Genomic DNA, 70,534 nt, shown 5'->3' with positions numbered 1-70,534 from the left:
TTGATAAGTGGTTCTCACTTTAATTTGTTTTCCAACATTTTACAGTAAAAGTATTTACGTACCAAACCTCAAATTAATTACTTCATGAGAATATAAATTCAATTTGCTACAACATATTTGTATTTCTGTTTTTATAGTTTTCTTTTGGTGAATATATAATTCCTTTTATAGTTAATTTTTTTTTTCTCTTTTGAAGCTGTTGTCATATAAGTCTATAGGATTTAACATTAGCACCAATCGATGGCAATATTTTTAATTATCATTTTCTCCAAGTACTTTTAGAATTTTTTAAATTTCAATGATGTTTTATTGTGGGTCCTATACAGGAATTGTAATTATCAATGATGTTATTTTGCACAAATTAAAGGACTTTTTTTTAAAGTACTCCACGGAAGAGAGAAAAAAGTTATTTTGTGGCGGAGAAAAAATAATTTTTAACTTATATGTTTCAGTTACACACTTTTTATATCACTGATGAAGCTTTGAGAAATTTATTTATATATACAATAAATTTTGTAAACCAATAAAATATATATATATATATATATATATATATATATATATATATATATATATATATATATATATATATATATATATATATATATATATATATATATATATATATATATATCAAATTAAGTTGTGCGAGATGGAATAAGTTGAATCAAAGACTTTTAATTACACGTACATTTTGGTGCCATTTTACAACAAATAATTATTTTTTTGTACAAACAAACAATTATTTAAAGCTATACAGGATATTCTTCGCGTCCTAAAAAAAGAAAGAAAGTAGAGGATATCCAATCAATATTCCTTCGATCCTATCTACCATCTATCATCGAATCATCGATCGGATCCAGCTCCTTCGAAGTTGGATCCCTGGACAAAAGGAATGCAGACAGTGGACAAAGGAAGAGGAAAGTACAGCAACTTGTGTACCCTCTGTTCAAGGAAACACCCAACATGACAATTTAATTTCGCTATCTTTTATCAACAACCTGTTATCCCGTTTTGGAAACAACCAAGAAACCACAATTCCTCCCCACACATCCGTTTCAGACACCTTCTTTCTTTAGAGTATTCATAAACCTTCATCAAAGGGCACGCCACTCCCCGGAATCCACGATCCCCCAGCCAAGAAATTTCCAACGGTGAATTTCACAGCCTCAGTACTGGAGATCACTCGAAACCCTGCCCAATCAACCCTCCCTCCTGTGCTAGCACCTGCTCCTGTATTCGCATGTTCTGCGTAATAGAGGGTGCTTAGAGCAAAGTTTCCACTCCACGGAAACCAACCTGCAGTTCAAACAAACAAACACTTTTACTCCTTCAACCATACGTAAGTAGTAACAATTCCTAACACTATATTATATTCTCTCTTAATATTATTTCTTTTTTGCTCATAAAAAATTATATTAAATCTGTACCGACTTCTTCCATTCAAGTTATGATATAGTACTACTAAGGTTTTTTTTTTCTCTATTTTAATTTTGAAAATTTGGGATAAAAGTAAGAGAAAACTGTTAAATCGATCAAATGCCTGTTTAGTTTGACAAATCTATTTTTTTTATTACAAAATTATCATATTATTTCTCTATTTATTATTATCAATTTAAAATAATAATAATAATAATAATTGTTGTCTTATTTTTTATTGAAATCATTTAACATTATTTCCTAACACAATACAGTGGCCGAAAAGGATTAAGTCCTTAACCTTACCATATAAGACATTGTTGGGTGTGTGGCTGTGGACCATATCTAATAAGTAGGCCATTATCTCATGTCTCTTTCTTTTTTGAAAATATCAAACTCACCCGAATTTTGAAAAGATAAGAAGTATAGTAACAAGTGATTAAGTGAAAATTAAAATAAGATAGTGCAGCTTATTAAAGAATAATAGATAGAATATGAAAGAATTTGGTGGACCTGCGGGGCTAATCAAGCCATCAAGGGCACTCTTCATGACGACAGTCCGTGAGTATTTTTGCCATGGGCGACCTAGAAAGGTTCTGAAAGAGCCCTGCACTGCTTTCAAGTCCCCAGCTGCAGTTATACGACAGTTATGGATGATGATCCCTGTGTTCTCATTAGGATCGGTTCTTCCTTGTGCCGTTACCGTGTTCTGCTGGTTGCTCATCGGTTTCCTCACATAGATGTTGCAGTTTTGAAGCACCGCCACGGCGTCACCGAATATGAAGTCTACTGTTCCGTATATGTCACAGTCACGGTAGAATTGACGGTTGGCGTAGACGTATAAGGTGTCTTGGTACCCCCTAAAGCTGCACCGGTAGAACACCGAGTGGTCCGCGCCGGAACGGAGAGCCACCGCTTGGTGCTTTTGAGGTCCCGCGGTGTTCTCGAATGTTATGTCCCGAGCTATGAAGCCGTCACCATCAACCGCTACAACAATAATCAACGGTTTTAACTTTTAATACAATTCTTGAGTTGCTAGAAAAATATTATATATAGATGCAAAAGTAAAACTCTTTTATTTGTCTTTATCTATCACTTGGTGAGATATTTTCACCAAGTGTGTCAAGTGAAAAGTGAAAATATCTCGACCACCACTTTCGTGTAATATATCACGTACTTTTGAAATAAAGAAATTATATATATGCTTTCGGTTTATTATTGTTGATTCCAGCGTGTTAGTTACTTTTTACTGTTTGAAAATATGAAAAGTATAGATTATTCTGTTCATATCATAGGAAAATGACAAGAAGTTTTGATTATGATCGTCCGTAACACTAACTTGTACAGAAATAAGTACTAGTGCATGTCCCTGTCTCAATGGGACCAAGTGATATATTAAAGAATTTAAAGAAGAGTGAAAAGAATTTTTTTTATATCTTCTGATCAAAATAGAAAAAACTAAAGAATGATGAGTAGATAATTTTTTAATATTAAAAATCATTCACATGCCATCGTTTAATTTTAGAAGTTGATTGATAATTAATAAGCAAGTATAGAACAATTTGATTAGGGTTTTGTTTATATATATGTAGATTTTAGCTAGGTAGACATGCATGATGTGAATACACTAGTTAGTTAACGATGAACTTACCAAAAGTAGCAGAACGAAAAGTAGTGGAACCATCTATTGCGTTGTGGTTACCAGTAACAATAGTAGCACCCATCCCATCTCCGACGATCATTAAGTTTTTCACTGTCCTCTTGATATCAATATTCTCTTTGTATACGCCAGCTTTGACATGCACAACAACACGCCCTTTCCCGCTGAGTCTAGAAGCTGCAGCCACACCTTCTGAGATAGTCTTATAGTTCCCACTCCCATCCTGTGCCACCACAACATCAGCTTTTGATGCTGTTTCCTGAAGAAGCTTTCTATCTGAACGTGACAGCCAATAGGGGAAGCCATCTGAAAGCAACTTTCGCCCACCACTTTGTTTGGTCGTTGGTGATGATGACAATGATCTCAATGTCATAGCCTTGCTAATGGACAAGGAATTGCTAAGCAATCCAGACAAGTTGCTTAACATGGAAGGGAAGTAGTTTAGGTGAGAGGGAAGGTTGAAATCAGTGAAACCATTTTGGCATGTTTGATGGTTGGCAATGGATGCACTTTGCCAAGTCATCCTATCATTTAGATTGTTCGAGTTCATTGAGCGTTTGAGCTGATAAAGTGTGTTTTCATAGAGCTCCAAACAATCTTCCCATGCAGACTTGGCTCGCTTGTCCTTGAAATTATTCAAGTCCATGTTTGAGACAAGTTTATAAGCCTCCATGGCTTGCACCATGGTGACCTTAAGGGCCATATCATGGAATGAAGAAGGTGAAGCATCTAGGGCTGATAATGTTTTGGTAGTTTCAATGTAATGCTTGCACACAGAGGGGTAAGGGGTTTCATTGCATGACAATTGTTTGCCATGCACAAGCAAGAGAGAATAAAGAAGGCAGTATCCAATGAAACAGTGGTTGAAAAAGAGCTTGTCCATATGGAAATGGAATGATCGAAATAATGTTTTTCTATTGTATTGGTAAGCTTGCTAGGAAAGCAAGGATTTTCTTAGAAATGCTTATGAATGAAAAGTGCAAAGGCAAAAGTGCTATATATAGCCTCGAACTTGGCATTGGTAGGCCATGCATTTAAACATATATGTGGGTACTAAAGCGCAAGAGGAACCCACATGCATTAGGGTTTTACATTTCCAAATAAGTGAGTGCGTGGACATGTTATATATTTGAGAGGGCATGCATGACGTTTAGGTGATAATACATTGTTAGCATTACTGCGTTACAAATTTGTCAAATTAAATTAGGGGAATGAATCTTCAGGAATTTATTCGTTTTGAAATAAAAACTCCGTGGCTTTCTAGATTAATTTGATTTAGTTGATGGGGCCAAGCTATGAAGCTAGCTAATAAGCCACTAGATTATTCAACTAATTAGCGTGTGTTCTCTTTTTCTTTTGAAAATTTCTGCCACGTAAATTCTCTTTTTCTTTTGAAAATTTCTGCCACGTAAATTCTCTTTTTCTTTTGAAAATTTCTGCCACGTATGATTTCATAAAGTGGAAGTGACAGACGCAATATAACAATTAAATAGTGGTCCATGCATTATGTTGCTCTTTCTATTTCAAAATATCACTTTTAAAGACATTAGTAACCTAACTACAATAGAAAGCGTCACTAATTAAGCTTTCACTGACCTATTGACTCCCACTCGTTTGATTGTATAATCTCATCCACGTATTCTCTCTTGCAAATTGTTGAAACTTCTTTCAAAATTAAGTTATGAGAATCTCGCTATTATGACTTTTTGAATCAAGCTTAATTACCCAATACCCGGGTATTACTATTTCCACTGAATTTGATATAGTTCTTTAAAGTTAATCTTGAGTCACGTTTCTTTGAAATGTAGGCACACGTTAACATGAAATATATAATTTATTCGTACATCTTTACTAAAAAAATTAAGTTTTTTAAATAGATTATTCATATAATATGATATCAGAGTCTCTATAATCAATTAGTTTAAAACAATTCAATCCTTGCCGGTCTTATTTTTCTGATTCAAGTTACAGTAAGCACAAAGTAAACGTGTGAATTACACACAATACAAACCCAAAGACTTTTACATTAGATAACAGCATGTTATGTGTAATAAGTATTATTTGAAAGAATATCCATAAAGCTTATAATTTAAAGCGCTTGAGGTGAAAATTAAAGTTATTCGGTTAAATTTAAAACTTAGTTTATCACTCTTCTTTACATTATTTTCAATTTAATTATTTTAATAAAATTTACAGTAAAACTTATTCAAATAAGTTTGTTTCAATATCTCTTAATTAATCACAACAATTCCTATCAATGTTTTAGCAACTATTTGTTTTGGGGTTATTATTATCATACATATACTTTATCTTCCATCTAACTTTAACTTTATTTTATTTTTATTTTTATTTTTCCTTACATCAATTATTATATTTATCACTTTTTTCTCTTCTTTTATTTTAATATTTCTTTTTCTTTCCATTTTTGGAGGTGTCTAGTGTTTTCCTTTGTTTTTACTCGATCATATTATTGTTTTGTACAATTTATCGTGCAAATTTTGTGAAAGGAGAACATTTTTTTTTAACCAATGAATGTTAGCATTTGTCAACCAATTAGACTTTGAAATGAAATCTTAATTTATTCTGACGTGCTTTAAATCAGTTATGTGTCTTCAGACTTTGCACAAAGTAGAAGGGGGCCAGGGCATGATGGAATACGCTTTACTATTCATGTTTCTTCGCCTTCGATAGTTTAATAACTTGAGCTTTTGTCACATCATCAGTGTTGTTTTCAATAATATTAAGTGACTTATTATCAGTATTAATATTATTATATATTATAATTAGTAAATAAAATAAAGGGAAAAGACGCTTGAAGTCTTGGACAAAGTTTTACACTCCTAATTAATGGATTTACATACCGAAGGAGAAAAGGGAAAAATAATTTAAGAATAAAAATAATAATACATAATATGATAAAAAAAGAAGAAATTATTAATAAATGTATAGAATTTTTGAACAGTAAAGAGAAATAAAAAATGAAAAATAAAATGATTTATGTGAGATAGAAAAATAAATAAATGACATTATTTTAGTACATATCATAAAAAAAATATTATATGAATAATATAACTCAATATAAATAAAAAATATAAAGTGATCCTAAAAAGTAAAACACGAAAATAATTATTAAAATCTGTTTTAGAAAAGATTTTCTCATAAGGCGGTCTAATTTAGAACAACTATGTGAAGTATCTTGCTTAACCTTTTTCTTAAGTCAAGGTGAGAATCCTTTTATCTTTAGCATGTTTCCCTAAATTAAGGTTAGAATCCTTTTATCTTAGTTTAGTGCCTACATCTTCTCTGATATTCATAAATTGAAGTATCATGACGTATCAAAATATTATCATATCTCAAGAATCACGGTACGTGATTATATTCATATCCGTCTATGGCACACTTAGTACTTTGAGGATGACTGGAATGAATATAGATATGCTAAAACAAGTGGATTGAATTAAGATCAGATCGAAGGATGTGTAGTAATGGGAATGGGATAATGATGGAATCTAAAAAATACATATTCCTCGAGCTTCAAATACAAACCACGTAAAAATTAAGTTGTAAGAATCAAAGTACGATCACACCCCAAAAGGTACAAGATTAAGTGTTAAAAATTAGATAATTACCCTATCCATAGATCTAGAAAGCTAGGGTGATGGCGAGATCGTGCAGTCATTAATTATCTGCAGAAGATGTAGCATCCTTTGGTAACACACGAAATTACTCGTGAAGCTTTGGGGTTTGATTGTGATTGCGATAGTGTATTAATCTAAACCAGAACTAGTAATTAATTAGGTGACCGTCACACAGTGCTCTCTCTCCCCCTTACCCCAACAGGCAAATGTTACAAGAGATATGGTTGTTGGTGAGTCGTCTACATTTTTATGTACACTTCTGTGACACCACGTGGACCCCCAAGTGCTCCTTCTTATCTACCTTTTGTTCAAAAAAAGTATATATATATCAAATATGCGTTGCACACGTGTCAAGCCACTTGCCTCAATTTCTTTATATTCATACTTTCTTATCCTTATATATGGATAGTTTCTGTTTTGCGTCGTTCATTAATTGATCATTAGTTCATAAATCATAATAATAAAAATGATAATATAGTCCTTGTCATAATCTCTTTCATTAGGACAAAGACTACTCCAACCACCAAGGCATGCAAAGGCATAATGAAAAGTTGTGAACCATCATTGTAGCAGACTTGCCCGTCAACGAATTTAGGAGTAACCTTGGCCACAAGCTTTATTTGTACAATTTCTTTAAATCGTTTTTCATAAACAATTTTTAGAATTGGGTAAAATCTTTTTCCGTCAACGAATTTAGGAGTAACCTTGGCCACAAGCTTTATTTGTACAATTTCTTTAAATCGTTTTTCATAAACAATTTTTAGAATTGGGTAAAATCTTTTTTTCAATTCCAAATATTTGATTTTATACTCTTATTTTTATTCCATAGCTTTTTTGTCACTATAATTCTGAAATATGTTATTTTTTATCATTAAATATGTTATATTTAATCTAATTAAGTTTCTAACTCTGGTTTTAGTATTTAACCAGCAAAATTGCATGTTAATACTATACCGTAAATATTTTAGATAATTTGACATTCACATATCAATCAACATGATATCTATGCAAGTATGTAACTGGTCACACGTGACAAGTGTTGCATGCATTATTTAAAAAATATTTTTTATCCCTGAAATTTTTTTAAAGTTTGATTTTATTTCTCATAGAATTGAAAGTTTGATTGTAGTCCTCACAAAATTTTAATTTTAATTTTAGTCTTTAATTAATTTTATCTCAATTATAGTATTGTTTAAACTCTAATTGTCAAACCATGGTTGCAACCATAGTTAAATAATTAAATGTTGAATCATTGCTTCAATAATCAATTTAATTTTAGAAATCTCATCTCGAATTATTATTAGAGATTAATTATAGGAAAAGGTGAAAGTAAAATAACGTAGACTCCTCTAAACACAAAACAAATTACTCAAATCCAAATCGAGTATTAAAACCTCTAATACATATTCCCTATCTTACACCCTTCGGTAACTAACGAACTTGCAACACTTGATTTTAAATTTGTTTGGTGGTAGAGTCATGTAGAAGTTGTTGAATTAAAGTGTTTAAACTTTGTAGAAGTTGTTGGATTTTATGTGGACTAAAAGCAAATTTCAATTTTATAAAGACTAAAATCACTTTGAATTTTATCTGTTTGATGACCTTTTGTGATATTTCAAAAAAGGAGTGCTTGATTAGTAATTTAGCATGACTACTTAATCAACATATGAAATACATTTTATTATTTTGACTACAATAACCATTTAAGACAATCTATGCGAAGTTACCTTTTATCTTCTATTTAGGATTCTTAAGCCGTGTTATTGAATGGATTCTACTCTGATGTAATGGGGCATCTAATTAAAAAATTCTGGTACCTATCAGATTTCATACCATATGGGTATAACAATTTCCAGACAATTGCAAGGAATATTGAAAACTTTACATTTAATCTATTTATTAGGATTTATGCTGATGTTCTTCTGCATCGCGTAAGGTTTCAATTTATCTTTCTATACATTGCTGTGCTTGAGATAGTTTAGGAATAATTAACCTCATCTCAACTAAAATTCATAAGGAACATCAGAGCAAACCTTCTACGTACATGAACAGTTCTTGCACTAGCCGACACGGTATGTACTTTTATAAAGCGGAAAAAAGAATTTCTTAATAATATATATATATATCAACCATTCAATTTTATATGTCACATTATTACGAGTTTATTTATAATATGAAACCCATCAAATCAAATAATTGCCGTTATCCTGAAGTAAGCAAAGTTTACACTAAACAACAATCTTTTTAATTATTTATCAAGAAAAGTAGCAACACAAGGTTCAAATGAATTGAAGAAAGAAAGCGCGATTATGACTTGCTAACAAAACCTCTGCATTTGACTTTTATTTTCTAGGTTATCGTATTGTTATAATGCGTTATGCATAGCCCTTCATTTGTTGATGTCTGCCCTCTCTGTTTCTATAATTTTGGCATAGCTCCTGTAGTCTTTTATGAACCTAATGATTCAATCTCTACTTTACGAGGGAATAGGGAACTTTATAGGCCGAACAGATCGAGGCTTCAATATTCCTAAAGCAGACTACATTGCATAGCAGTTTTATCATTTATGGTGTGCATGTATTAATTTGCTGGACTTCATCAAATTATGATCCAAAAAGAAAAACCATCATGCTGGTGGCGCAACAAAGTTCCAAATTCTTTAGAGCTTAATAATTACTTCTATGTGGAGAGGAGGGACACATTGAAAATTGTGGCCTTTCCATCTAGACCTAATTTATATATGTTGACATAAAAGTTTCATACTTGTTTTGGTGTCTACCTCTAATTATAAGGATTAAAGTTATTCACTCTTCCTTCGTATTTGAAGGAGCTTTAGACTTTTTTACCCTTTATTTGTTTGAGGGTAAATAAAGAAGAGATAAGAAACAACTATTTGAGATAAGAGTAAGAAGGAATGAAGTTTTATAATAGGTCTAATTTAAGAAGAAAAAAAAAAAGAAATCCTATTTGAGATAAGAGTAAGAAGGAATGAAGTTTTATAATAGGTCTAATTTAAGAAGAAAAAAAAAAAGAAATCACCCCCCACAAGTTTCATGAAATTTGAGGGGAAATGTGTTGTATCGCATGTTTTTATTTTACTTCTTAAAAAATAAAATAAAATTTTATAATATAAAAAAATTATATTAAGAAAAAATAATTTAATAAAAAATTATTATTTTTTAGTTAAATTTATTTTTCTAGTTAGTATAAAAAAGTTTTTTATACAATTTATTTATTTTATTTCATCTACTTTTCCATTCATCTAAATAAATGAAGAATTTTTTTGTTTGGTTTTTACTTCTATTTATTCAAACAATATATTTTTTATTTTATTTCTTTCCTTTTTATTTTTTTTAGAGACTGACAGACATAATCCATGACAATCCTCTCACCAATACAATCCAATGACTATTTAAATAAGCAAATAGTACATATTATAAGCAATGCTACATTTCTTGGGCTCCAAAGCCCGGGCATTGACAAAATGGCAGAGCTAGACAAAATGCTCAAGAAGAAAATTACTACTAATGTATATATGTAAGAAGGCATGGAAATCAGTTTGTGTCTTTGTGAGGGGCCATGAAGCGCCCTCTTTGACCCAACAGATTTGAATAGAATTATAATATATATTAATATATCAAAATTAAATTATTGGTCTATTTATGATTTATTAAATATATGTATATATATATATATATATTAAAAATCCAATCAAACCATGACTTTTCATGAAAGATCGTCTAACTCATTCATTAATTAACCTCTCTTTATAGATAGATATCCAACTCATTAATTTAAAATATAGTATATTTTATTAAAAAAAACATTTTTAAAAAATAAAATTTAATATTTATGTATATTGTTGCAAGTTGCATCCAAATACAATTGACTTCGAGGGTCATTCCTTAAAGACCAATGTTAAATTATAATTAAATCTAACTAATTCATTAAATATTATTATTATTGGATAAGTTAGTTAAATTTATATGTAAATAAATAGATTAGATAATGAGTAAATAAACAGATTGAATGACCACCCTACCCAAGAATGAAAATCGTGTTACAAATAAATAAATAAAATGCTGCAACTGATAAAATGAAAAATCGAGCCCAGCAAATAACAAAATGTGGGCCGGGCGGGGTCTAGCATGCATTTGGTCCCCCATCGATTACCAACATTTATACTATTAAATTTCTACTTTAAAAAATAGTATTAAATTTCACGTAAAAAATGCGTAAGCCTCTCTCTATTGTTTCAAAGGATGTGCGTCATATTTGTTTGTTTTTATTATTTAAAAAAAATAGCATTTTAAAAAATGTTATAAAATATATTTTTATACGGAAGAATTATGAAAAGTAGTCTCTACATGAAAAAAAATTATATATTTGGTCCTTACATGAAAACTTGTTTACAAATTAGTCCTGATCATTTATTAAAGGTTTTTTTTTCAAGCAGGGACCAAAACGAAATTCAATGTGTAAGTACAAAGACTAGAATATAAACAATTTTTTTTAAAAAATGTAGAAATAAAAATATGAAGTGTAAATTGTTTACACGTAGTTACTGAAATTAAAAACGATGTCAAGTATAGAAAGTTAGAAACCAAATGCCAAGGATCAATTTGTAAATGTTTTTTTCGTGTAGAAACTGCCAAAAAAATATAGAATCAAAATTTCAATTTAACCTTAACAGTATGTCCATCTATTATTAATATAGAAGAGAAATAATAAGACTTGGCGCACATAACCATCTATTAATGAGATCCCAATTTAACTTGAGTTTGAATTTAGTTCATAGGACATAATATTAAATAAATGAATTTAATTTTAATATACTGTGTCTGTCATTATAAAATCTGCACATAATAAACGAACTAAAATTATTTTAAATATAAATTTGAAAATAGTATTACAAAGATGAAAAATAATCAATTATATAACAATCTATGATCAAATAACAGTATAAAAACCTTATATGCAATCAATGTATTCCAAAAAATTTTAAAAATAAAATAGAATGCCTATATTTTACGTTAAATTTAGACAAATACTGAGAAAAATATGGTAAATATTTTTTTGCCAATATATTACTGCCAATCTTGACAAATATCATACAGATTATGATAAATAATTCTGACTGTAACATTGCTCATTAAATTTTTTTGCAAAATTAGCCCTGTGCATACGAGGTTTGCTGGGAGTTTGGCGTTCAAGTCTGTTAGTCACTCGAAAACTACTTTATAGGTGTAGCTCATTTGTATAGTGACATTGTAATGAGCTTAATTCAAGCTATTATATGCAGCAACACAATCCTCTGTTCACTACTTCGGAAAAACAATAGCAGTAGAAAATTGTAACTACATCCAATTGTAATTAAGATATTTCTATAAATTTGTTTGGCTCAAAAATGTGATTAGCATATGTATGTTTACCTCCTGTTACAATCATAACCAGCGTCCCTCCTTAAAAAATATACATTGAATTAATTAAAACTCCTCTTCCTTGATATACATAAATTATTCCTTTGAGCAATACAAAAATGGGTGTGGAGTGTTGAATATGTATCTAAGTTGTAATTGACAGATCTTTCAGCTGCTGAGGATCCACCTCAGATGGTGATCTCGTGAGGGCACAATGTGCAGTCGTTGTTTTTGGAAAAGCAATGGCATCTCTTATGGAATTAGCCCCCGCCAACAGCATAACCAATCTGTCCAACCCATAAGCTATGCCTCCTACATTTCATATACAAGAATTTTCAGTAAAATCTACAATTATTGATTTCATTGAGAAGCAATAGGTGCCCCTGGAACAATGATTCGAATAGTGCGTTTAAAAAATCATACTGATCAATTTTTAACCACATAACCCTCTAATATGTAAAACTGTAATCATGCAAGTGGAACATATAAACATTCTTGACACACTCCTTACAACTTTCTCTATTAGCCAACAACTGAACCCCCTTTTTGTCCAAATCCTTCCCAGTTTCTTAAGATTGTTCAACCATCATTTTCCCAACATAATTTGTAATCTTAAGGCACACCTAAACCAAGACAACAGAAGTAAAGCTGAAGACACTGTTTCTAAAATTGCTAGCAACTCTGTCCATCCTTTACTGAAAATCAACACCTAGCATGTTTGCTATACCCTGGAAATCATTTTTTGGGCCATGAAAATGGTAAGTGTATTAACATGGCTAATTGGTTAAAATTTTGGGTTTACAAAATAAATTGTGGCCAGAGAAGTGAAAAATTGATTTTTGTTGAGAATAATTTATTCTACATGAGAGATGTATGGTATTTTTTTTTATAAAAAAATCTATATTTATATTTCAAAAGCGAATAAGTGATTCTATTTTGCCATCCTAACAAGTGATTCTTCTAAACTCGCTTTTAAAATCATTCCCAAACAAGAACCAATTTTTTTATAAAAAAATTCTTTTAAGATCAACTCTACCAAATTTAAACCAGGCCCTGGCACAGTTGCATTTCATGAACCACCCATGCATATTGTTAATCATTACTAAAATTGCCTTTTCATAGATGGATAGTTGGACAATGGACACAGTCACAGACCAATGATACTACTCTAGCCAGATAGTTCAGTTTCTCAAAGGAAAAGAGAGGACTTGAGCTATAAACTAGTCAGATCTCAGTTAAGAATCCAGAAAAAAGTAATGGGACACAGGAAAACAATAACCATACATAATTCTAGTTTAAATTTGTCTGGCAACATTGAAGCATTTTATAAATATAGAAAGATGCAAAATAAGTGAAAAGACAAATAAGCACAGGAATGGTGACGTAGTCATTATTTCCGATTAATGGTCCACTAACCTGCTCCATTGAGATGCCAACGACCTCCAAAACCTTTTGTTGTATATCACGTTTATAAATTCTTAGACTTCCCCCACCAATCTGACAAAAAACAGGGACAAATTAATACTGTTATTGATACAGATATCAGTGATCAAATCACCAGCCTCACAGCTTACAAAGGGAAAGTAATCAGAAATGGTTCTTACCTCCACTCCATTGTAAACCATGTCATAAGCCAACGCACGAGCAGATGCAAGGTCATTCATGTCTTTAGGATTTGGTGCAGTGAAAGGATGATGAAGAGCCTGAATTAGACCATAATTCAGAATAATGGCAAGAATAGTAACAGAGATAACCAGGAAATGATTTATTATGCCCAACCACATTACTAGGACATCTTTTTCCTTCAAGATCAAAAAATCAAGCCCTAAGCACAGGCCATGAGTACAACTTCCTAAACACTAATACCCATGAGTACAACTTTTGTCTGGAGATTATTTCCTAATTCCTAAGCTAATATTAATTTAGTACAACTTCCTAAACACTAATACCCATGAGTACTAATTGAATTTTGTCATGTGATACATGAACGTACTATTTCCTAAGTGCATTAACTAATGTTTCAAAACCTCCCAAACAAAGGAACTGAGTAAAATTCAGGGCTTGATGAAAGGAAAATTGCCAATTCACACAATGACAAAAGTTTAAAGAAAAAAGAGAAAAAACAGCAAAAACTGTAACGACAAAGAACAGTCATACAATTTCAAAACAAAGCATTTATTATATTGAGAAATACACTGTTGGGTTTAAAAGCAGAACAGACCTCTAGCCTTTGCTCTGGATCATTCCACTCAAACATCGGAAAATCAGTGATCCACAAAACTGAATGCCTGCCCTAAAACTCGAACAAAATAACCAAATAATATTAGAAAAAGAAATAGTTGAGAAAGAGAGCATGGTGATCCACTGCATAAAACCAATCACTAACTTACATGGTCAACCAAACCTAGGTCATGGGCTACATAAACTCTAAGACGGTCTAAAGTTTTATTTACAGACGCGTGATGACCCACTGCAAATAAAATCAGATCGCTTGGTCCTGCAGAGCATCGCCTTAACAAATTCCCTCTAGTTGTAGGATCCATACTTGATACTAAAACAGAGATTCCTTCAATATTCCCTAAAATCAAAGGTTTGCACAATAGAAAATGGAATATAATAAATATCTCCCAATATTAAAAAATACATATTATTAATAGCAAATTCATCCTTTACCATCATCCAAGACCTTGAGAAAAGGCAAACCCTTTGCACCAGATTTGAGTGCTTCATTGTAAATATCACCTTTCTTAAGGGCTGAATTTGAGTATTTTTTTGTACCAGAAGGTACACATAACACTTTGATAACTCCCCCATTCTCCAAGGAATCAGAGAATACCTTGAAGGAAGACCCTGAGAAAATATCAGATACCTGCAGCAGCAGAAAAGTTATACTACAGCAAGATTCCTTAAGAAGCAAATATAAGTAGCTACTGCAATACAAGACAGCAGCAAGGTATATCAGTTATCAAATTAAAGAGAATACAAACACAAAAGACAGGATCATAAAAAACAACTACCATACACAAGAAACTACAAAAGTGCTATGGAGGAGGAGAAAGAAAGATTATTACATCTTTTAAATCAAGATCAAATCTGGTATCTGGCCGGTCTGAACCATATCTACTCATTGCTTCAGCATATGTAAGCCTGGGAAAAGGGTTTGGTAACTCCACACCTTTAATTTCAAGGAAAACCTGCAACAAAATGCTCCTTACTTACACTAACACATTAATTGGCAAATGAAAGAAAATTAAGAGAAGCGAAAGTAAAGAGAAAATAATGAAATTTGTGATGTTGTTTGGTTTGGAAGAAAAAGTGGAGAAAGAAAATGGTAATTTCTTTATTCTTGTTTCTTTGAAGAGAGAAATAAGAGAAGAAAACCATAATTTGGCAAATGACATCAGTGCCATTTTTCCTGCAACTTTACTACTTCTGGTAAAAAAAATTCAGAAAAACAGTTATACAATTTAAAAATCGATCATCATATACTGACCATAATTACCAAAAAAAACTCAGAAAAAAACGATAAACTGTTAATGTAATCAAATTTTGAATGTAAAGGACTTCCAATTGCATTGGGTACACCAAGAAAAAAGGCTATTATGATGAAGTCATCCTCAATCACTCACCAATTGCATTGGGTACATAAAAGATCTATATCAAAAAAGTTTTTGGCTTACTATCACAGAATTTAACTTGGAGAAATAAAAAAAGTTCTTCCTAAGAGGATGTATAATGATAAAGTAGTTGGTTTTGATAATATTCCAGTTGAAATTTGGAAATATATAGAAGAAAAAGGTACCATTTGGCTCATAAAGCTATTTAATGAGATTTTAAGATCTAAGAACAAGGTGTTTGCCTCTAAATTTTGTCTTTAGTTGTCCTGCATTCTCAGTTGATATTTATACATGCTTCTAAATTTGCAATGATGACATTTGACAATTAAAATCATTAAAGGAAATTCCCTTCTATTTATACCTTATTCCTTTGTTCCGAATTTCCACCTCAAGTCATGATATGCTTTTATTACTTCCAAGTTTCAAAATAATGAATAATATGCATTTTATAAGCTGTTAGAGAGGTCTGATTACAGATAGTATAGACTAACCTTTCTAATCAATTCTTCATTAAGCGTTAACATATCCTCGTAAGGAGTAAAGGCCATTTCCATATCTAGTTGGGTGAACTCAGGTTGTCTATCAGCTCTTAAATCTTCATCACGGAAACATCTGGCAAAAAGTAAATTGCATTTTATCCAAAAAGAAAAGTCACTTGCATCATAATTGTTTCAATTTTAAGTTTAGTATAGCTTACAAAAACAAGCATTCTATATTCTTAGTTTATGAAAGTCACTTAAACAAAATGCATATTAATATAGGGAAAAAACTTAAAAGAGAAAAAGGAAAAAGCACTACATAGGGGACAATAACATATTCTCGTAAAAGAAGCCAAGCTACAAATAAAGACTCAAACATAAGACGAAAATATTACCTTGCAATCTGATAATATTTGTCAAAACCAGCTACCATTAGCATTTGCTTAAATAGCTGAGGACTTTGTGGCAAGGCATAGAATGTTCCTGGCTTCATAATTCATGTGATAGTGAATCAACAAAACAATATCAACTAAGTAGCTCACAAAAAATAGAGAAAAAAAAGCTTCCATTGATTCTCAGCTTACTCTTAGCAATGCTCTGCTCATAAAAAATGTTACTCCAATAAAATAAAAATCTTTCAGTGGCATAACACAGACAAATAGTCAATGCAGCTATGGTTCTTACTTATGAGAACTGTACTGTGTTTGCAATCATGTTTTGCACTACCATAACATAAGAGACTTAGTTGCAAGTATAAGAGTATAGTTAAAGGTATGAGAAAGAAACGAAATTTTTGAGAGAGAAAATAATGCACGGGTCTGTTAATATAAATTTTAAGAGATTATATACACACAGAAAGAGAGAGAATTTTATTTAATAAAACTGTATGAAAAATGTGTATCAGAAATTATAAAGGGGAAGGTATTCTTTGAAGTGAGTGTTTGCCTGTTTGGCATTCAGATTTCAGACTGCAAACAACAGAGCAAAACCAGCAGGAGCACATCTTCAAATTCCTATGATGCATCATCTCTTGGAAACAGGAAGGAAATTTGCACTCATGGAGTCACTGTCAAGTGTTTGCCACCAGCATTGCTTCTACCATAACATGTGAGGATGACAGAAGAGATGAACTGGTTGGGACTAGAATAAAAGTTGGGGGGATTTGGTCCAACAAAAGCTAAAACATAATTTCCCCACTGTACTGACAGGACCAATATCTTTAAGGTATGTTACTCTGACTTCTTTACTCTATTGTAATTGGAATCCATTTTAAACCAAGAAAAATAAAACACTAACCAACTTTTTTAGATAAATCTAATGCCAGACTGTCCTAACTGGACACCCTTATTACTCACAACGACCCAACTCATTTAAAATATTGTATATAATCATGATTTGAAATATATTGGATAAATTTCATGATCATAATCTTGAGCAACAAATACTGCAAAATAATAATCTCATGCAAGAGGTGAAAAGATCTAAATACCTGGATTCTTGATGGAACTAAATAATCCCGGGCACCTTCTGGTGTGGATCTTGACAGTATGGGAGTTTCAATCTATCTTGGGACCAAAAAAAGGTAAGATCAACACAGGATATCAAACACTAACCCAGAGTGAGTAATAACAGTGGAAGGAAAGCAACACAATTACTCAATGAACAGAGAAAATAACTTAAGTGATGAACTCACAGAATAGTACCTCCACAAAACCATGAATGTCTTCTAGATATCTTCGAATGAGTTTAACCACCTTATGCCGCAGCAATATGTTGAAATTCATTTGTTGCCGCCTCAGATCAAGACATCGATACCTGCAAAAAACCAATTATAAGCAATAGATCTCTTTAAACATACATGAGACAATTAAGAATGGGTATTATGAAAGAAACTTTGATAGGTCAACCACAAAACAAAATTCTCTCGTTTCTACAAAAGCAAAAGATAAATTAAACATGTGATTACTAAATAAATGACTTTCTAACATTAAAAAATAGACCACAAAATTAATAGGAAAAAACCATGAAAACCTAAGACCAGATAAAAGTAAATGCCCCAATCATGTGAAGTTAAAGAACAGAAGCTATTTTCCCATCAGATTCACAAGTGAAATAATAAGATTTTGACCTCAAAATGACAGACTTCTACAAGAAACCAACCAACATAAATAATTACAAATAAGCAATTACGAGTATCATGTAACTTGATGGCTAGTACCTCAAACGGATTTCCTCTTTAAGAGAGTCTTTTGCATCATCTGCTGTAGTGACCAAGAATGGCAACTTTGAATTTACCGAATTTAGCACTTGAACTCTATTTGCAGCAACCTGCCACACATATATACACACAAAAATAGGTTGATATCAATAAATAAAACAGTCAACAGATCTTCAGAATCCAGACACCAATCGCTTTAGTACAAAGCACATTTCTTCACAGAATATCGAGCAAGGAACATGGGGAAGTATTGGAGAAAATAAAACCTTCAGGCAACCAAAATGTTGTGTATTCAATAGCAAAATGAAATTCACCCGTACCAATGATATATACCTCGATGAAGCCAGTTTGCATCTTCTTGTTGATTGACTCATTTGGCCTAGACCTGACAACACCTTCAATGGCAACCACGTACTCAAGTCTCAGGTCATTGATAGCAGAATGGGCATCTGGAAATTCATCTGGAAGGGTTGTAACCTGAAATACAAGTTTAATTAGAACACATACTAAGTACAATTACAAACAACAGTAACAGTGAAGTAGTAAATGCATAACAGAAAACTAAGAAAGCAGCATTGGCAATACAAAAACTTTTATGAAATGAACGAGGCTAAGTAAATATCCAAGTGCCAATAAAATACCATAGGGGAACTGGATTAAGAAAACCAAGCATTTGCAACAGGCAAGTACCTGAATAATGCCAGTGTGGTCTCTGAGATTAAGAAATGTGAGGCCACCATGGACCCTGTGAAGGGCAACCCAACCACAAAGCTGGACACTTTTTCCCACATCATTTGAAGACAATTTACCACAAAATGCAGTCCTGTTGACCCACTCAAGGGGTTCACTGAGGGCCAAAGGTGGTTTAGCATTGGAAGTGAGTGTTTCAGAAGCAGAAGCAGAATTAGAAAACACGGTTCTGGTTCTGGTACTGGTTCTGGAAAGTGACAGTGGAATGGTGTTGGAAACTCTGCACAGAAACACCAAACATGGCCTCGTGCGGAAGGCCATCAAAGGCAAAGCTTTAAGGAACAAAGACATGGTTTTTTTGAGAAAATGGAAATTGGATAATGGATACCCAGTAACGAAATATCCTTTGAAAAAAACTTGAATATTTAAAACCCAAACAAAAGAGATTCGGACTCTGTAGATTGAAAAAAATAAAAAAATAAAATGATGAATTCGTGAAAAGTATTGAAATTTGCTGAAATTGGCGCTAAGCGGAATACTTGCACCTAGTGAGAATAATGGGTGGATAATAATGAATGGGAAAAATAGAATAATTGTAGAGCAACCATTGACCAGAAGAAATATGAAGAACAGTGGAACGCAGTAAAAGCAAGGAGTAGCACCGTGTCGTGGGAAGGAGATAACGGATGGGTTAAGGGTAAAATTGGAATTACGCTGTTCTGCTGGGTGTTCCAGCAATTGGCAGGATGCACAAAGCAATCTATATCTATATGTCCAAATCATACCATAAGCTTATGAATGGGCCTGAAGCTGTTGTAATGGGTTGTGTTGGGGAATATAGAATCAAAAGCCTTTGGGCCTTGAAACCAACAAACCTACTTACGCGAACTGAGATAATAATAATTTTAATATAATTAACAAGAATACAACAGTATCGTTGATATATAAATGAACAAATCAATTAATATTTTAATTTTAATTTCTATAAACTTATAATAAATAAATATTAAAGTAAGTTATTTTTCATTAAAATTATTTTGCTGTTATAAAATTTATTATCTATTTATTTTTCTGTCATAGAATTACTTTTATTATATAACTTGATTATATGTTTATAGAAATAAAAGTGAAAACAGAAATTGATTTGTTCATTTGTGTAATAAAAATACTGTAGTATTTTTTTAATTATATCAATTAATTCATTATTAAATTTTCAGTGAGTATTATAACAAAGAAATATATGGAACACGATAAGTGTTGGATTCTCCATAATCTTGAATTTTTTAATAAACTTATGGGCAAACTAATAATTTTGACACCGTCAATACTCGTATTGATATTTTAATTGTGAAAATAAATCAAATTGATTAATCAGTTCTACTAGTGTGCATGAGAGAGCGATGGAAGAAACATTAGAATCTTCAAATGTAAAAGACAAAATATAATTAATTACAAAGGATAAAAAAATGTTTTACTTACAAACTAAAAATTTGGAACAATATTTAAAGTTGCATTTCAAAAAAAAAAATGCTTTAAACTAAGAAAATTCTTTTTTTACCCAAACCAGATTTTTAGCTAATAAAATAAAATTTAACGAATTAATAAGTTATTAGTAAACAACTCAATGTCATGATTCTATTGTAGTTTCAACTTGAAATATTTGAGTGATATGAATAAAATATTCTCGACATCATCCATAATTTGTTGCTTGCAATTCTGTTGTGTGTTTCAATTAGGGATGCAAACCTTATATAGATGAGAAACTTGTGCCGCAAATAATACAAAACTCATTTTTCTTTTGAAACAAAATTAGACAACTAATATTTAATAAATAAATAAAGAGAAAACAAAGATATTGCACCGGCAATTATTATTTATCAGTGCTCCGTTTCCTTAGTTAAAAATATTAACATTGATTAGTTTCCTCAGAGTTTTCATGGCTATAAAACTAATTCTCAATTCAAAATTAGACATACAATCATTGTCTCTCCTAAAGATATATATTGTGAAAATTAAATACAATTTCTCTTGCACAAAGTAGCACGAATTGCCTAATTTCTTTTTCCAGTGGATGCATATGCTATATTTACTAATATGTATAAAAAAAAAACTTATTAAATACTAATAACTAAAGTGACCAAAGTATAATGATTAAAATGAGAAACATAAAGTAATAGGGTGATAGGCGATATTGATAAAGAATGCTGAACGTCCGTGAACCAACCAGAGGCAACAGAATATATATATATATATATATATATATATATATATATATATATATATATATATTGATTGGTTCGTATCTTGGGACCATAAATTAATTAATAATTAATCTCCATATTATATACTGCATGAGCTCTTCTCGTGAACCTTTTGTGTGATGTGTGGCCAATTATTTGTCCCACTCTCACTTGGTACCTGCTTAGCTTCTAGTCTTTTCATTCACGGGCTGCTTCTGTCTCCAACCTCAACTCCAAACAATATTTCTCAACCTTTCTGCTCCTATCCCTCTCCACCTTATATATATTTCTATGTTCTTCAAACATTTTTAATCGTGGGGGAGAGAGATGCTTCGCCTCATGTGGTTCAATCTTTTTAGAGACATTATTCATATCTCATTCTTGTTTATATTCTCACATTTTCTGATTTGTTTACGATTCTCAATCCATTTTCATTTATCAGCTATTGCTTAACTCTAAAACATTTATGACTGAATTCAATTAATGAAAATTAACAGTTGATTCTCGTAATTAGATTTCGATTTATTTAGTTTGCGGGTGGCCTGGGTGAACCAAGACATCATAATTACATCAAGCAGCTGACACAAGATTCAAAACCGTCATGTTATCTGCACAATTTTATATTCATAGCTCAAGATTACTCACGTGACTATTTTATATTTTTCACACATTAGCCAAGAAGTTTCACAACTTATTTTTCAAAACAATATTGTATGTTCATCAAATATTCAATCATGTGGGAGAGAGATGCTTGGGTTGGTGTGGTTGAAACTTCTACAGACATTCACATCTCATTTTTGTTCATTCACATTTTCCAATTTATATATGCAGGGCTCTCAATCCATTTTCATTTATTTGTCGTCTAAATTTAAGAGTTATTGATTTATTTTGTTAAAAAAACGTAGTTGCTAAACTCTAAAACATGCACGAGTGAATTCAATTAATGAAAATTAACAGTAAATTCACTTTAGATTTTGACTTCGTTTGCAGTTTACACAAATCTATTTGTTTCACTTGATGGCCGAAACTCGTAACGTTATTTGCCAAATTTTAAATTCATAGATAAAGGTTATCCACGTCACAATTTTATTTTTTATATTTCAGTGTGTATTTTTTTTTTCACAAATTACCAAAAAGTTTGACAACTTATTTTTTATGAGAAACTTAGAAATCATGAGAATTAAAATTGGTCAAACTGACTGATAACTTATTGTTATATTATCGAGAACAAAAGTTTAATTTTTTAAATTTAAATATGGGTTGAAAGTAAATAAAGCTTATTCCAGGAAAAAAAACGACTTATTCACAGAAAAACAAGAGCAAAAATAATTAGTTTTCAAGCTGATGACACATTTATTCAATTAATCTGCACCTACAAAAGACAAAACCTTGATTTGGCTTTATAACTAAAACCCAATAATTTAGCAAGCTCGAAATAATTTCCTGTCCTTCCCATCCGAGTCATGCTTAATTATACATAGAATTGTATTAAAAATTGTACATGTATTTATATGGTTTAATTGAAGTGACACACTGCCCTTGAGCAATTTAATTTGTCTGCTACACTAATTACGTAGGTGTTTCCTCGTAGTTGCCATGATATTAACAAATAAAAAGCCCTAAGCAAAAAGAGCCAAAAATCCATGCTGGTATCTTTACGGCTTATACGCATGCATACACCTAACATAAGCACTGTCCATTTTTTTATCAGCAATAATCTCTCATTAATAGCACCACTGGTGCTGAAAACATATATACAAAACCGCAACCCCAGAATGAGCCGCCCCCAAACTAAAGCTGAACCATAAAAAAACTATATATGAAAGAGAAAGGAGCAGACAGCATCTTTATCTTATCATTAAAAAAGCTAATTAAATGAAATTATATATATATATATATATATATAAAGAAAAATGATAAATACTTTCCTTAAATAAATAAAAATATCACACGTAGGGCAATACATAATTTATATTAAAACAATACAATAGAATGATAAAATTAAAGAGTACATCAATATTAAGGGGTAAATTTTAGTGGGGCAAAGATAAATTGAGCAATATAGACAGTAAATGCAAATTTTAAAAAATAAATATCACAGCAATATTAAGGTGAAATATTAATAAAAATATTAATCAAATATTGTAGCAATTGCTATAATGAATTATCTTGAGAGAAGAAAATGTTTTTATTAAATTTTTTAAATAGGTCTGAATCCAACCACAGCACTAATAAACAGTTGGTTAATTCGTACTGGTGCATGTGCCAAAAAAAAAATCGTATTGGTGCATCTTTCTGAAATAATACTTTATTGAATAAAGCAATTACGTGCGTTATGTGAGTCATTAATACTATATGGAGTTCTATTCTCGTATATGATGGATTAGAGACTAAGAGTAATCTAAATATCTTCAGCGCAGTTTGAGTTTAAAATCCTACGTAGGTGACGTAGAAGTAGATGAATTATTATTATTGTTATTATCTTTTCCTAAAATTAACTTGTTGTTTGCACGTAATCTCGTTACGTGCTAAGATCATGTATAGTTAAGAGTCAATTGGATTCTGTTTATAGGTTTGATTAGACTGCTATTTCTCATCAAACAAAAAGTTTGGACTAAAGGCGGCCCGTTGCATTCATATACCTTCATCCACTGTGTTCGTATCTTGGAAAATATTCCCTAATAATAGATACTATTTTTCTAAAAAAATTCAACTTTATTTTTAATATTATATAAAAATAGAAATATATAATTATATATTTTACGATGTCAATTTTTTCATGTTTAATAAAACAGTTTTAGCATAAGTTGATTGAAATGGATAAAAAAAACCATAATGGAAAGGAAAAAGAAATATTCGTGATCGAATGGGAACATAATCAAGAATATCAATCATGGATTCATGGCCTATGAAAAGCAATAGAAACCAATTGATAAAGATTGTTGTGGACCCTCCGGATCAGGTCATTTAAATTTGCGTACTGAATCATGTTATTCCATTATATGATTGAAGAAAATTATATCCCTATATTCGATGATGATGATCATTTGTGTGGTTGCAATTCTTCATTTGCGTATATTAGTAACGGTCAAGTTGAATGCTAAACTCATCCATTATTGATAAATATAACAAGTGTTTGGTTCAAACAAAAGGAGAAACGGGTCAGAGTATATATATATATATATATATATAAATTCAAATTTATTCATTAAGATAATATTATAATTTATCTTAGATAATGTTATTTAATCTATTAGGTCATTTGCTATTTCACCACCCACATTTGTTCAATCAAACAAAATTTATATACAAAATGTTTAGATCTCAATAAGGCAGGTATGTTAACTATTTCACATTAACTAGTGATATGGTTAAAATAGAATATATAAAGGAGTTACAAACATCACCTCAAAACCCACATTCTAAGAGAGAGGAATGAAAAAAAAAACAAAAATAACAAAGTAGCAAGACATATAAAATTTATTTAGTAGTTGAGAATTAATTTATTTGGTGGTTGAAAATTGAGAACTTAAAAGGGAGAAGGGATGAGAGAGATCAAATTAATTTCTTTGGTATTTGTTTAACATTTATTGATAAAAAAAAAAAGATGAGAGTTTTTAAGGTCTTGTTTGTTATTGTTTTCGAAAATAATTTTCTAGTTTTTTAAATTTATTTGTTTCTTAAGGAAATTTAAAAGCTTTTTATCCTTGAGTGTATTTTTTTTAGAAAAATACATTTTTAAATGAAAAAAGTGAGAAGAGAATCACAACTCTTTACTTTTTCTGACACCTCTCTAAAAAAATTGTTTTTTCTTCCTCTTTTTCTTCATTTTTTAACTCAACAAAAATAATTTAAAAACATCCTTTCTCATCCCTTTCACTGTTTTCGAACCATACTAGAAACTTTGATAAAAAAAAAAAAATCGTTTTTTTCCTGTCAAACATCATATTAGTAGCTGCTTTAGTAGCTGCTTGGATAATGAAATAATAATTGTAGTGTAGAATGATGAAATTACTAATCTTAAAAAAATAATTTATTTCAGATTAATTATAAGATTTATGTTTGGGTTATATAAAGACGTGGACATAGAATTGCAATCCTAAAATCATTCTTAATTTTATTGTGTAGATATATGATATAAAAATTGAAAATAGTTATGATAATGTACTTGTGGAGGTAATAAGAGCAACATCAAGGAATATAATAAGAATGAGGTGGGTAAGGTGGTAGTGGTAGCCAGAATGAAAATGATTACAATAATTATAAACTATTGGTAAATTGCTTAGGTTATATAGTAGTAAGTAGTAACACAATAACATTGACAACGATACTAGTCAAGAGCATAATCAAAAAAGCTCAGCAAAGGGAATTAGGAACAAAAAAAACATTCGTTCCTAAAAACAGTTTTATATATATATATATATATATATATATATATATATATATATATATATATATATATATATATATATATATATAACATATGTAATTATTTTATATACAAAATTTTTTTGTCAAAAAAAAATATATACAATTTTTATATATATATATGAAAAAGTAGATGAATAAAATAATTTTAAATAATTATATATAAAAATCTCAACAACATAAACACCATATATATATATATTAACACCCATTGTTTTTTTTTATCTTTTTATTATATCATATTATCTGTTATACATAAAATTCTATTTTTTATTTTCCTAGATGTCAATCAACATGTCCATGCATTTTTTTAGAGTGAACATCTTTCAATATTTTTTTATCACCATTTATTGATGATATGACATACATTAACATATAATGTCATATGCTATCACTCACATTATATATATATATTATTAAATGATGATAGAGGCTATTTCAAACAGTTAAATTTTTTAAAACTTAAATTATAAAAAAAAATATTGAAAGACAAACAATAATGAATCTTAACTTTACAAGGATTAACTAAAAACATTTAATTTTGAATTAAAATTATATATATTTTCAATACAATACAGTTTTTATGCACACATAACACATTCAATATTGTCACATTACAGTAATAAATAGAACGATGCAATAAAATAATAAAATCATATTGAATATTTGCATAAAAAATATTATAATATATATAAAGTAATAAAATTCGGTATTAATATTATTTTAATTCGTCATCACAAGGGTGAGAGGAACCAACAAGAGCTGGATTAAGTGAAAAAGAACTTGTCTCTTACAATGTAATAAACTAAAATTTAAATTCCTACTAAAAAAATTGGTGGCAACAGTGTCAAAACAAGATTGTATGTGAAGAATATACATGTAGGAAAAAAAAGTTAAAGATGAGAGCTTGAGAACAAACAAACTCACGAATGGCTGTATTTTTTTTTAAAAGGAAAAAGTAGAGTTTTTACGTGCAATCCTGAAATTTACAATTATTATTTTTAATTTAAACAAAAACACAAAATAATATAACAGTTAACCACAACAAACTAAAAAGTAACAAGTCAAAGTTCCACACTCAACTTTCACTTGTTTTTTCTTCTTCCCCCCATATAGTTATCTACACTCTTCATTCATTCTATCACGTGATTGAAGTGATGCGTTTCTCTACTTTCTTGAGCGAGTGACAGCAAATATGTCTACAAGCATACCAAAATTTACAACACAAGAAAGAAGGGCTCACGCGTCCCACACACACGGCACTTTTTGTTTTTTAACGCCAAATTTAACACAACCTATTCTTTAACTACTTTTTTTTTTTTTTCGAGTTTGGAGATGTATAAAATCGGACGGTAAGTAATCTGACACGTGGTTGAAAATCAAGGCATTCCCTTGTTAGCGTAGGAGTTGACGAGCGCCAAGGCATTGCTGGTGAACTTCTTGACGTTGGTGACGCGATCGCATACATCCGTTTTCACGGGACAGTCCGCTACGTCCTGGAAGCCGTCCGTACAGGTTTCTTCGTCGGTGAGTGCAGCGCTCATCCAGGTCTGCACGTTGCTCATCTGAAACAGGAACGAGCTGGCGCCGGCGCCGGCGGCTCCAATCTGACGCATCTGCTTCAGCGAGCCGCGGATTTCGTCCACGGCGTCGCCGAGGTTCGAGAAGCAGTCGTGGAGAGCGAGGGCGGCGCGCGTGGTGCCGTCGTAGTCGGCGTCGCGCGTGAGGTTGGAGACGTAGGAGGCGGCGCGGTGGACCTTGGAGAGGCTCACGGAGATGGCAACGCGCGCCAGCTGGCCGGGGTTCTGTTGCACCGCACTGGCGTAGCGAGAGAGGGAGGTGAAGCACACGTCCGGGTAGAGCGTGGTGTTGCAGCTAGTGCGTATGAAATCGGCGTCGCCGTCGCCGTCGCCTGGGGAGGGTGCGCCTTCGTCTCCGGCGGTGGCCGTCGGGTGAAGGCTGGAGAATGCGGCTGCGAAGAGGAAGAGGGAGAGAAGGAGATGGTTAAGACGTTGGGTTCTCATTGTTTGTTTCTTTCTGTTATGGTTTGTGCTGTGAGTAGTGTGTGTCCGTGAGAGAGAGAGAGAGAGAGAAAGAGAGGGGGTTTTGTAGGCATCAGTTTGGTGCCAAATTACCTTCTGCTTGTTGATTTTGGCTAAAATAACTATAATGCCATCTTTTATTTTTATCTGAAATTCATGCTAGTCCTTTAATTAATTATAGGTTATTTTAAATATTTGAAATGAGTCGAATGTTTGGATTTTGATTGAAAGTGATTTGTTAATATATTCTTGCTTATTTTTATGATTATTTGAAAATATAATCATAATGCTATTTGTTAATATATTTTTTCTAAAAATAAAGTAGATATATATGTGTTAGCAAATTATATAGATTTGTTAAGGTACATAGATCTCTTTTTTAGAATCAGCAATTTTGCAAGTTATAATTTTGATTTTTTAAAAAATATATAAAGGTTCATTTTTTTTAACGTACATTATTCATTTTGAAATCATTAAGCATGCATGAAATATGTTGCAGCTTAATCAGACATTTTAGATTTAAATCTTGAATTTATAATTATATTAAACATTTGAAAGGAGAATTTTACTCATGGTGTATAATAAACAAACATTGCTTATGATTTAAAAGAAAAATAATACTCATCCTAAAAAAAAAGTTAGTATAAATTAACATATTTTATATTAAAAACATACTCTCTTTTTTTTGCTTGTATTATTTTGTTTTTCTGGTTAAATAAATATTGTAGAAAGTTATGTGTTAGTTTTTGGTCTATCCCTCTTTGGATGCATTGAATTGTTAATTGAATGAACAAGAAGAAAATAACTATTGAGGTAGGATTGATTTCTAGCATGTTTGGTTTTACGTTATTCACCAAGAGGTTAATTAGAAGGTATAGCTACTACGCCTTGGGCAAAATTGATAGTATAATTTTCCACGTTCTGGATGGGCAACCAAACTGGCACGCCACAGGCATCTTTAGCATTTAAAGAAGTTCATTCGTGGTTGATTTATTTATGGTACTATCTGTAAATTGCCATGCCTGGGAAAGTTTGAGGGAAAAAACAAGTTACTCAAATGATTTGTTTTTTTTTTTGGGTACGAATTACTCAAATGCATTGATTAAGAAAGAAAGTTTGAAAATGATTTTGACGTCTTTATTACCTGTTTCTTGTTTGTTGTGACTCGTGAAGAAAGTTTTGGTTGAAAAATAGTTTTGTCTGTTAGGGAGTTTTTTCGGCTTTTAGGAGATCTGAATTCACGCGACAAAGGCGAAAATTTTCTTTAAGATCCATAATTACAATCATAACAAGAGTTCCATATTGTATTAATACTTTTAAGTTTAAGTAAAACATAAAATAAATATTCATATTATAAAATCTTTCAAATTTTATTAAGTTTTCCCTGAATTCCTTACTTTTAAACTTTTTAATTTATTTCATATCTCAAATACTATATCATAAGCCTTCAAATATTTGGATAGAATATTTTTTAAAATTTTAAGTAGAAGAAAAAAGAGAACTAATTATTTGAAAAATAAAATAAAATTATTTACCGTTTAAATTGAAGGAATAAAAAATATGATCAAGAAAAAAAGATATGAATATATGTGCATGAAAGTAATACAAAAATAAATTTTATAAAGTTTCGAGAGTTTTCTTGTTTAGGAATGCGTACAAAAAGAAACTGGACTTCGTTAATACACTACTTAGATTTTCAAAAAAAAAAAAAAACTTAGATATAAGTGAGCAGGAGTTTTATTGTATTTCTTCTCCTAAAATTTCGGTGATATGTTGGCATGTAATACGTTCGGTATGTCAACAAAGTCGTAGTTGGAGCTTATCTTTTTATAAAAGAGGCTAGTTATTAACCAGAAATTTGCTAAAAAGAATATTTAGGCAATAAAGCCAAAAACAAGTAGATTAAATAATACTAATATTTCACAAAGATTAGATCTTTTAGTTCATTCTTTAATATATTCATATAATGTCAAAACTATACATATTTAAATGTAGAGCTATATTTCTGCCTAAATTTCATCATCTGCGATGAAGGCCAATTTTAAAATGAAGGATTATCTCATTTGGTTCAGAAGCAAAATAATGGCAGGCATGTGTAAGTAATAATAGAGGAAGGAGATGGGCGTTGCTTGGCGTGGGGACGCTACTTACGTGATAATAATAATGAAAATAAATAATGTTTTAGGTGATAATAAGTGGAATGAAGGACGAAAACAGCAGAATGGAGAACCATTCCTGATTTTAGAATTATATATGTAAAAAAAATATAATTATTAAATAAAATAGCAGTACTTTTTAACTTGAAATATAATTTTCTTTATTTAACCGGAGTTATCGTTATTTTATTACAAGTTTTTTAAGTTAAGTTACAACAATGAACAAGACAACAAATTTGGTTTCTCATCCGTGGCACTAGCATGCCCTAAAAAAAAACAAAAGCATGCGCAGTGCCCACTTGACTTCAGTTTTGCGGCTAGTGCAGAATCTTACAAATCAACCGTCAATTTCAGTCCGTGATGAAATCAACGGATTTTATCATACTAAACATTCTTCTTATAAAATTCAGACACCCCTTCATCATGATGCACTGCACATTTTTATGCAACATCAACACGTAGGAAAATAATATTATAAGAGTATTTCTCCAAGTATCAAAACAAGCTAAGTATTTTAAATAAATAAAAAAAATCAATTTTTGAGACTTGTCTATAAAAGAATAACCTAAGTAGCCGTAGATTATTATGCGATGGCAATGGCATCCACTACAATAGTGTGAATTGGCTATAACCTAATAAAGCAGTGTGGGCTGTGGGCGAACACTTTTTTCTCTAGGTCGGTTAAGACTTTGGGTTATTAATTAGGAAATTGGGGCAATGCATATATAGGTATGAATGTTTCTCAGACTATGCCCACTATGCTTCAAGCGTGAAACTTTTGTTCCACCTTTTTTTAGCTAACAAAACACACACACTCGTACACCATTCAATTTCAAGGACATGACAATCATATATTGTGGGAGTTAACCTTCCCCACAATCAAAGCCCGCAACCACAAGGGACTTTTCTCTCCTTCACCCAATTAGAACTTAAGCATTGCGCTAGAGGTCACCATTAATTACCCTTAGGATATGAAAAATAACTTGTGCATTAAAATAAAATAAAATAAAAAGTAAAAACCATGTCATGTCCGAGTTGGTAAAGCTTGAGTTGAAATGCTTTATATTTGGCTTTGGCTTGCTTCTTTTTCAAACTTGTCTAAGTGAGGGGGTGTAAAAAAAGGGAACATAAAAGAAAAAGCGAGGGTTCATAAACTATGTATAATTATTTTACCCACCACCATTCAAGCAACTATTTGCTCCAAATTTTGAAGTACAGGGGTTAGGGGCAACTAATGCAGCATAATAACATTTTGAAAAAGCTACAAGAGTGGTGTGTTCCTTCGTTAATACCACGTTAGCTTTAATTTCAACTTTGACTTCTAAGGGGTCAAATAACAAACAGCAGCTAGCACAAGAAAAAAGAACATCATAATCATGATTTGAAACCGTGCTGCTGGGTGAATCCATTTGACAGTGACATCTTTACTTTACCAAATATTAACGGGCTCAACGGCGTAACCGACTCGTCTTTTCATCCACAAAGTAAAAGACAAGAGAACGTACGGAAACTTTTACTACTAGTGTGTACATTTGTTGAATACATTATTTATCTTCGATTAAGATTTTTTTTTTCATCTTGTTCGGTGGTGAGGATGGAAAGGAAGGGAACTAAGGAGGTTCGTGGAAAAATAAAAAAAGATAAATAGATAAGAAATAAAGTATAAATTAAAGTCATTTTGATTGAAGTGAAATAAAAAAAAAAGTAAAAATATGGGATTGGTTGGCTGAAAGAAAGGAAATTCAATTATTAATAAAAATATCATTTTACTCGAGTATAAACATGTTAAGGTGTTTTTTTAACAGCATATTGATTTTTTAGCCATATAACTGATGTCTGATACTTGAATTTTCAGCAAAGAGCACTACACCAGATTCAATAGGGGCATGAGAATATTATTGTTCCTTTCTACTCTTTCTTTCATGAGTGAGAAGAGGCAGATATATTCAACTCAGACCTAGATTTTTAAAAACTTTCCATGCTAATTCTACTGTATCAAACAGAGCATGTTTTCTTTTCCCGTTGATTAAAAAACAGAGCATGTTTGGTAACCCTAAGTTTTATGGGACATCAAATCTAGACCATTAAGTCTCTCCTGTCAAGATTAAAACACATAAGTCATACAAGTTATTTTTAAAAGTCATGTGACCTTTTAAATACTCAAATGGCATTAAATTTAAATTATTTTTATATTATCATATTATCTACATTTAATTATCTCACGCTAGTATAAAAATAGTCAGATATACCCCTATGTATATATGGAGTATATTAAATAAGAGAATTTTTATTATGAGAGGGAAATAAGAGAATGTAGTCCATTAAATCAAATGAAGAAATGTAAAGATTAAAAGAGAAAATCATTTTTAAGTGGTCATATGATTAATTAAATTTTAATTAATAATTAATGTATAATTGAATGATTTAGATTTATTTAAGACATAAGGTTTAATAAGAGTGAGAATAACTTCTATAAAAGCTCTCATTCAAGAAAATGTTTAAAACGCGAGCTCCTAAAAATAGTCCCATTCAACTATGATTTAAATCTATAACAGAAGTTGATTTACATATGTAAAGTATTAGGTATTATATCATAAATTCAAGTTTTGGTTTTCGTTAATTATTTTAAAAAAAATCGAAAACAAAAACTAAATTTTGTTTAAGGAGGCAAGAATTTTTCGTGTAAATCCTTTAGTTTGAATTTGCGTTAATTGTTTTTTCAGTCGAACATGACAACAATACTATTAGATTAGATCAAGAAAGAATGTGCCATAACATTGCCTAAGTAACATTCTAATCTAATATAGAGAATTATTGTAGTTTACATTTCATATTTTCATCAACTTGTGTCTTTCTTTACAATAACATAATAATGTCATTGTCATGTTATTTACAAGTAATGGAGAATCAAATTTTGATTTAAGGTAATGTGAAATGTTCTTTTGAAATATAAATTTGATAAAAGAAACTTACTAAAAGCACACTCTTTAGCATACTCCTTCAACCACACCTTTTTTTAATTGGTTAAAAGTTGATTATATGACATTTTATTTTATTGTAATTTACATATATCTTATGTTCTTACATGAAGAATTTTAACTTTAGCCATTCAAAAGTTATTTTTGTTGGGTTTCCTCTTCATATTTTGTTTTAAAAATAATTCATATCATCATTTAGTAACGATATAAGTTAGCAATCACTATATACATGTCAAGATACAAGTTTTATTAGTAAAGTAATGATGGGAATTATTTTCAAAACTCTTAATTTTTTTTAAATAAAAAATAGAATTCATCATATTTAAAAGACTAACAAACCAAGGATCCGTTTGGGATGATTTTTAGTTTTAAGTTTTAAATTTTTTAAAAATAACAATCATTTTGAAATCCAAAATTAAAAAACTTACAACCACCTCAAATAACCTCTAAATCATTAAGAATTTAATTTAAATACATTAATATTGTGTCGATAATTTTTATATTGTCAACAATTATAAATTATCATATATGATATATCATTTCTATTTATTTGACAAAATAATTTTTACACTTATAATATATGAAAATTATTCCCAACCTTTTATTGTTGAAACTATTGGTTTCATCACATCATTCTCATATATTCATGTTGAGTATAAATGTATAATAACACGGCTTATCAACGTTTCCCTTTGCCATATTTGATGATATAGATCCACCACCTCTTACTTAATTTCCACTTATATAACTTTCATTTAATGAATGATATTTTTTAAAAACAGAATTTATATAAGTACCAAACTAACTTTTCAGACTTGTAGAGTTAATTCTCGTGGTCATTGTCTACAAATTCTACGTAATCAAGAAAAATAGATAGATATACATAATATGGATAAAAATGAATCAAATAATAGGTGGTTGAGATAAAATGGGAACTGAAATTTTGGTCTGAATACTCGCCGGGCACTGTAAAGGGGGGACAAGATGAGAAAGCTTTTCGTGTGGATCTCTAAATGAATTATCCACTTCTGCACATGAACGTCATTGTCTAAACGAGATCCAGGGCCAATAATAAGACTCCGTGAATGAAGGATAATTACAAAACTTTCCTGTTTATTATCTTTGGTTGTGTGAATTAGAGTGGGGTCTAGCTTGAATTAAGTTATTTTCATTGGACCAACAAAATAGCGAGAGACATGGAGGACCCAATTATGATTAAAGACAAGTCACTCTACCAATGTGCATTGGGAAACTGTTATGATCTGTACTTTCATAAAGACAAATAGCTTGCCATAAACATTTGGTATGGTTAGCCTTATCATGGAGCTAATGGCCGTAGCTATATTGATAGTAACATCATCCACCGTCCTAACCTAAATGCAGCAACACTTGCTAAACCTTTTGTTATGAAATTTGTTACAGAGCAAGTTATGTTGAACTTTGTTTCAGTGCATCCGGGGAATGGGTTTGAGAAATCCTTCTTCAATCGTTGGCATCTCCAATAATGAACAAGACCTTGGAATATGTGATGCTTGACATTCCACCCCAATGGTGTAACTGATGAAATCGTTACAGTAGTAGAGCAGAAACTCGCACTTATCTGTTCAGAAATCAAACCAGATTGGAGGCAGCAAAAATAAGCAACAGATAAGCACAGCCGTATGTGTATAATGATGTGACATCTATAAAAATCTCATCACCAAAACGAAAAGCAAATACTGCTGTTGTTTTTTCTTTTCTTTCTTTAGAGAAAAAGATACCGTGGAAAAAAAAACTAGAAAAAATACATCAACTATCAGCTGAGCAAAGCTTTGTATTATCCAATGAGACCCCACTATGACGGCCACTAGCCAAACAGAGAATTCAATGATGTATTTTCGGGAAATGAGTAAATGCCACTCATTATGGTGGGTCAGAGATGCAGGAAACATATGAGGAAATAAACCAATGATATCATATGCTAAATAACACCGTAATTAATTTAAAATGATATGTTATCATGTAATGTGTAAGGAATGTGCAATCTTTTCCTTTGTAACATTAGGATTTCAACCCTAATATAGACACTTCACATTTCATGCAAGTTATGCTGCCTTAAACCACTTCAAAATGATAAAAGTTACAGATCTTACCGTTACTCAATAGCAAACAAGATCAGGTTGTATGAGCCTCATGTATGTGACATTTTGTGTCCAGCATAGATAGAGTCATGCTTCCCCAATCCCTGACAAATAACCACAACATTATAATGTGTCTGATAAAAATGGCTGTTTGAGAAATATGGTGTTTTTAAACACTTATAGCTTAGTCATTTTCCATTTATTCTCTTCTCATCATTTTGCTTTTAAATCATACTTTTCTAGTGTAATCAAACTGTTTCATAAGCCCTAGTGTATGTGCTTTGCCACACTTTCAAAACATCAACTGAATCACAATTTATTATAAAGGTTATGATATATTCCAACTTGCAGAGGACAGAAAGGCAAGAAAACGAGTTTGCTTATGACATTTTTCTTTGTAAATCAAGCATCGTATAGACAATTTTTTTTATAATATTAATATACCACAACTAACATCTTTAGCATTATCCTCTTTCCCTTTTTTAAACTTTGCAAGGTGCTGATGATACTCTTCAAGCTCTTTCTCCAATCTTTCAATGAACTGGCTAGTATGTTCAAGGGACTGCTCATACCTATATTTCTCCAAGGCCTGGAAAATTTTCACAATAAGATAGAAACCATAAGTCCATAAGTTTTATGCTAAAAGAATACAACCCAATGCTTTCTCAACATAAAATATTCCTCATGGAAAACTATGAATCAGCACTTTGCAGTTTTTAAACTTATCCAATCCATCAAAGCACCAGTCTATCCATTTCTCAGAAGACAAATACAGGGCTTACTAGTAGAAGTTTATCTAAATAAAAGAGGATTAATCTCTCAATAGAAAACCATGTGAGAGAGCAGGTCCCCAACATTACTATTAGCAGCAATATGTCGAGGCATAATCCAAAGTAGTCTTCAAACTTTCATAGCTAACCATATTAATCAAATGCAGTAAAAAATAAATGAAATGAGCATTATGAAATACTACTAATCTAAATTAAAAAGGCTATAAAAGATGCAAATCATTCCTATCAACCCAGTTTAAGTTCATCAAGAAAAGATGATTGCCATAATAACTTGAATTTTTTTTATTTGAATGGTTTTTATCCTTGTATTATGTCAATCCTCTAATATATTGCAAATTTGCAACATACATCACACTGCCATGCACTCATGTTCAACTCAAACCTCAAGTAGATCATTTCTACAATTCTAATTGCCCAATACGAGAGAAACAAGGGATACTTACCTTCAAAATGGCGTCTAGGTAACAGATTAAGATAATTTATTTTATTTTCAGGATGATTGTGTTTCCTTATTTTCAGGGATCCTAATATTTTGTCTAGTTAGGAACCTTGTCCCATTCTCAGGGATTTTATCTTTTATCTTAAGAGAGTTTTTTGTTCTCGTATAATTAGGATTAGGACTGTAGTATTAGTATAAATAGGACAATTGGATTAGTGTCTTGTATCACATCATAATACAAATATCATATTATTCTGAGCGTCTCCTCGACTCCCCTATAATTTCAACAAAAATACCATAATATATTTATCACTGAATACATTTGGTCAATGAATAACAAATGCAAAGGAAATTACCTTCACTTTTGATAATGTATTTGGAGGTGACATTACTTCCGGTTGTACATAGTTCTTTCCACGGTAAAAAATGATAGTATTATTGGGCTTGATGTCAATCACAATGCCTTTGCTCAGTCGGGCAAGCTCTTCAGCATATTCATGAACTTGCCCTGGTTTGCAAGGCTTGCAGATAACCTTAACTGTTTCATGATTTTTCCAGTGAAGATGCATATTAAGAACTACCCCACCAAACACTCCTCGTCTCCCAACTGGAACATAATGTTTCTTTTTCTCACCAGTGCGCTTCAGGTAATGCCTCTCCTCCTCAGTTAAAATTTCAGGATCAAATGTTTCTGGAGGAGATTTTGGTACATCAAATTTTCTTAGCTTCTCAACCAACCAAGTTTCCTTTCGCTTGGCCTGTAGAATTATAAGTTAAAATAAAAGACCGCAAATTAGAAAGGGAAAAATTAAGGAGGAAAGGAACAAAGCCTCTTTCCAGCCTATCTGAGGCACTAAATCATGTCTGTACTTATGAGGGGAATGACTAAGTTAAAAACAGAAAGATATCTATTATCCAAGCTGATGTATATTGCGATTTTATACTGATAAGCCAGGTAACGAGATAAAAAATAATATTCATAGTAATGTCTTAAAAATATAACTTAACAGAAACTTCCCCAAATAGAAAATAGAATTTCATGGAGGTATTTCAAATACAAATCCATATGTAGCAACATTCTGGTTTTTTCAATGCCCATACATCAAAGAAAAGGGGAAGCACATTAATTTAGTGAATACCAGAACAATGTCCATACCATTGTTACTTGCTAAAAAACTGGAGGATGTCAAAAAACATAGATGATAAAATCATAAAAGTAAATTATCAACAACATTGAAGAAGCAAGATACAACAGTTACAGGAAAGAAAACTTTAAACTAAAAATTACAGTCACAATGATATCCAACCTTTTCAAGCTTATATGTAATTCTAACTTCTGGATTTGGGGAAATCATCTTTTTCTTGGCCTTCAAACGATAGAACCTAAGCTCATTCAGTTTAGCTTTTCTAGACATTTTAACTCTTTTGTTCAGCTGGCTCTTCTTTCCATAATTAATATCATCAGACTTGTCTAGAGAGAACCGTACGACATTATTGTCAGTCTTCAGCTCAACTGATTCATTACTAATGTATCTGGCAGGGAGCCAGTTTCCCAGAATATCATGGATTCCAAAGATATTTGATCTCTGCATTAATAAAAAACCTGGTCGAGAAGATAAGGAGGGAACTCTTGAAAGATGCCTAGGTGTTCTGTAAGTTCTTTGATGTATGCACTTGTCAGGAGTAAAAGACCAGAAATATGAAGTTGTGGTAGGGGATGATGCAATGGTCGGAACATGTTCAACTAGACAGCATAACCAGAATAAGCTATCTCTGCATAGTGGGAACATAACTTTGTATTCAGAAGTCAAAACTCAGGAGCACTAAAAAAAGTGCAGGAACTATGACAAATACTGTTCCCAGCAATCACAAAAATGGAAAAATAAGTTAATCAAAACTAATTGCATGGTAGAAGAAGACAGTTTTGCTACTATGGTTGATATCTAAGAAGGAGACTTCCCACTTTTCTTTGAGGATAATGGAGACACAAACTTCTTTTACTGTTAGATAAGATGCATATTTATCACCTAAATCGTAATACAATATAAAAAAACTACATCCCTATAAAATTTTATCAACAGCTAAAGGCAATGTGTGAGGCTGTGAGCATTGGGTTATTTCTATTAAGTATACATTATGTTATGTCATATGATCTTATATTATATATCTATCTTTAACTTTTGGATTGTGAAGTTGAGAAGATATGAAGCTGATTCAACAGTAGCCCTAAATATCTCAAACTCAAATAAATTGAAGCAAACATGAGAAGCAAAACTTTTTCTTTTCCCTTTTCCACTCACTTGGCAAATGGCAAGCAAGAAGGAAGACAATGCAAAGATAAAAACCAACAAACAAATGCAATATCATTAGTGAACAAATGAACAGACAGGAACAGAAAGTGAAACAAATATGAATCACATAAAAGAAATGTTTTATTTAAGTGAGAAATATGAACCTATTAAATGTGCAGGAAAACCCACGCCTTGTTCCCGTGATTAAAGCTGCAGAAAACATAAAAGTCCAAAATCCTGCTGAAAAATCATAAAAGGAAAAAGAAAGATCAAAAGATAGATAATGTGGGGAATTAAAGAGGCCTCTAAGAATAATAAATAAAAAAACTACTAAAGAGTAAAAAAAGAGAATTAAAGAGGCCTCCTAGAGGTCAAGTTACAGAGTATATTTATGCACATGGACGGTGGGAACTAATTCAATTGTATCCTATACATCCATCATAAAATCATTAGCCTGGACCTTGAGTTATTTGTGTTTAATTAAAAGTCTATATTTAATTACCCCGTAATGTAATATAAATGAAAAATGGCAAGAATAAAAAAAGTAATAATCAACATTCAACAATCTAACTCTTTCATTTTGTTTTTCACTAAAAGACTATACTATAAATATTGCGATTAGTTAATCAAACACAAGTATTTAAAATGAGTAGATTGTAATGAGTTGAACACAAGGAGAGCAAAATGATTTGGCTGAGGAAATAGTTCGAACAGATTGTAGCCATGGACGCAATCCAAGACATTTAAGACGGAGTCATGGAAGAAAGCAAAAGATAGAAATACTGCACCAAACTAAACTTAATCAAGACACGGTGGATGTAAATGACCGATTGATCCTCACCGAAACCTGAGCGACGGTGGAGAGTGGAGACTATTCAATTGACGGGACCTTCTGTTTGTTAGTTTGCTTGTCAAGCCGCTCGCGCCGTTGTTTCCTCCTTCTCTACCGTGTCTCCTACCTCCGCTGTGTTCCAGGTGATTAGAGTTTTTTTGGAAATGTCAATTTTGTTTTTGTATTGCTTTGCACCAGTTAATGGTACATTGAATTGAGCTTCGTAAAATTAAAAAATAAAAATATAGTTTTATATATTAATATATTAAAAAAAAAAAAGATCACCTGCGAGAAAACATTCGATGGAGAAAAAAGTTCTCGGTCTGAGAAGTTTTCATTTTTTTAAAATAATTATAAAATATCATTTTCTTTTACTTTACTTCTTGTTTATAGAAATTTATACAAAAAATGGGAAAATAATTTTTTTTTATTTTACTATTTTTTCGTATATAAATATTTGAAAATAAAAAATAAAGTAATGTAAAATAAAATAATATTTTTTGTAATCATTTATAATTTAAATTAAAGAATAAAGATAAGTGTATTATAGGATACTGCAGACATTTTAATAGCCAGTCTCAAGTCAATAATTGTCTCCCAAATATATTAAATGACAATGAATAATGTATTATCTTAAAAAATGTATTACTTTAAAAATCTAATCCTCTATATATTCACGTATGAATGGGTCAGGATTATGACTCATACATTAATCTGATATTATATTGTAATATTGCCTTGATAATAATTGAGTTAAGATGAATTAAACTTTCTAACCTTTGTTCAGATCGTTGAGTCTTCGAGACTATATTAGTTTGGCCTCCTTATATTAGGTCAAGGTATTTCATAAGATACGGCCCAAGGGTTAGGAGTTCTCAGCCATATGGGTACAATAAGTATTTGTCAATTTGAATATGCCCTTAAACAATAAGTGATTGATGGACAATAATACCTTGAATTTGTCTAAAATTAAAAAGTCCATTCATTCGGTGAAGTAAAATAAAATAAAAAGAAAGTGAATTGAGATAATTATTTTAATAAAGTATGCAAATGTGGGTTTCACATCTCTTGACTAATTTTACTTATTTTCAGCTTTTTTTTTTTTGTCGCAAACAAATAAACTTTAAGTGATATATGCTTAATTTCACTTTTATCGGTACAGATGTTAATTTCACTTAAGTAGATAAGTAGTACCTTATGTTTTAAGTTATGTGTATGAAAAGAAATATTTGTCGAAAGAGTTAATCTCATCGTGTGAAAATAATTTGTTGTTTATTATTTTAACTTTTTTCAACAAATAAAACTCTCGAAGGATTTTAATATATAAAGTAAGCCAATTAATCCCCTGCAATCTAGAAATGCAATGTTGAATAATATGCATGCCAATACAGATACCAGCATGCGTCCAGAAGTGCAACTGTTTTCTTTAAACTTTTCTCCTTGATTGAGACAGTAATGAAAATGGCCCAAAGTTAGGTCTATCCAATATTATTAATAATTTTAAATAGTACTGGTCTTTATAATTCATATAAAGCTACATAATTATTTTCCTAAAAATATGTCTAGCAATATGGTAATCATAGAGTTGTTCTAGTTTACAATAATTACAACATTATACAACAAATAATGTGCGTGGGATTATTAGAACGTGCACTCACTCAGTCCAAAAAAGAACATGCACCACTCCCTTCAAGTTAACGAGTGAATATCTATCATATTCATTCTCAACTTGTTAATTGGATCATTTAATCTATTTGCAGACAATCCTTTTGTCAACACATTTACATGCTAAGCTTGTGAAATAATGCATGTTGTAAAAATGTAAAACTAAACCACTATCTATCTTTTCCTTAATGAAATGTTTATTAATATGATTAGATTTATCATGTTAAACTAATTGCGGGATAATAATTTATAACTTGTCAAAAAATAGCTTGATGAGAACCTCACGTCCAATCCCCAAATCATCAAGAATAATCTTCATCAAATGTAGTTCATAAATTCATTGTGTCATAACTCGAAATCCAAGTTTTAGACCGAGCCACCGTATGCCATTTCTTACTCATCCATGTAAATAGATTTTATACTTAAAAACATGTAGCTTAAGTTTAATATTTAATCTTTGACTGAGCTGCATAATTAGAATCCGTGTACACTTTCATGGTAAGGGAACGGTTCTTCGATTCCCTTTCTTAGACACTAGTCATTAACCAAGTGTAAATTTAAGGTATTGGAGTATCTTATCCACTGCTTATAGGTTTCTTACTCTGGACTGAAGCCATGCCTGAATTAACTTACAACATCAATAACATATGTTGGTATAGTCTAGTAGTGTAAGTCCAATATATTAATTTTCCTACTAGCCTCTGACATCAAGCTTTATCAACCCTGACATTTTTCCTTTTTCATATTCTATTTTATCAATTTTTTCAACAAGAACACTAGCTAGTGAGGTTACAACATACAACCCAAGTTATTGACTTGCTTCAAGAAATCGAGGATAGATCATATAACTTAAACAAATAAAGAATTTAAAGATAATCTAATTTATAATTATAAAGTATTACAAATAAATAATGTTCTTGAATTTAATTAAACAACATTTAAACTTTTCAGTTCTACTTAAAAATAAAATCCAATACATATATTACACACATATGAATAAACTTAGATAACATTTTTTACATAAATAAATATTAATTATTAATTTTTATTAACAGAAATCCAACCTTATATTTTCACTTACATAACATAATACTACTCTCAATACTCACACAAATTTGTATAGGTAATTATTTATACTCAAACCTAAATTTGTTGAATCTAAGAGCAAATACCCGTTACTTGGTATTGTGTTTTTGGTATTTGGTATTGACATGTTTATTGATTTGTAATTAGTAATGATCCCAGCCCGTGCAAACACGGACATTACAAGTAGCTACTAATAATAATCCAACCTAGGACATAAATTCACATGTCTTTCCTCTTCCCCATAGACAGAGTCAAAGCATCTGACGCTTCACAATCATTCTCCCAGTCCCATCATAAGTTGCGCTGCGGAGTACTAGTCTCTCAGAATGCACCCACCCTTTCCTCTGGGTCCCTCCCACACACCCCTATTCCACGTGTTTCCCACCAATTGGCGGTGCCCTTCACATGTCCGCATGATTCCCCCATTCCCAAACCCGTTTCTATTCAGTCAAGCCCGCTTTGCATCGGGCCCCGAAAACAGACCAGTGTCCTGTCTCCACGTGGCGTGCGCTTACTGGAGAACGCACTGGAATCCAAGGATGCTTTCTCGTTTATATAACAAACCTCGACCGTTTCCCCTTCGCTACTCACTCACATTACACACACCACCTCGCACTCGCAGGGACAGAGAGTGGGGAAGGAAAAACACAGACTAAATGGCGCCAAATGCTCTCTTTCTCTTCTCTTTCCTCGCCATGCTCCTCCTTCTGCTCCGCTCAACCGCCGCCGGCCACAACTACCGCGACGCCCTCCGCAAAAGCATTCTCTTCTTCGAAGGCCAGCGCTCCGGCAAACTCCCCGCCGACCAGCGCCTCCGCTGGCGCCACGACTCTGCATTGCACGACGGCGCCACCGCCGGAGTAAGTTTCTTGTTCTGTTATGAAAATGTAGATTGATAGAGAATATGATGATGATTAATGAGGTAGGCACATTGTGTTGTTTACTCAGGTGGACTTGAGTGGAGGGTACTACGACGCCGGGGATAACATAAAGTTCGGGTTTCCGATGGCGTTCACGACGACGATGCTGTCGTGGAGCGTGATCGATTTCGAGAAGAGCATGGGGGCGGAGCTAGGTAACGCGTTGAAGGCGGTGAGGTGGGGGACCGATTATTTGCTCAAGGCCACGGCCAAGATTGGCTCCGGCGTTGTCTTCGTGCAGGTTGGTGACCCTTACTCCGACCATAACTGCTGGGAGAGACCCGAAGACATGGACACGCTGCGCACCGTTTTCAAGATCGATGGGTCCCACCCTGGCTCTGACGTGGCTGGTGAAACTGCCGCTGCACTTGCCGCTGCTTCCATCGTCTTCAGATCACGTGACCCCTCCTACTCTACCATGCTCCTCAATCGAGCCGTTGCGGTGCGTCACACACACTCTCTCTCTCTTTCTTTCCTTTCCTTTTTTTTTCTCTTTTTTATAAATAAATAATGTACTAATCGTCTCCAGTAGTAATTAAAATTTAAAACCTTTGTCTTTTTGGTTGAAAAGTTAAAACGGAACTGTGGTAAGTTTGAAAAGCCGTTTGTGAAAAGCGTGACTCGTCTCTCACGAGAGACATGAAATAACTTCCTGTCACCCATTCCACTCAACACTTTACCGGGAATTGAATTTCTTTTTCTCTTTTTTATTTTTTTTTCGTGTGTGTTTTTCTGTGTATGGTTAATTTGTTAAACAGGTGCATTTAATACATTTTCCGTTAAAATATCGCGAGAAAATGACCGTTTGTTTGTGTGAGGGTGCAGGTGTTCCAGTTTGCTGACAAACATCGTGGTGCATACAGTAACAGCCTGCACCGTGCAGTCTGCCCATTTTACTGCGACGTCAATGGTTACCAGGTACTGTATATACTTATATTATGATAATAATAATGAATATGTACATATATGAGGGAAGGGTAAGATAACAAACAAAATTTGTGTATGGTGTGGAATATTCGCCGTTGGATTAGATGACTAAATCGATCAGTTAAAAAGTGACTTTTTTGTTTATGATGGTGATGTTAGGACGAGCTACTGTGGGCAGCAGCGTGGTTGCACAAGGCCTCACGTAGGCGTCAGTACAGAGAATACATTGTGAGAAACGAGGTGGTGTTGAGAGCTGGGGACACCATTAATGAGTTTGGTTGGGATAACAAGCATGCCGGGATTAATGTTCTCATTTCTAAGGTAACATTAACACTGTTATACCCTCTTTTAGCATATGCTACCTACATTCCGAATTCATTTCGATTATGGTTCGGTAATTAATGAATTAACTAGCTAAGTTTTCCATTTTATTTTATCATTACTACTCCTATGTTTGTTTTGTTTGTGTCATTGTGCGTGTGCACATATCAAAATGGTTGTCTTTTATCCGATGTTTTTTTGTTCCTCTTGTCTTGCGTCCCCCGTTGAGCACGTGGGGGCGCAGTGTGACACTGCTCGTTCGTTCATTCATTCAATCTAGATGCAGAATATAGAGATAAAGTTTCTCCGTCACGTGGTCTGTGGAATGTGACTTACTTTTGTCCACTTCGGACTCTCATTCCCGTTGGCTCATCCCCAATCTGCACATATCATATTATTAATCATCGATCATCACAAGCACAACACAGGGAATTTCAGATCAACGTCATTATTTCCCACCACTAACTTTACAAATATACACATGACTTTGATTCAACTAATCTATTTTTTTTTTTTTTTTTGCAATATGGGTTCCTCTCATTTTAAAATTTGTCTTTTGAAGTTATCGTACATTAAATTAAAAATCATTAATTAACGTATACTTTGACTAAAACATTTTTTTAATCTTTTTTCCTTTCATGTAATTAGTTTACATAATTTTAAATAAGGAATATGATTGGGCCAAGCCTTAAATGTTTAAAAATAAGATAAGATGAGACTAATTTTATTTTAAGATTTTAGTATAGTAAGGAACATAATAAAGTATTTTAAATTTGACTTTCTCTTACTGGTGGGTCATATAAGGAATCTATGGCATAGTGAATAAGGTTGTGTGCATATGTATGGTACAACTAGATAGGGAATGTGAGTACAGATTGGATCTGAAAACGAGCTTTTATCCGTTTATTCATGAATATTTAAAAGAAGTCAAGATAGGAATGAGAATGGGGTTGTTGAAAAATGCTGATGATTGCACATGATGTGAATTGCATTTTTAAGTTTAATGTGGGCACCGGGTTTTGTTATTTATATAAGCGGGGACATTCCCTAATAATTGGAACTTATATCTAAATCATGCCACTAGATTTTTTATGACATTGATATATAGGAGGGGGCAAATTTATCTTTTAAAAATCAATGGGAATAGAATTAGGGTGGTGGGTGTAGACTGTCTTGTCTCTGCAATCAGAACCAAATTGGATGGCCAAACTCGTTGCCTTCCATATCGTAAACATTTGGAACCAAAAGTCTATAGCCCTTTCAATTATTTCCATCCTTTTAGTCTTTAGATCTGGCAAATGGATGATGGGCCCCTCAACTGCTCCATGCATGTGCACCATATCATTATTTTCTGCACTACTATTGCTTTACTTTCCCGCATCGATTCTGTGACTTCTTGTTTAAGCTCTCATCGCTATCACATTTCTCGCATTCTTTTCTTGTAACTGACCATTCTTGTACATTATTTTTTTTATTATCAACCTATCACGTGCTATCACTGTTCTGTAACCATGAGTCCACATTTTACATTGGGTTTTGTTATTATGCATCCTGACATCCATGATCCATTGCAATTTGCACATTATACTACTTGCAGAAAAGCATAAACTTAAAAAATAGTTATCCATACAAGTTCATTGGGTTTTGTAATTCTATCCTGTTTTGGGTCAGAGATATTAAGGATCGGCTCATGTACATATTACTAATACTTAACAGTATTTTGTCACCACCTTAAAAGGGCAAACAATCTAATCGAAATATTGGTGAATTGAATATATTCATTCTTATTTTCTGTAGGAGGTGTTAATGGGAAGAGCAGACTATTTTGCGTCGTTCAAACAAAACGCTGATGGATTTATCTGTTCTACATTGCCTGGAATTTCTCACCCTCAAGTTCAATATTCCCCAGGTAAAATATTCCCTAGCTCACTGTTTTTCACTTTGTTGACTTTTTATTAATTAGAGTATTTTGAGAAAAATGATTATGATTTTTGAGACCCGTCCAAAGCCGTTAATTATGCTTTGCTTACTAAAGGAAAAGCCTTTGATTGTGTTTTCGCATGCATTGGTATTTTCTGCACAATTATTGCAGTAACAACTACTACTAATGTGTTTTTTCCTTTTGTAATTCATTCAATCTTCTCTTTTGTTGGCTAATTGGAAAGGTGGGCTTATCTTCAAGGCTGGTGGAAGTAACATGCAACATGTAACGTCCCTGTCTTTTCTGCTCCTAGCTTATTCTAACTACCTAAGCCATGCCAATAAGGTCGTGCCATGTGGCGAGACTAGTGCCACCCCAGCTTTACTCAAACACCTTGCTAAACGCCAGGTAAGAAACACTACTACCATTGACATATCACCGTTGATTGAGGGCACAGTTTCTAGTTTTCCACATCTGACAAAATTAACGGCTAGATTTTGTCCTTTCTGGTTTTTAAGTAAACAAATAAATTCACGTCAACACGTGATATGCACAAAATCGTACTACTATTATTGTTATTATGATGATTTTATAATTTTGCTACAAGAGTAGTAATGTTCAAATAATGTGAGTGCACGTGGCTTTTCATTTACTAGGTGGATTACATTCTTGGGGACAATCCATTGGGAATGTCGTACATGGTTGGATATGGTGCACGCTACCCGCAGAGAATACACCACCGGGCCAGCTCGCTTCCCTCAGTGGCAGCCCACCCGGCCCACATTGGTTGTAAAGCTGGATCTCGGTATTACTTTAGCCCAAATCCCAACCCAAATGTGTTGGTTGGGGCCGTGGTGGGTGGGCCCACCAATAACACAGATTCCTTCCCTGATTCCAGGCCTTTCTTTCAGCAGTCTGAGCCCACTACATATATCAATGCCCCGCTGGTGGGCCTTCTTTCTTTCTTTTCAGCTCACTGTTGACTTTGCAAGAAGTGTATCTATGATTTCCATGTGGTGCGCAAAATTGGTCACCCTGCATTGCTCCTAAGGGGAAAAAAAATGGAGACGAGTGTCGCTAATAGTAGTATTCTGGTTTGTGGTGGTTTTCTTTTCGTAAGTGAAGTGATAGTGCAATTTTTGTATACTATAGTATTTTATGTAACGGGGCAAGTCTATATATAGAATATAAAGTTTATGGTCTAGAGTTTTAATGCATATGGAATTCACGTCCTAACAAAGCAGGACAAAAAACTGGACTTCGTTGATAATAAAGGCATGATCATTGATCTGTTCCAGTGTGTTTGACCTTATAAAAGGGAAGTTTTCTAAATTCTTCTATTCTAAGCAACGGTTTAATCCAAGGTATGTTGATTGATCCTGTTAATATTTTAACAATTATAATTATTAATTATTCGCATAAGTTAGTATCAGATGGCATTAACCCATATAAGGGAAAAAGCAAAATTTATAAAGCACGTACTAGCTCATAAAGGATCTTTCTTAAATTCTCTATTTACAACTTTAATAAAATCAAACTCTTTCTTTATTGTCTCTTATTATTATTATATTTATGAGGATTAAGAAATTTGGTCAATTTAGCTCAAAATATTAATTTTATCTTAAATTAATATTGTTTTTCCTGAAACTATTCATATGTATAAAATTAAAAATATTAATGAGTTATGTTTCTTTAGTTGTTACGTCATTTCTAAAATTAACTTCAATGAATGATATTTTTAAGAAAAAAATAATTAATACATAATACACTTTAAATTAAATCTTATAAAAATGATTAAGTCCCACTTTTAATTGGGACCATATATTAAGAATTGTACTTAAGGTATAACTTAAATAATATATTTTGTTAAAAATGATTTAAAATTTGATTAAAAGTATTTTTGTAAAATAAATAATTAATACATAAGATATTTTAGGTCGGATCTTAAAATGTCAGGCAAAAACTCAAATTTGATTTACATATATAAATTGATTGAAAAGAGCTTTTTAATCTTCGTAGTTAAAATCTTTTGCTTTCCGATAGAACATATTTTAATTTAAGACATTTTTTTAACCTTTTGAACAAGTTGTGCAACTAATTCTTAGTCCAAAATTTAATTATACTTAATATTCCTCACCTCTCTAAGTATATGTTTTATGAAAATCAAACTTAGATGTTCTTCTATGTCATGAAATGAAATTATTTTTAGGAATATGCGCTACTAAGTAGTAATAATTATTCATATGAAAGTAAGTAACAGGAATGGAAGCCCCTAGTTGTTATCTGCTATTTATGGCAGCCCTCACATAAATGGGAGAGCCATGGAGGAAATATCTGAGCACTGCAACCTTCCATGGATGTTAATGCGAAAGGACAAGGGGAGCTATCAACTTCTCTCAAAGAGAATCGCTTAATTGATTTGGGGTTTGTTGGGCCAGCCTTTACTTGGAAGAGAGGATCCCTGTTGGAGAAAGACTTCATAGAGCCATGAAATGAGGAGTGTAATATATCTTTATTTTCCAAAACTGAAAACAACACAATTTTTTTCTCTATTTTATTTTTTTCTTCTTCTTAAATTCAAACTTTGCTTTAGAGTTTAGTCCATAGACATAATTTTAATTACGTAAAATTGCTTTCAATGCCGGATACAGTAATTTTTTTTACTGGTGGTAAGAAATAGTCTACAATATTTTCTTTAAAAAAATATCATCAATTTTTACAAAATACATAATTTTATAATAAATAATTTCAAATATTTAGAGACGATGGAAGAAAAATAAGATCAAATTGAATTCATCTTAAAAAATAAAAGAACCTAATTAAATTTTTTAAAATTAAAGAGACTATTCAGTAAAAATAATAAACAAATCAAAGTTAACCTTTTAAAAATTAGAAGTTCAAATTAAATCTAAAAATTAAATTAAAAAATTAAAATAATAATTAAATCTAAAAATTAAAAAGATAAAGTAATAAATTTAATATGAATTTATTCTCTTTTTTATTTTTTATATTTTTTACATACTTTTTTAAAAAATAGTCTCATGAGGCAAAAAAAAAAAGTTATTCAAATAGTTACAAATAAAATAAAAAAAAATCTTGTGGGACAATTGCCACACTCCAACGAGTGAATCCGTCACTGATTGCTTTATTCTATAATAATCATTAACATAAAAAGAAATAAATATTTTATCTTTGATTGCCCCAATTTTGGCTTAATCAGATGCAAATGAGGCAGCTAAATGTATTTGTTTTTTATTGTCTCATATTTTGTTGTGTAAATTCAATAGGCACCATTTAAATTTATTATTATGTCCATTGTTTGCTTCATTCCATGTAAGTGTTTGGAAACCAAAACGACAAAGTTTATATATATATTGCACAGGGAGGCCGAATTGTGAGAAGATACATTGCTTCACGTTGAATGTATTGTTTCTAGAGATCGAAGAGACAAATTTATATCTATATTTATATTCAATTAATCCTTATTCATATTCATATTTCACAAAGGTAATTATACTAAAATAAATTCATTGAAATGTGCATTTTTTTTATAATTATAGGGTTTTTTATTTTAAATTTTTTTAGATATTTATATTTAATTTTAATGTATATAACTTTTTATATCAATAATGTTTAAATTTTTTTAATTTGAAAATATAAAAGTTATATGTTTTTAACTATTGTATATTTTATTTATGTCTTATAAATATATACTTATATTTATTTGTCACATGAATATTCATGTTAAAGACAAATTCATTTGAGATTTTTGTTTTATAATTATTATTATTTTATATTAATAGACTCTTAGACATTTATATTTAAATTTTAATGTGTATATTTTTTACAAATCATGTTTAACTTTTTTTTATATGAAACCATTATTTTTATTAAACTCATTTCATATAATTTATATTTATTTTAAAAATATTAAAAATTATATATCAATACATTTATTCTTTTATATATATATATATATATATATATATATATATCCTTAATTATAAAAAATAACCACTTATAAATATATTGATTTCTATTATAGTTATACACATGTTAAATACTACACTTGTTACATTAAATTTAGTATAGCTTTACATATTTTAAATAATTTCATACTTAGTAATTATTAAATTAAAGTAAATACATTTAAGTTAAAATTGTGATTAAGTTGGATAAAAAAAATCAAGTAAAAATATAATTCAAATAAAAACACTAAAAAAAACAAGCTAGTTTTACGATTCTTGAGTGCATAAATAGTTAAGACAAGTTGATTCTTTATCGAATCCAAGTCCAATAACTATGCTTGAGCAACAAGGGTCAGATCCAACAAAGCCAGCAGCGGCGGCAACCGGTTTTCCGGCGACCACCGAGGCTTCTTCCTACGCTCCAGTAGCACCACCCCAGTCCAAACCTACAGTCGATTGGTCCACCGGCCTCTGTGACTGCTTCTCCGATTGTGGAAACTGTAAATAATAATATCACACACACACTACGTACCTTCATAATACAATTAGATCTTTCTCAAGTTTAATATATGATATGATTTTAAATTTGTTTCAGGTTGCATAACGTGGTGGTGTCCATGTGTTACCTTTGGCCGAGTTGCAGAAATTGTTGACAGGGGATCCACGTGTAAGAATTAAAATAGTTTTCAAGCCTAGAAAAAATTCAACATTAATTGTTAATTATTCAGTATATATGCAGCATGTGGTGCTAGTGGGGCTCTGTATACGCTGGTTTGTTGTGGGTGGCCATACTCATGCTTCTACCGCTCCAAGATGAGACGGCAATATGGTTTAAAGGGAAATTGTTGTACGGATTGCTTGCTTCATTGCTGCTGCGAGTCCTGCGCCCTCTGTCAAGAATATCGTGAGCTTAAACAACGTGGATTTGACATGATTATTGGTATGTAATTATTATGTATTTGATAAATACCCAGCTATATATATATATATATATATGCAGAAGAAGCATTCCAAATTCCTTTTTTTGTTTCAACTTGGTATGGTTAGGGTGGCATGGAAATGTCGAGCAACGAATTCAGGAAGTAGCCATGACTGCTGCAACACCTCCATCAGTCGAAAAGGGCATGAGCCGTTGAATACATCCAGTTCGATCTGTAACTAAGACAATGTGTTTCTACTTTCTACGATGCTTCTGTTAAACGTCAATTTAAAATGGTTGTGTTTAAATTGCTAAGAAATGACTTTATTATCTGAATTAATCAAATATTCAATGCCCTGTCCATACTGATATAGTTTTACGGGTTGAAAAATTTCTTACTTGAAACTGCCAATTTGCAAGCCGTAGTAGAACCCAAATTTTTTTGTTTTACGGGTGTCTAAAGATTATTTTTTTTACAATAATCACACTAATCTAAAATCTAAATTTATGATCTCATATATATTATTAATTTTATCACTTGACAGACCTTAATAATTAAAATATATAACTTTTTATTTCTTTACAAATGTTTTCTCAATTTGTTTCCCCAAAAGCTATTTAAATGCTTGTTTGAAAATACCTAGTATTAGAAAAATCACAAGTCCCATGTTTGGAAATAATTATAGCAAGAAATAGAATATAAAGAATATATAAATGAGATAACTTTTACATCTTATATAAATTATTTTGTAAGGTTGAATTAAACTACTTAAAAATTAAATTTTGAGAAATAATTTTTCATGTTTTAAATGTTTTCTTTTCTTTGAAACAGTGTTTTAAATGTTTTCAAGAAATATTAACAATAAAGAGTTATGCTACTATATTATATTGACGCTACAGTGGATCACTATATCATTTTTTATTATATTTTTTTAAAGAATTAAATTTGCTTATATTTAGTTTGGAGGAAATTATATATTATATGATAAAAAGAGACTAATTAATTGATTAACCAATGATAGCATTAATTGCAATATTATTGAAGTATGTGGTGCTAGTGGGGTCCTATATACGATGATTTTATTGTTTAATTGGTTGGGGTTGGATATACTCATGCTTCTACCGGGTGGCAAGGAAATGTTCAGCGAGGGAACCAGGGAGTAGCCATGGTTTCAACAGCTCCAGCAACAGTTGAACCTATGACTCGCTCATTGAGGATTCATATATATTTAATGGATATACCAATTCGACATGCCCACGATACTTGAGTCAGGTCGATCTGAACAAGATCAGTTATGATTGAAGAATAATTTATATATTACTGTTTTCTTCTTGTTAATTTCACATATTTTTAACTTCATACATGCTGTCAATTTTGTCATCATAATTCCAATATATGAAGGGTTGGTCCAATGATGATGAGAAAGACTTAAAATAAATTTAAAGAGAAAAAAAATTTAATTTACAAAATAGAGTTATATGGTGATCTTTTTGGTAATAGATGTGACATTTTTGTTAATATATGTGATTTTTTTAGTTGTTTTATCTTTAATTTAGCAAGATTGAATATACTAAATATATGACTTGAGATATAAATTGTGATTCGAGCCGTTCTTTCTTGTACGATATGAATTGATACGAAATCACGATTTGTTATTGGTTGTTGATTAAATGAAGATGGAAAAAACTGAACAATTAATGCTATCCGGCTTTTCCCTAGTGATTATGTCTGTCTTTTCGTTCCTTGCAATGTTAAAAAAGGAAACAACTTGAGTGTTGGTGTCTCTCAAAAACAAGTTGTCAATCCTTATATTATTGTTCATAATATGTTTGTCCTATATATTAGCAAAGATTAATAAATATTCCTACCTTTTAATTCCGAAATCAATTATACTCAAAATTAGTATAAAATGAAAAACTAAAGAAAATTTATTTAATTACATTTTTATTAATATTATTTGATTGCATATGCAATCACTTATAGCCTTTGAAATAATAACAAAAAATTATAAAACAAAAGAAAGGAAAATGTCATTATATTTAAAAATAAAATCTAAATATTATCATGTAGAAAATCAGACCCTACTAAATAAAAATAACTACATTAATATAAAAGAAATAGTTAAGAAAGGTTAGGCCCCGAAACTGTAACATACATGATTACTATTCATCTCAACCATTAAATTCTTCCTAACTTGTTGCACAGTGCAATACTTGGTTGACTTGCATTTAACAATAGATCGAGTGGTCGCTGTCAACCATTAACAAATTATATATGGGTTTATAAACAAAACTTTGGATCTGGTACTTTAACCCAACACCACATAGCAACGATTTCATACCTAGTGTTGAAGCAAGTGCAACAATGATTAATCAATGACTTAGATACATTTTTTTTATTTACAATTTAATATTTTTTTTTTCATTTTCATTCATCGCGCATATATAGTGCATTGACATTCTCTTATAGTATTAAAAGTAGTAGAACAAAACAGAATATAAAATTAAATATATATATATATATATATATATATATATATATATATATATATAATACTTGCATTCGATCTTGTATTCTTGTTATCGTTGGACCGTTCAACACAGTTCCTCAATTCACAAGCACTAATTTATGAAACTTCATTATCGTTACTGCACATTAAAAAATAAAATAATTCTATTAAAACTTTGCATCAATATAATAGAACCATATTAAAGGTTTTGTAGTAACACAAAAAAATCAATGATGAAAAAATAATTAATAATCATCTTAAAAAAAACGTATCATATTAATAATTAATAATCATCTTACAAAAAAACTATTAACCTTATCCGTAATGTTAAACTTAAATTTTTAGGTTAATATTTCATTTAAAAAAAATATTGTAATGTATAAGATATTAACATTGCCAATGATGATCTCCTTAGTAAACATGGAAAAAGGAAATTGGGGCAATGGAATAATAGATTGATCATTTGCTGTAATTACTAATTATTACTCGGGGTATTCATTAATAGATTATAGCTCACTTATCTGGGGTAGATGGTACTTTAGGATTTCTGGCAAACGAGAGTTTTAGTTTAAAATTATTATCACTTGTTTATCAAAGTAGTATATTTTTGTAGTAACCGGAGGATCTTATTGTTTAGGGACTACTAGATGCTTTGGCCTCAAAACTTATGTTTTGAGACTGAAAATCTAGACATTCTCCTTAGTCCTCCTATAAATTAATATGTACGTGTGCTTCTATCCCTACTCTCTACTAGCTTAATATGTTTGTCCCACATTACAGGTATAATGTTGCAGCAGTACTAGTGTACCAGTAATAAAGAAAAAAATTCAAAGTAAATAAAACTTCTATTATTGGTGTATAGGAAAACAAGCCATGTTGGCGACACTTTCTCTATGATTTGACTTAAATTTATTAAAAATCACCGATTTTTGTGGGTCTCACGTTAAACAGATTTCTACCTTAGTGATTGCAGGCACATACCTATACCTAGTTCAACTAATGATGTGGCACAGATTCATAAACCTACCACAAGGCTTTATGCCTTGCACTTTTTGCCATGTCTTGTTTAAATTCAAAAGCAGCTGTACATTTGTTTCTATATAACCAACAACAAGCCACACCCCAGTAACATATACATACAATTGTATATACAAAATAGAGTCCAAAAGTTGGCAAGCTTAGTAACAGTCCAGTTTATGAAAGCAACAGGAAACTGCTGTCATACAGTCATATGCTGGGTAGAATGCATGGTCTCAACGATCGTTAAACCAAAACTATAGGATAAACAATCAAAGACTTACAGCTTCACAAAGTTTGCAAGCAATGCAACGTTCCTCCCCTATTGGATATCGTCGAAGTGCATGTTCACCACAGAAACGGGGGCTCAAAGGGCCTTTCTCAAAAGGATAGTTAATCTGCATTTAAAATCATGCATTTAACTAGAAGCTGCAACAATCTTGGCCAGCAACAAGTTTTAGAAGACACTTACTGTAACTTTTGTTTCAAAGAAGTATTTCAGTGTCAGCATTAAACCTCGAACCATTTCAGTGAGAAAAAGTGTGTTGATGCTACGCTCAAACACTGTCATCCAAAGCATTGGCAATGATTGATTAGTTACATTACAGAAAAAAACAAAAATCAAACTGAACATGAAAGGCTCCCCAACTAAATATCAGAACTCCAATCCTTTGAAATTTCCTTTGCAAGTTGCTCCCTTTCTTCATCCTCTGCAGTTTGTGCATCACAAAATTATGATACAAATCAAGGGGGCATACACAGGAAACACATGCATGTGAAAAGCAAATGGTGATCCAGTAGGTATCTAAAAGCTGGAAAGAGAAATGACAGACCTTTTTTGGTAGAGTAGGACTGTGCACTTAACCGCAGGCCATAGTTTTGGAAGTTGTGTAGCCCTTGACCACTTACAGCCTAAACAATGTGGGATAGTTTTAAGTTAAACATCGGGCATCCTACAACAAAAAAGATGCAGTTTACGAGAGGAAGTATTTGCTTGGGATCTCAATGCCCCGCCCTGTAATTGCGAAGGTACTTGTGCTTGCAGTATAATATATTCATCTTCTTTGGTAAAGCCATTTCTTCTGTTAGCTCTTAGTGCAGTGGTCACTCTTTTTATATTGAAGAAGAATCATAATGACAATGATAGTGGAATGCACTTATCTTTATTCCCCCTTCTATAAACATAGATTGATTGGTATCTATTGACTGATAGGCGATGGTTGATGCTGCCGAAGAAGTTGGAGCTGATGCTGTCTCCCATGGGTGTACAGGGAAAGGAAATGATCAGGCATGTCTTGCTATTAGGTTCACAACACTAATCATGTCATTTATTTTATGCTAACACATTCTATATAAACTTTTAGGTTCGATTTGAACTTACTTTCTTTGCTCTGAACCCCAAGCTAAATGTTGTGGCTCCATGGAGGGAGTGGGATATTACAGGTAGAGAACTTGCTATCGAGTATGCTAAAAAGCATAATATATCCGTTCCTGTGACAAAGAAATCCATATATAGCAGGGATAGGAATCTTTGGCACCTAAGCCATGAGGTATGTTTTGCAGTGATATTCAATATAGCTCCAGTTATAGTGTTGAAGTTTGCTATGTCTAATGATTTGTCATTTTCTTTTGGCCTAAGCACTATTACTTATCATGATAGTCATGTAACATGTGAAGATCCAACTTTGGAGGCAAGTGGTTTACTATGATAGTGTTTGTTGTGTGGATAGAATGGAATACAGTGTCCTTTTCTGTTCTTTGTTCTACTCTTTTTAGTGGAATCAAAATGCACTATTTTTCAAACTCATGCCCTATTATTATGTTATATTTTTGAAAATGGAGATGCACCAAGCAATATCTAACATGTTTACTAAACACTGCCTATATGTTGATAACTGAAGTGTGTCATGTTGGCATCTGAAATCAAGACTCTATCCCTTTTTCTTTTAGACTATGAAATAGTCCATGGTTCACCATTAAACTCAACTTATTGTATGTAAGTGCTCCCACAAGCATATTCATTCCAGGGCTAGATATTATATTCATTGACTATTTATGAATGCATTTTCCATGTACTTTTTATCTTGTGTAGACCCTCATTTTGTCTTCCAGAATACAAGCACCATCACTTTAGTCCACAGAAGATTTAACAATCAACTTGGCCCCTCAATAATTTAAAATTCCATCGTTTAGGCGCCTTTTTACCATCATTTAAATTTTTAAGGAATAAGTCCCTAGAACATGTGAATCATCAAATTGAATGCAAAAGCATCGTTTCTATGCTGTAGTGCAAGAACTTGCTACAGATCTTGATCTAGGTAATGCTTTATGCACTGTAGCTCCAAAAACTATTTTGGGAATGACATGTTGCTATTTTCTGATATATTCAATCTGTGACACTGAAGAGTGATATTTTGGAAGACCCAGCTAATGAGCCTAAAAAGGACATGTACATGATGCCTGTAGATCCTGAGGATGCTCCTGATCAAGCAGAGTAAGCTTTTGTCTTGTGATTTCACTTTATATATAGCTTCCACATTTTTGAAAGAGCGCATTATGTATTGCAGATATGTGGAAATTGAGATAGAGTGGGGCCTTCCTGTTTCAGTCAATGGGAAGAGGCTTTGGCCAGCATATTTACTTACTGAGCTCAATGAGATTGGTGGAAGGCATGGAATTGGCCGGATCGACATGGTTGAGAATCGGCTTGTGGGTATGAAGAGCCGTGGAGTTTATGATACTCCAGGTGGAACCATCCTGTTTGCTGCAGCACGCGAGCTGGAGTTTTTGACACTTGATCGAGAAACAATACAAGTCAAAGATTCATTAGCCCTTAAATATGCAGAGTTAGTATATGCTGGCAGATGGTTTGATCCGCTTCGGGAGTCCATGGATGCCTTAATGCAGAAGATCACAGAGACAACAACAGGTTCGGTGACTTTGAAATTGTACTAAGGTTCTGTTACTGTAACCAGTCGAAAGAGTCCCTTTAGCCTGTATAGCCAAGACATTTCATCATTTGAGAGTGGGCAGATATATGATCAAGCAGATGCTGCTGGGTTCATCCGGCTTTATGTTCTTCCAATGAGGGTCCGAGCAATGCTTGAGCAGGGCATCTAAGTGTTTATTTCATTTCAACATGTCCTTGATTTCATTGTCCATTTGCTTGTTTAGAAAAAGTTGGATTGAAAGCTAGAGAGTACTATGGATTGTTAGTAGATCCCTGGAATCCTAATAAAATGAATAATATTAAATATTCATCCTGAATTCATATCAGATATTAAAAAAATCTTTGTTTGTTCTGACTATTATTGTTATTAGTAGTGACAGTAGTAGTATAGAAGGAAAATAAAAGTTTCCTATTTATTTAGTCCTACAAGCGCAAACATATGATTGGATCCCTTTTGCTATTTTGCACAACAAATTGTATAAAGTCATAGCAAAACTATGGCCTGCGATAAGGGCACAGTCCTACTCTACCAAAAAAGGTATTTCATTTATCTTTCCAGCTTTGTTGTTAACTCTATGTTTAAGTACTATCTGTTAATGCATGCCAGTAATGGTTTCTAGTTTCTACTTAAATGTTTTCTATTGCAGGAGCTTCTATATGACAAAGAGAACTTTCTTGAAAATGGAGACCGATGGGAAACTGAAATTGCAGAGAACATGAGATCTGAACGCCTTTATCACTGATAATTTCCTTATTTGGTCTCATTGAGCAATGATGAATAAAATGATCAAGAAAGGTTTAAAAAAACTATATAGTGACAGTGTTTTTCCCTTTACTTCGTTAGAAGACATTGGGAATTTGTTGATTACCAACGTCTATCATTGAAACTGACCGTAGTAAAACATTTTTGGTCATCATCAAAACTATATAACCTTTAAATATCTTGAGTAGTCTTCATATTATGTCTTTTCAGTTTTTCGGATACTGGTTGTAGCTAAACATGTTTCAATTAATTTCATAAAACTCCAACATCTCTGTAACTCTGTATTTCTTTACCACAGTCAAAAGTTTTCTTTAGTGGACTCTACATTTACTATTCTCTTCGATCGCAAAATTCTGTCTTGATTTTTTATCATTTGAATATCTATAGTTGGACCTATTTTTGTTTTCTCTGCATTTATAATATGAGCTTGTCACAAAAAAAATGAGTATAAAATATAAATGATATACCCTTGAGTCATTCTCCATGTGGAAAACTAATAAAATTATATAATCCTGTAGATATAGCTTAGCCATTTCATAACTTTCTCACTGCATAAAAAAATTCATAACTTCCTCGACCTTGAAGAATCACACATTAGTTGCGAGAAACGAGTTTTCTGTGACTTTTTTTAGGAGAAAAAAATATACAGTAGATACTGTTTGTAGCCACTAGGAAACTTCTACTTTGGCCAAATCCACGACAAGAGTGGTAGACCTGTTCCCTCTTAACAGGTTTTGTCAATGTTAAGCAAAGGAAAGTGAAATTATTTATTGCTAGTTAAAGGGATAAAAAAAAGGAAAAAGCAAAAGTGAAAATGATTGATTTTGCACGACTGTATAAAGCAGCGGCAACGAGTATCATTCCTGATTCCACAACGTCTTTTACTTCAAAAATTGCAGCAACAAAGAAACGCAGCTGTATATACTATATACTAACTAATATGTAGGACAAATTAAGATAACCCCTTCCAAGAAAATATAAAAAGAAAACCACACCCACATAGCTGTCTGGGCTAAATACATGTAAAATATTCGGAAACCTATAATATAAACACTTTCTTTTTAAATTTGGTTATGTTAGGATAAATTAAATATTTAAATTTCAAAATATCCTTGATGGGATATATTTCTTTTTTATCTAGATCATATATTTTTCATTAGAGACAATTATATTCGAATCTGATAAAATTATTATGGATAATAGAATTCTTCTTTCTTATTTAAAATGGTTACCTAACCAGAATTCGAACTTAAGACTTATGGTTAAATTGAAACAATTTAATGGGGGTTAATCCCCGTGCCCGTGCTTTATTAAGAGCAATTTTCAGCATATATATCAAAGTATTGATATTAATATACTAGAATTTGCAAAGTATCTATGCGCCTTAACCAACGACCTCGTCTACAGGCAACGAAGGCAACATCAACAACAAATAAATGCATTAAAAGAAACACCGCAACTCAAAAACCAATACCATACCCAACACTAAATTTATGTTTCTGTCTTAATCTTCCCATACTTATTTTCTTCTACTTCTACTTTCTCTTTGTTCCTTTACTCTCTTTGGGGCCCGGGCCCCTCCAGAAGACAAATAGAGTGCAAAGAGTATTTGGCAATGCTTTATCTGAGAAAGCAAGAGTGTGTAAGAGAAGAATGAGGGTTTGATGTGTGAGTGATGAGAGGGTGAGTTGGGAAGATGGAGGGTGCACAGGAGGAGCTAGAAAGAAGAAGCAAGTTTCTCAAAAGCTTGATACAAAAGAAGAAAACCATAGAGCAACAAGAGCAGCATGATCACCTACAACACAATAACGTTCGTGTCAGAGCTTGTGACATGCCTCTCCCTCTTCAGAACCGTGCCTTTCGTTGTGCACGTGATCTCCTGGATTCTATGCCATCAAAGAAGCTTGATAGTAAACGCCTGGCTCTCACACTTAAGAAGGTTACTTTTTTGTTTCTATTGTTTTTATTTTTGTCTAAGTATCTTGACTTCTTTACAAGATCTGTTTCTGGGTTCTGATCTTTTGCCGCATACATACTATGAAATCTTAATGGCTAATTTGGAAGGTTTTCAAATTATGAAAATTTGTCTGATGTGACTAACAGTTATCTTAAGCTCTCTTATGGCTATTCTTCCTCTATTTACTGTTTTATGTTTGTTGTTTGATCGATGTTGACCACTAAGTCTTTTTTGTTAAAGGATCACAAGTTTTATGAGAGTTGGTTTTGATTTGGGGTGTAGATATTTTGTCAATTGAGTGAACATCTATGAAATGTGTCTAATTGCTTGCTAATTTTATTGTGTCGGATGCAATTGATATGTTTTTTTAATCTTACTTGTAGCAACTGATTTGGTGAAAAATGGTTTGATCCTGCGTGCTATTATACAGTATACAAACGAAGCTTGGATTGTAAGAGATTGAAAATGGCACGTTTTGTTGGTTTATCAGCAGTTGCCTTTTTGAGGCTTCTCCAATTTTATTTTCTGTTTTATTGGAGAAGACTTGAAGTTTCAATAAATGAAAAGTACTGAGTATCCTGAAGTGTTTGGTACCTCTGGTCCAATTAAGATTAAATTATCTTTTTTATGTGAACTGTGAAGATCGTCAAGTACATTTTCTAGATTGCATAATGCATATGGTCTTCTATATGTAACTTTTTGAGTATGAAAAAAGCCAGATAAGTATGGCTATAGATTTGTTGGTTTTGATTATTAAAGAATTTAGGTGGCTTGCTACATAGGTTCTCATTTCATTGATGGGGGGCTTAGGGATGGTAAATGATAATTCTAGAATTTCCTAATAAAGTGACAAAAACAAACAAACTCTCCTTTTTTTTTTCTCACATTCTTTATTATTAACAAAATTGTTTTGTTGAAATTACAAAAATTTGTGAGTTTCACTTTTTATTTAATAAATTTCACTCATAATTAGTATAATATAGGATGCGTTAGAAGTAGTATGTTAGAAAGTGTATTGTTAGGAAGAAGTAACAATGCATGAGTGGGAGATTAGATGAATCTATATAACACCAAGCGTTGGCTGTTTACTTGCAGACACTGCTCATTTCTAAATTGAAAGCGACTTTGTTTGGCCCCTGCTTGATTGGTTCATAACAAAAATATTCTGGTTTTTTTATAGGAATTTGATACTTCGTATGGTCCAGCTTGGCACTGCATTGTGGGTACTAGTTTTGGTTCCTATGTTACTCATTCCTTTGGTGGTTTCGTGTATTTTTCCATTGACAAGGTTTATGTCCTTCTCTTCAAGACAGCTGTTGAACCATTAGACCATTCATAGCTTCCAACTGAGTTATATGCACATCTCCTTGGGAACTAAAAGTAATTTAATATTTTAAACCAATGGATGTGTGAAATTACAAATTAAAGACATTTGTACTCTGTGAAGTATTTGATTTGATGCACTTCAGTTTGGAGTGGGAGAGTATTTGAGTGTGTAATTTGTTGTGACAAGCAAAAGATACTCTTTCTTCAGCTCAGAAATAGATATTTTACAGAGTTTTCAATCTCAAATTGACACTTGACTCATTGGTACAGTACACAAATCTATTATCTATCCGAAACCTGTTTCAATATAATGCATATTAATACATTTCTATTTTTTCGAGTGTAGGAATTTTGTATTCTTTCGTCACCAAAAAAAATAGGAATTTTTTCTTTTTCTCAAGAAAAATATATTTGAACACTCAACATGCCAATAAACACATAGTGAGAGACAAAAAAAATTATAAAAATAATAGGTGATATGATGTGATAAAAAAATATGAAAAAAAATAAAAAATATTAATGAAGTGTTTAAAATAATTGAATATTCAAATATCATTCTTATTTTTCTTACACCACACCACTTAAAATAATTGAGTGTTTAAAATAATAGATATGGTATCACAAACTGTTGGTTCAGATAGTTTGAAATTTTACGGGTTTGGTCTATGCTTCCATATTTTTTGTTATTCTTCCTTTATTATTACTTATTAATGATATTTTCTGCACTGTTGGTTTAACGGTTTAGTGTCGGAGGTGTCAATATAATTGGAATATTCAATATTACTTTTGCAATGCTGACATTATTTTTTAGCCCACCTTGGGAGAAAAGTAGTTTTTTTAATATAAAAAAAAATAGGAAAGAGAAAAGGTATTTTACAGAATGAGAAAATAAGAAATTTCTTTGGAGATGAGCAGGCAATCCTACATCAATGAAATGAGGGATTACAACTAGTTAATGATTTCCAATGGCATTTCATTTCATAATTGATTCACAGTTTAAAAAGAAATTACAACTTGTTAGATAGATTTATATTTTTATCAATAATTATACCTCCATAGCTTTTTTTTTCTTTCTAAAAACAAAAGCCCTTCTTACCCAAGGGAAAAGTGAACATTTTATCGTGTGTTGCTGGCATACCTTGAACCACATATAGCTAACGTATGACACTATTCCATACCCAACAGTGATAGATAAAGTTAATATGGAAGAGTCTTCCAAGTCCAAGGCGGTTGAGGTTGAGCAGGAAGCAAGTGAAGCAAAGGCTCCTCACGAGGCTATGTTTCTGGTCTTGGCATATCTTCCTGTGTACGAGGTTGTGGTCATGTCTCAAGTCTGCACATCTCTTAGGGATGCAGTGAACAATGACATATTACCATGGTTGAATGTTTTTGTTCAAAGGCCTCTCAGTTGGCGACTCAATGATGATATTTTAATCAAAATCACTTCTAAGGCCAATGGTAGCCTCAAAACTCTCGCCCTAATCAACTGCATGCACGTTACCGACGAGGGGCTCCAAAGGGTCGTTCAACAAAATCCTCTCATTAACAAGGTTCGTAGCGTTGCTCTCCTGCTTTACCTGAATGAAATTATGAGGTTACTTTTACGTGTTTATCAATTAGGACACTGTTAAGTTAAGGGATGTGGAATTCAATGGATAGCAAGTGTGTGTGGCTATCCTTGCTTGTTTGTTCAAACTAGTTGGTGGGGATTTTTTGTAAAATTATTGAAAAATGAATAGCAATTTCTCAAAAGGGTGGCGAAACTGAATACATACACAAGAGGAAAAACTAGGGTTTGATAAAATACAATATTAGGCACCTGCCAACATAGTACGATTGAAGTGTTGTCTCATTTGGATTGTAGTTGCATATACCAGCATGCACTGGCATAACCCCTTAAGGAGTTCTAAGAGCCGTGAAAACACTATGCCAAAGAAGCAATTGCTTAAAGACCTTAAGTATAAACGGCATTTACAACATACAGAAGGAGCATCTTGACATGCTTATCGTAAACCTTGGAAAGAATCAACCATTAGAGGAGCAGCAAGAGCCTGTCTACTATCATAAACGATGTAACTTTTCAGTATTTAAGCAGGAAGAAAGCCGACGGCTTATTGATTTGGAGATATGTCCCAGGTGCTTTGAGGTGAGGATGGTTTATGATTGCCCCAAAGGGCACTGCACGAGGAGGGAATGGCCCCTAGCTCCATGTAGGGGTTGCAATTTTTGTATTCCAAAGTGTGAAAACTGTGGTGGATGCATTGAATCCGGAGAAGTGGAAGAGGGAGACTGTGAAGATATCTTTTGCCTTGAATGTTGGTTACAGATTCCCAAGTGCAGTTTCTGTAACAAACCATATTGTAAGCAACACATTAATTGCACTTCTTCAGACTCTTCATTGATCTGTAAAGTTTGTGATGAAAATTCTCATGGATATACATATACTGATGTTCTATAATGACGTGCAACTTGGGATAGGTTTCAACTATCATGCATCAAGCCATCAAGTTCCTGTAATTTGTGTAAATTTTATGGCTGATGAATGATGATATTATTTGCATTCATGAATGTACTTAAAGTTTGATTGTTCTGAGTTATAAAATGAAGGTTTTCTCTAAATTCATCCAATTCATCAGCTGTGTACCATATAAAGGCCATCATGCCAAAGTATTCCAAATGATGCCGGAGACAATAATTCCTATTCAAAGAATACAAATTGTGATTAAAAGGAAAAGAAAACTATGTTTACAGCAATGATGTCAAATAATTACTCTGGTCTGTTTGTACAAAATTCAATGGACAACTCATGATACAATTGCCGATATACATTTTGATCAATTGGACAACTCAAATAATTTCTAGCAAGGAACACTAACTATGTTGCGACGCAATCTTCCAGAAGACAGAAGAGAATGCCTCCATTAATTATATTCCAAAGCTGAACAGAAGATAAGCCTAGTTTTACACAACTGCACACAAAAGTAGAACTAGAATCAACGAGCTTGTGAAAAATCCACCATTGTCGTGGTATTGTGACAAGCAGCCCGAACTTGTGGAATTAGATGGGGCCAGTGATGTGCCATTTGTTCTGGTTCCCTTTCTACCATGACTGTATTTCACCATAAATATGCAACCAAAGATGAAAAAAAATACAAAGTCATTTCACAACTTTGAGAGCTGAAAGAGATGAGGATTGGAAAAATACATTAATAAGACATCTTAAAAATAAGAACAAGACTAGAACATATGATTCGGAAAGGAATGACAACAAGCACACTAACATAGACTCCAGAAATCATACCTTCCGGGAAATATACAAGAACCATGACCTGTAAAAATTATAATACAATAAATATCAGTTATATTAAAATGCTAAGTAATTTTAAATAGGAAATTCATTATGCAAGACCTACTTTGATGTATAACAAATCCGAGCCAATAGAAAAAGGACAAGAAAGAAAAAAGCTGCAAATTTGAGAGTTTTTTCATACTAACTAATTAGAAGATATGCTTTATGTCAAAAAGATGCTAAGGAAATGGAATTCGTTCATGCAACAATTCAAAATACATTAATATAATCATCCATAATTTGAACAAATATACTTCTGAAACAAACTGATAAGCAAGATTTTAATACCACTATTCTCATACTTAACGTCAAAGGATTATTTTCCCTAATTACTTCAATTTTAAAATTGCAGTCCCCTGTTTTTAGTCGCACAGTTTTGGTCTCATCAATCTTAAATTCTTTCAAATGTGGTCCTATCTTAACATAAATTTGGAGATGCAAAGTGCAGAGGTGGCACATAGATTGTGTTGAATGGCTGAGGTGCCACATAAGCTAATTATGTGCCATGTGAGCTCTCTTGGTCACCAAATAAAATGTCTGAGGTAAGATTGAACCACTTCCGAAAGGAGTTTAAATTGAATAGACCAAACTCTTGCAATTGAAGATAGAGGGATAAAGGGTGTAGTAAGCCTGAAACAAGTTTCATCATAACTCATCTTACTTGTAATTCTATCAAGCCTGGTTATTGAGTTAAGGTGCAAGCCTGGATGCAAACATGCATGTTTCCTTATAGCCTATAGCATGGTGTTCTAGTGGCTTCACAAATAAATGTACACACATATTTCTATCCAACTCATATATTTATGTAGGAGTATGTATTGCCATACTTGGGTCTGTGGTAGTGACAGTGGCAACCCCTTTAAAATCACAACTCCCAGGAGATTTATCCATCTTCTGATAATATGCATTGAAAGCATATGTAGAATGTGCAACTACATTATCAGGTTCATAACATGGTTGGCCCTGCAGCAAAGGGGAACAATCCACCTTCCCTGGTCCACAAGCCCAATCAAGTGCTGCCTGTAACATCTTAGGGTCAGCATTACTCTTTGTGACACAAAAGGTTTGGTTTGTTGTATCATTTGCAAATATAATACCAGCACCAGTCAAGTGTAAGGTATACACTGGTTCTCCATTAGCATAAAATAGCCCCCAGTTCTTTTCTGAGACTGGACCTGATCTTAAGTCTTCATTATAAAGCTCATAAATATATGTACTAACTGCAATTCCAGGATGTTTAGGAGTCCCCGTATTGTTCAGGACGTGTCTGATCAAGTTACTGTTGTAAGTGTTAGCATTATCAACAGTTGCATCAGATTCAGATGAGTCACCTTTGGAGGGCCATCCTGACTCAGTCACCATAATAGGAATATTTGTAAAGTTCAAGTCTGACATTGCAAAATAAGCAGCATCAACAACTGCATCAAAAACATTAGTATAATGCAGCAGAGTGTTGGAATCAACAGCTTCCTTATTTGGAGGTAGGGGGCGGAATAAAGCATAATCCAGTGGGATGACACCATTGGACTGCTGGTAATCATAATATGGATACACATTGAGCATAAGATATGAACCTGTTGATTGCAAAAATTTAAGCATGGGAACCATGACTGGATTCCATGTACGGTTGAAAAATGCTTGGGAAGGTGGGAAAGAGTCAAGGATGATAGAAGAAGAGTGCGGACTAGAGATTTTAATTTGCTGGTCTAGATTAGCAGCAACAAGAGCAGAGTGAATGAAATTTATGGCAGAGACTATAATAGGGGCTGCATTTGGGAGGGTAGTTAGGACCTCAGATCCAACACATATGGCAGTGATGTTGGTAGCAGGGACATGAGCTATGACATTCCGAGTAACCCAGTTTGCTGCAGTGGCATTGGACTGACCAATGCCAAGTAGCTGGTCATTGGGAACAGAAACAGTTACACGGATTCCTGTGTTGGCAAGTGCAAGAAGTAACGCTCGGTCAGCATCATAGAGTCTGACATGTTGGATACTTTGAGCCTTCAGAAGAGAAACTATCTCTGTTGAACCTGGCATGTCAGATATATCTGAACCAATGTTGACACCAATAAAAGCATCTGTTGAAAAAAAAAAAGGAGCCTATGAATGAAGGACTTTCATTTTAACACAAGAGACTTAGTGGAATTGAGTTATTTACAAGAAAAATGAGGTATAAACCCTCAATCTCATTGTAAGGCAAATCAAGTAGATCAAATAAATGTAGTATATATTCAGAAAAAGGATATTAACAATCTAAAAGAAATCTTCAGAAACAAAATAAGAGCACTATCGGAACATTAATCCGAGATGCAGAAGTAAAATTTATGTTTTAGCATTCTTTACCACCATGTGCATACCCTTTTCTAGGTCCTAGATTTCTCTAGAAAAAACTCAGAACACATTGAGGATGTTTCATATCATAATCAGTGACAACACCAGATGGTCAGTTGGGTTACCATGTGTCCCACAAATTAAATATGAAGCATGACATCTAAACAAATGTATGTACTTCTTGAGAAACATATGGTTCAAGAAAAGGAGGATGGATAATAATTCACTTAACTGACAAGCTGGCTCTATAAATTTATTATTTATAATCTATACATCACCTGTCTTGTGAAAAGACATAGCCTGCTATAGTAATTAGCAGCAGTGCTCAGCTTCACAAGTGAAACAGCAAGAAAACAACATTCAAGAATTATATCTTGTTACAGTTTTACAGAAATAAGCTGGTACATCGTAACTTGAAAAAGATGAGAAATTATATCCATGAATAAGAGTGTGATAAGTTTATAGCCCCTACTTTTGCAGATCCTAAGTCAAATTCTGGAACATAGCCTAGTTGGAATCAGGATTATGTATAGCATAACTGCACGTAGTTCTTACATGATCAAACATTTAGGTTCCCCATCAGAGACACTGATAATAAATAATAATAATCATAATGATGATGATGAGTATGACAAGGATTTATAGATGGCGAAATTGTGATTCAATCAAATTAGTAGTGGCCTGACACATCAGCTGCATTGTACATATTTGATCACGAAGACATGAGCCATGACAAAAGTTGAGGTCAGCTTTTTTTACCAGTCACCCCATGTGTGTTTCTTGTTCTTATCAGTAAGGGTAGGACCTAAGGAGATATGGATTTCTCTAAAAGAATTGTAACATACTCATATGATGGCTGGTTGGTAGGTTACACTATCACATCAGTAGCACCAAGCTCTTCTACCATCCAAGATACACAAGATAGAAATTCACTTTAACTAGCAAGCTACAAATTATAAAATATAGTAAGTTTAGTTGGCAACATAGCCCATGGGAACTGCAGGGATCAGAATGAAGTGCTACATCACTTTCTAACTACTTTGATTAGTATATTCCAGAGGTAATAATATAAGTAGTGCGTTAGTTACACTCAGAAAACCACATAAAGACAGGTTTTTGTATTTGTCTTCAGATGTCAAAATCACCCCACCGCCCACTGTCCCTGAGGCTTTTTCAGGTGACATAAGTGAAGATTCTTTGTTATTCTTCTGAGTAACCATAATTGCCTATTCTAGAATGCAGATTTTCATGCTAAATCTGATAATGCATTTATTTATAAACAGCAGATGGCAGGCTAGCTCATTTAATATTGTGGACCTCATTGTTTAATTCTCGGGACAGTTTCATTTATAGCTACGAATTAGTGATATTCATCCATGGCTTTCTCAAATAAGGGTATTTTAGTCCATGAACTTTTCTACAAAAAATGCAGTTAAGTGCAAAATGCAAAGCAACTGTGGTATGAGCAGGGACGCAACAACATTGTTCCCACCAAAGACGGGAAAGGAAAGATCGTAGACTCAGTACAAAGTAAAAGAATTTCTCACAAAAAAAAATGAAATAGGCACTTACCAGTTACCAGTTACTTGCCCCCAACCCCTCCTCTTCAAATTTCAAAATAGTAAGGCAAAAGCAATCGAATTAAGAAAATAAGCAAATAAAAAAGAAAGTAGATTAAACCATGAGAGACCAATGCCAGTTTCAATGTGAAGCTAGGCTTAAATCTATGGCAGGATGAATGGAGCTGATATAAGGCATTAAGCAAAAAAAAAAGAAGGAAGATAGATAGAAGTCGAAACAAGCATACCCCCAGATGCAGAAATAGAAAGTGGCAGCATGAAGAAAAGCAGCAGCACAGCCATGAAAGTAATGAACATAAAAGGAGAACTGCTGACACTGTAAAATTCAAAGAAAAATCCACAACAGAAAACTGCACAGAGGGAAGGGAACTGAAACAAGGTAGAAAAATCGGAAATTTCCAAGCGAGTGCGAGGGAAAAGCAAATGAAATGAAAGCTTGCTCCTTTTGAGAGAGTGGAAGTGTGTGAGGTGGAGGAGAGAGAAACAAGAGTGAGAGGCTTTCTTTTGTCACTGTGGGGGTGAAGGGACAAAGACTTAGGATTTGTGCCACCTCATCATGGGTGTCTATGTGTCCAATCCAACGGCTAAACATCCACGTGCACCAAATTATTTAAATCTTTATCTTTCTAATTGAGTTAAAAGTTTTTTAGTTTCCTTTTATTTATTTCTCTCATTTTCTCTCTCAATAGTAAAACAATATCCTGCCCTTAGCACTATCCTTCACCAGTATGGGTAAAGGTAGTTGAGTTTTGTTATTTTTCCCCAAAATAATAATAAAAAAAAAACGTTGAAAACTAAGGCATGAATGAAACAGTGAGTAACGAAAAAAGATAGAAGAAAAATAAAAGAGGGTGAAAAGTAGAGTTATTTGGTATAAATGAAAGAGAATTAAAAATATATTTAAAAAATTAGAATTAAAGTGGTCACGTAGGTAATAAAAAATAACGATAAAAATTATAATAATAAAAACAAAATAATAATAATAATAATATATTTTTTATTTATCAAACAATTTTTATTCAAATATTTTTTCTCTTTTCACTATATTTCACCTCAACCATTTTTATTTTATTCTATTTCTTTTCATTTTTTTTCTTTTCTCACAACTAAATACAATATAATTCAAGCAAGACCAAGGTAGGTGCATCCTAATTTCTAATTCTTAAATCCTAAATCTCAAAACAGAGCACTAGGATGTCCCAAATTCGATGTTGGACTTCATCGAAGTGTTTTGTAAAAGGTTTTATCATTTGTAAATTATACATAACCACTTTTTTTTTTATTTTATTATTTGGAATATTATCTCTCATTTCCAACTTTATAAGTTAGTTAAGATTAGAAAGTATTACCTCTAATCCAATACATAAGAAACTCAAATCATAAACACACAAAAAAGTGTTAGTTACATTTAATATTAACATATATTTAAATTTTATTCAAAAGTATCCTTAAATTTAAATGTTATAAGTGATAAATCATATTTAATGTCAATATTCATAATCCATGAATTCCTAATAAATAAATTAACAATCAATTAAAGATATAAAAGAAATTAAATTCAGA

At 32.2% G+C, this 70,534-nt stretch overlaps 9 protein-coding genes and 2 pseudogenes across 11 annotated transcripts; 5 read left to right on the top strand and 6 right to left on the bottom strand.

Annotated features, from left to right (window-relative positions):
* Nucleotides 1-658: 658 nt before the first annotated feature.
* On the bottom strand, nucleotides 659-4,047 carry LOC100775898 (pectinesterase). Its single transcript, XM_003530740.5, has 3 exons — nucleotides 3,071-4,047; nucleotides 1,933-2,406; nucleotides 659-1,299 (listed from the first exon to the last, which is right to left on the bottom strand). Exons 1-3 carry the CDS (start codon nucleotides 3,960-3,962, stop codon nucleotides 1,085-1,087), a joined length of 1,581 nt encoding a protein of 526 aa, XP_003530788.1. The 5' UTR covers nucleotides 3,963-4,047; the 3' UTR covers nucleotides 659-1,084.
* Nucleotides 4,048-12,084: 8,037 nt separating this feature from the next.
* Nucleotides 12,085-19,794, bottom strand: LOC100780893 (aspartate--tRNA ligase, chloroplastic/mitochondrial). Of its 2 annotated transcripts, XM_006584801.4 has the most exons (14): nucleotides 19,142-19,792; nucleotides 18,785-18,928; nucleotides 18,452-18,561; nucleotides 17,937-18,048; nucleotides 17,723-17,794; nucleotides 16,629-16,720; nucleotides 16,246-16,366; nucleotides 15,209-15,331; nucleotides 14,811-15,006; nucleotides 14,528-14,715; nucleotides 14,359-14,430; nucleotides 13,742-13,840; nucleotides 13,554-13,634; nucleotides 12,085-12,449 (listed from the first exon to the last, which is right to left on the bottom strand). In XM_006584801.4, exons 1-14 carry the CDS (start codon nucleotides 19,490-19,492, stop codon nucleotides 12,441-12,443), a joined length of 1,770 nt encoding a protein of 589 aa, XP_006584864.1. In that variant the 5' UTR covers nucleotides 19,493-19,792; the 3' UTR covers nucleotides 12,085-12,440. The 2 variants fall into 2 exon arrangements, with proteins under 2 accessions (XP_006584864.1, XP_006584866.1); XM_006584803.4 differs by lacking the exons at nucleotides 12,085-12,449; nucleotides 13,554-13,634 and having other exon boundaries at nucleotides 14,359-14,425; nucleotides 19,142-19,794.
* Nucleotides 19,795-26,773: 6,979 nt separating this feature from the next.
* On the bottom strand, nucleotides 26,774-28,040 carry LOC100812251 (pectinesterase inhibitor 7). The gene has a single exon (XM_003530725.4). It carries the CDS (start codon nucleotides 27,831-27,833, stop codon nucleotides 27,189-27,191), a length of 645 nt encoding a protein of 214 aa, XP_003530773.1. The 5' UTR covers nucleotides 27,834-28,040; the 3' UTR covers nucleotides 26,774-27,188.
* A 6,157-nt stretch (nucleotides 28,041-34,197) lies between these two features.
* On the bottom strand, nucleotides 34,198-39,351 carry LOC100809589 (uncharacterized CRM domain-containing protein At3g25440, chloroplastic). The gene is made up of 7 exons (XM_041017847.1): nucleotides 39,339-39,351; nucleotides 38,791-38,866; nucleotides 37,643-38,108; nucleotides 36,692-37,093; nucleotides 35,560-35,694; nucleotides 35,118-35,209; nucleotides 34,198-34,585 (listed from the first exon to the last, which is right to left on the bottom strand). The coding sequence occupies exons 1-6, from the start codon at nucleotides 39,349-39,351 to the stop codon at nucleotides 35,156-35,158; spliced, it is 1,146 nt and encodes a 381-aa protein (XP_040873781.1). The 3' UTR covers nucleotides 34,198-34,585; nucleotides 35,118-35,155.
* Nucleotides 39,352-42,785: 3,434 nt separating this feature from the next.
* LOC100802662 (endoglucanase 8) lies at nucleotides 42,786-47,502 on the top strand. The gene is made up of 7 exons (XM_003530709.5): nucleotides 42,786-43,069; nucleotides 43,158-43,571; nucleotides 43,955-44,047; nucleotides 44,216-44,377; nucleotides 46,175-46,286; nucleotides 46,543-46,706; nucleotides 46,955-47,502. Exons 1-7 carry the CDS (start codon nucleotides 42,866-42,868, stop codon nucleotides 47,279-47,281), a joined length of 1,476 nt encoding a protein of 491 aa, XP_003530757.1. The 5' UTR covers nucleotides 42,786-42,865; the 3' UTR covers nucleotides 47,282-47,502.
* A 3,076-nt stretch (nucleotides 47,503-50,578) lies between these two features.
* FWL3 (protein FW2.2-like 3) lies at nucleotides 50,579-51,561 on the top strand. Its single transcript, NM_001248229.3, has 4 exons — nucleotides 50,579-50,766; nucleotides 50,862-50,933; nucleotides 51,006-51,206; nucleotides 51,314-51,561. The coding sequence occupies exons 1-4, from the start codon at nucleotides 50,601-50,603 to the stop codon at nucleotides 51,400-51,402; spliced, it is 528 nt and encodes a 175-aa protein (NP_001235158.2). The 5' UTR covers nucleotides 50,579-50,600; the 3' UTR covers nucleotides 51,403-51,561.
* Nucleotides 51,562-54,908: 3,347 nt separating this feature from the next.
* LOC121175260 (NADH dehydrogenase [ubiquinone] iron-sulfur protein 8-B, mitochondrial-like) lies at nucleotides 54,909-55,789 on the bottom strand. The gene is made up of 5 exons (XM_041017846.1): nucleotides 55,727-55,789; nucleotides 55,546-55,624; nucleotides 55,372-55,422; nucleotides 55,185-55,279; nucleotides 54,909-55,110 (listed from the first exon to the last, which is right to left on the bottom strand). The coding sequence occupies exons 1-5, from the start codon at nucleotides 55,787-55,789 to the stop codon at nucleotides 54,985-54,987; spliced, it is 414 nt and encodes a 137-aa protein (XP_040873780.1). The 3' UTR covers nucleotides 54,909-54,984.
* Nucleotides 55,790-55,928: 139 nt separating this feature from the next.
* On the top strand, nucleotides 55,929-58,304 carry LOC100779819 (argininosuccinate synthase, chloroplastic-like; annotated as a pseudogene).
* Nucleotides 58,305-60,042: 1,738 nt separating this feature from the next.
* On the top strand, nucleotides 60,043-61,927 carry LOC100305536 (uncharacterized). The gene is given in 2 exon segments (NM_001249819.2): nucleotides 60,043-60,364; nucleotides 61,563-61,927. Coding segments are annotated over 2 exon segments (402 nt in total). The 5' UTR covers nucleotides 60,043-60,121; the 3' UTR covers nucleotides 61,722-61,927.
* A 983-nt stretch (nucleotides 61,928-62,910) lies between these two features.
* LOC100778758 (F-box protein SKIP28-like) lies at nucleotides 62,911-64,327 on the top strand (annotated as a pseudogene).
* Nucleotides 63,791-69,667, bottom strand: LOC100778217 (glucan endo-1,3-beta-glucosidase 3). Of its 2 annotated transcripts, none has more exons than XM_003532459.5 (4): nucleotides 69,199-69,667; nucleotides 65,885-67,138; nucleotides 65,010-65,037; nucleotides 63,791-64,817 (listed from the first exon to the last, which is right to left on the bottom strand). In XM_003532459.5, the coding sequence occupies exons 1-4, from the start codon at nucleotides 69,266-69,268 to the stop codon at nucleotides 64,670-64,672; spliced, it is 1,500 nt and encodes a 499-aa protein (XP_003532507.2). In that variant the 5' UTR covers nucleotides 69,269-69,667; the 3' UTR covers nucleotides 63,791-64,669. The 2 variants fall into 2 exon arrangements, with proteins under 2 accessions (XP_003532507.2, XP_006584863.1); XM_006584800.4 differs by lacking the exon at nucleotides 69,199-69,667 and adding an exon at nucleotides 67,947-69,188.
* Between the last annotated feature and the right edge of the window lie 867 nt (nucleotides 69,668-70,534).

This window comes from Glycine max, chromosome 8 (assembly GCF_000004515.6).
Source record: "Glycine max cultivar Williams 82 chromosome 8, Glycine_max_v4.0, whole genome shotgun sequence".
NCBI classification, from domain to species: Eukaryota; Viridiplantae; Streptophyta; class Magnoliopsida; order Fabales; family Fabaceae; genus Glycine; species Glycine max.
This window is presented reverse-complemented; position numbering and strand designations above follow the sequence as displayed.

Excerpts from the sequence above, each read along its gene's own strand:
- LOC100775898 (XM_003530740.5), bottom strand. The coding sequence starts at position 3,962 with ATGGACAAGCTCTTTTTCAACCACTGTTTCATTGGATACTGCCTTCTT. Across the intron at positions 2,407-3,070 it reads TTTTCGTTCTGCTACTTTTG|CGGTTGATGGTGACGGCTTC; the intron begins GTAAGTTCATCG and ends TTATTGTTGTAG. Across the intron at positions 1,300-1,932 it reads TGGCTTGATTAGCCCCGCAG|GTTGGTTTCCGTGGAGTGGA; the intron begins GTCCACCAAATT and ends TTTGAACTGCAG.
- LOC100780893 (XM_006584801.4), bottom strand. The coding sequence starts at position 19,492 with ATGTCTTTGTTCCTTAAAGCTTTGCCTTTGATGGCCTTCCGCACGAGG. Across the intron at positions 16,367-16,628 it reads AAATATTATCAGATTGCAAG|ATGTTTCCGTGATGAAGATT; the intron begins GTAATATTTTCG and ends ACTTTTTGCCAG. Across the intron at positions 13,635-13,741 it reads TGGTTTACAATGGAGTGGAG|ATTGGTGGGGGAAGTCTAAG; the intron begins GTAAGAACCATT and ends GTTTTTTGTCAG.
- LOC100812251 (XM_003530725.4), bottom strand. The coding sequence starts at position 27,833 with ATGAGAACCCAACGTCTTAACCATCTCCTTCTCTCCCTCTTCCTCTTC.
- LOC100809589 (XM_041017847.1), bottom strand. Across the intron at positions 35,695-36,691 it reads ATACATTATCAAAAGTGAAG|GCCTTGGAGAAATATAGGTA; the intron begins GTAATTTCCTTT and ends AAAATTTTCCAG. Across the intron at positions 35,210-35,559 it reads AAGAGGATAATGCTAAAGAT|GGATTGGGGAAGCATGACTC; the intron begins GTTAGTTGTGGT and ends GTTATTTGTCAG.
- LOC100802662 (XM_003530709.5), top strand. The coding sequence starts at position 42,866 with ATGGCGCCAAATGCTCTCTTTCTCTTCTCTTTCCTCGCCATGCTCCTC. Across the intron at positions 43,070-43,157 it reads ACGACGGCGCCACCGCCGGA|GTGGACTTGAGTGGAGGGTA; the intron begins GTAAGTTTCTTG and ends TTGTTTACTCAG. Across the intron at positions 44,378-46,174 it reads TTAATGTTCTCATTTCTAAG|GAGGTGTTAATGGGAAGAGC; the intron begins GTAACATTAACA and ends TATTTTCTGTAG.
- FWL3 (NM_001248229.3), top strand. The coding sequence starts at position 50,601 with ATGCTTGAGCAACAAGGGTCAGATCCAACAAAGCCAGCAGCGGCGGCA. Across the intron at positions 50,767-50,861 it reads CTTCTCCGATTGTGGAAACT|GTTGCATAACGTGGTGGTGT; the intron begins GTAAATAATAAT and ends AATTTGTTTCAG. Across the intron at positions 51,207-51,313 it reads TGGATTTGACATGATTATTG|GGTGGCATGGAAATGTCGAG; the intron begins GTATGTAATTAT and ends TGGTATGGTTAG.
- LOC121175260 (XM_041017846.1), bottom strand. The coding sequence starts at position 55,789 with ATGGCTTTACCAAAGAAGATGAATATATTATACTGCAAGCACAAGTAC. Across the intron at positions 55,423-55,545 it reads GTCCTACTCTACCAAAAAAG|AGGATGAAGAAAGGGAGCAA; the intron begins GTCTGTCATTTC and ends CACAAACTGCAG. Across the intron at positions 55,111-55,184 it reads TCTTTGAAACAAAAGTTACA|ATTAACTATCCTTTTGAGAA; the intron begins GTAAGTGTCTTC and ends TTTTAAATGCAG.
- LOC100778217 (XM_003532459.5), bottom strand. The coding sequence starts at position 69,268 with ATGTTCATTACTTTCATGGCTGTGCTGCTGCTTTTCTTCATGCTGCCA. Across the intron at positions 67,139-69,198 it reads TTCTATTTCTGCATCTGGGG|ATGCTTTTATTGGTGTCAAC; the intron begins GTATGCTTGTTT and ends TTTTTTCAACAG. Across the intron at positions 64,818-65,009 it reads TCTTGTATATTTCCCGGAAG|TCATGGTAGAAAGGGAACCA; the intron begins GTATGATTTCTG and ends GGTGAAATACAG.